The 72,089-nt window shown below is 35.1% G+C and overlaps 3 protein-coding genes across 3 annotated transcripts; 2 read left to right on the forward strand and 1 right to left on the reverse strand.

The window, feature by feature from the left end:
* The first annotated feature begins 251 nt into the window (after nucleotides 1–251).
* On the forward strand, nucleotides 252–2,407 carry LOC132546567 (L-rhamnose-binding lectin CSL3-like). The gene is made up of 4 exons (XM_060210285.1): nucleotides 252–297; nucleotides 664–978; nucleotides 1,398–1,679; nucleotides 2,103–2,407. The coding sequence occupies exons 1-4, from the start codon at nucleotides 252–254 to the stop codon at nucleotides 2,405–2,407; spliced, it is 948 nt and encodes a 315-aa protein (XP_060066268.1).
* Nucleotides 2,408–3,714: 1,307 nt separating this feature from the next.
* On the forward strand, nucleotides 3,715–39,923 carry LOC132546568 (glycine receptor subunit alpha-2-like). The gene is made up of 12 exons (XM_060210286.1): nucleotides 3,715–3,842; nucleotides 5,556–5,626; nucleotides 5,877–6,167; nucleotides 7,371–7,652; nucleotides 27,527–27,614; nucleotides 29,037–29,101; nucleotides 29,681–29,748; nucleotides 32,030–32,256; nucleotides 33,199–33,281; nucleotides 33,719–33,856; nucleotides 37,931–38,316; nucleotides 39,795–39,923. The coding sequence occupies exons 1-12, from the start codon at nucleotides 3,715–3,717 to the stop codon at nucleotides 39,921–39,923; spliced, it is 1,956 nt and encodes a 651-aa protein (XP_060066269.1).
* A 6,289-nt stretch (nucleotides 39,924–46,212) lies between these two features.
* Nucleotides 46,213–51,332, reverse strand: LOC132546569 (uncharacterized). The gene is made up of 3 exons (XM_060210287.1): nucleotides 51,142–51,332; nucleotides 47,496–47,707; nucleotides 46,213–46,475 (listed from the first exon to the last, which is right to left on the reverse strand). Exons 1-3 carry the CDS (start codon nucleotides 51,330–51,332, stop codon nucleotides 46,213–46,215), a joined length of 666 nt encoding a protein of 221 aa, XP_060066270.1.
* Between the last annotated feature and the right edge of the window lie 20,757 nt (nucleotides 51,333–72,089).

The raw sequence follows: 72,089 nt of genomic DNA on the forward strand, positions 1-72,089 counted from the left end.
ATCTAGGAAAACCTCAGTCATTAATATAGTCTATCCCTTGTCTATCAATTATACAAAAACACTATTTAATCGACGCAATATTTTTATTTAAATTTCCCTCGTGACGTCATCACATGGATCAAATATTTAGTCGCGTAAGCGTCCCTCTTTACCTGTCTCCGGTTTCCGTGTTCACGGTTGAGTGACTTTCGTATTATGTATAAAAAGACTAGGTGTTGTCTTTACTGAGATATCAGACATCAGACATCACCATGAGCATCTTCACCACTCTCCTGACTCTCGCTGTTGTGATAGCAGGTAAGTCTTGTATGCCTTCGCTAGAAATGTTTTATACCAGAACAAATCTATAGTAAAAGTACTGCTAATGGGTAATTATATCTGTCGATTCTTGTTGATCGCTAATGGATTTGGCATTCATTATAAATAAATTATGATGATGGATAATTTGAATAAAGAACATAAAATGTTTCCACTTCTTGATTCTAAAATGTTAAATTAATTTTAACTTTTGTAGATATGTATTGGAACAAAACTTGATCTTTTGATGGTTTTTGAAGTATCATAAAAGTCCGACAGATAATTATATATAATATATCTGTTTAACATAGAATTGTCGGGGAAATGACAGCTCATGAATATATTTCTATTCAATCTTTGTTGTAGCTGTTCAATGTGTTCCGTCCACGAGGAAAAAGACTACCTGTGAAAACAAGACAGCTTACTTAAAATGCCGGAAAGGGTACACAATATCTATTATAACAGCCAGGTATGGTCGCACTGACCATGCTACATGTCCCAGTAAGAAAATTCGGACAACCTATTGCTCATCACGAGAATCTTTTGGCATTGTAAAGCGTTCTTGTAACGGTCGGAAATTCTGTAAGGTGCGAGTGACGAACAAAGTGTTCGGGGATCCATGTAGAGGGACATACAAATACCTTAGCGTCAGATACATGTGCAAGAAAATCGCTTCGACAGGTAAGTCTAATATTTACTTATAGATGTAAGATGAAAATAGATATCTAAACATAGCACGTGATTAAAGCGCGTATAAGTTAACAACCATGAAGATGGTTTTATAACATGTGTGATAATAATTCATAACATTAAAAAATAATTGTACCGCGAAAATATAGCACTCTCCTTTTTAACCTTATGAGTCAATACCATAGCAGAAAACATTTCAGTTTTTATCATATAATTGGAATGATATCAAATAAATTAGCAAATTATCAAATTATATATATATATATATTGTATATTTCACTAATTTGATAAACCATGAAACGTTCATTATTGCATTCATATAGTTGAATCGCCACCCTATAGTCCAGCATTTTAAGTTGTTCTTTCACACTCATCGACATTTAAAATTTTTTTTATAACCTGTGTTCTAGGTATAAGCAGAAGCATCACTTGTGAGAAAAAGAAGAGCACCTTGTCCTGTCGACGTGGTCAGGTACTGGATATCGTGTCAGCTAACTATGGCCGAACTGACCCTAACACGTGTTACAGCAGGTTAATTAAGACCACGCACTGTTCATCGTCGAAATCATTCTACAAGACCAAGACGCGTTGCCAAGGTAAACGGAGCTGTCGTTTATACTCGTCCAACAGTGTGTTTGGTGATCCCTGCCGCGGTACATACAAATACCTAGACGTCAAGTACAGATGTGTTGGTAAGTAAGATATACGACTTTAAATCGATCTTTTTACTGTGGTCTCAGTTGGGAAAACTTAAAAAGTTGTACGAATTCAAATGCGAGAATCACGTATTAAGTAATAAGTGAAAATTTGCTTTAAAAAAAGGATAATTTCTCGTCAAATTTCTGCGAATTACGGACAATACTTTTTCTGTGTTTACGCTATATTTGAACGATGTGTAAACCTCGCTTTAGTTGTGCACCATGTCCATATCCAAGGATGTAGAACAGATCATTTATTACAAAAATAATCCATCGTTCTTGTTCGATTACAACTGTAAGAAATTGGTCCGTAAAGCATTCTAAACAGCTAATTAGAGGTCATATCAACACAGGCTTCGTTTTTTTTGTAGTGACGTCACATTCTTATATTTACAATTTATGTTTCATGTATTTCAGCCTATCAGAAGCCCAAGACGTTCACAAAGACAATTTGTGAATCAGAGAAAGTGACAATGATATGTCCGTCCAGCATGCAGCTGAATATACTTTATGCCTCCTACGGACGAACAGACGGACATACTTGTAGCAGGTATGGGATGATGAGGGACACAAGCTGCAGCGCACCCGGATGTGTCGAGCGAGTCAGGAAATACTGCCACGGTCATCATTCCTGTACTATCAAGGCCTCTAACTCGTTGTTCGGTGATCCGTGTCGAGGCACGTATAAATATCTAAAGCTGAAGTACCAGTGTGTGTACTAACTTTCCAACCGTTCCCTCCAAGCTCTCGTGTTCTCATTTCAATGTGATTCCCTACTACTTGTATTATATTTGCCCAGTGATAATGAAATCCCTTAGGTGACATTATAACTTTATGTTGATATTTGATAATAAAAAATGCTTATCAAACATCGTTCTTATTTTATAAAGGAAAACTTAGTTATTAGTGAAAATGAACACAAGCACTTGTTTATATTATAAGACAGTCAAATGTCTTCAAATTATTGTAAGGCATTAGACGTATTAGTACCCACTAAACTGATGTCAAAGTCAGGGTACTACTGTTATCATAGGGCCATATAAGGTTTAATTTCATCACGAAGCCGATCACGGTCACTGACACGTTCTTATCATCATGTATATTGAGTAAGCTCCCCTGATATATATACACAATGAAGAGGAACACGGTAACTGACACGTTCTTATTATCATGTATATTTGAATTAACTCCCCTGATATATATACACAATGAAGAGGAACACGGTCACTGACACGTTCTTATTATCATGTATATTTGAGTTAACTCCCCTGATATATATACACAATGAAGAGGAACAGGGTCACTGACACGTTCTTATTATCATGTATATTTGAGTTAACTCCCTTGATATATATATACACAATGAAGAGGATCGCGGTCGCTGAAACGTTCTTATTATCATTTATATTTGAGTTAACTCCCCTGATATATATACACAATGAAGAGAAACATGGTCACTGACACGTTCTTATTATCATGTATATTTGAGTTAACTCCCCTGATATATATACACAATGAAGAGGATCGCGGTCACTGAAACGTTCTTATTATCATGTATATTTGAGTTAACTCCCCTGATATATATACACAATGAAGAGAAACAGGGTCACTGACACGTTCTTATTATCATGTATATTAGAGTTAACTCCCCTGATATATATACACAATGAAGAGGATCACGGTCATTGAGACGTTCTAATTATCATGTATATTTAAGTTAACTCCCCTGATATATATACACAATGAAGAGGATCACGGTTATTGACACGTTCTAATTATCATGTATCTTTGAGCAAGCTGTTTGATTGGATAGTTTTTCACACAAAGGATAGGACGACATGTATAAAAAAAGACGGAATGACATACCACAAAAATGATGATATGTCACACAAATACACTTACATCATTTATTAATCAGTTTTTCACATAAAGGGTCCTGGCACCATATCAGTTACCTCCCTTGAACCTGATGGGATATAGCCTAGTGTTATGAGCCCAGTAGTGCAAAAGGGCATGGTGTTAAAAAGCAATGGCCAACAACCCGTGGCGAACACGACTTGGAACTATGGCTGACCGGAAGCTGATGGGTACCATAGTTTGGTCATTCACGTGTCCAGGAGTCAGCGAGGGTCGGAAGTTCTACCACTTGGGCCTAAGGTTCGACTTATTGTCTTACCCTGGGTCATTGTTGATGTATGCAGTCCAGCTAACCTACGTTCTGGAGTTGGACTGACCGCTTTGAAGTATATACCATCAGACTGATATCATTAATAATACATGGTTATATGTTATTTCATAATGTAAGTTTAGCCCCATAGGAGTATGATAAACATGAGTTAGAAGTATGTGATGATACGAAGACCCCAACAAGGGAAAAAGGGAAATAAGAAAAAGAAACATCCAAAGCGCAACCTATTATTATACAGCATGGCATAAACAAAAGTACCTATGTGTAAGTATAGAACATGTCTATACGTGATATCCTAAGACATTATTAACATACTTCCCTGGAAATTCACAAATTAGCATCCTTACAGATATGCTCGCCCTGAATTGGGTACACATGAATCCTGGATAACTGTTGGCAGACTAGCACATCACTACACAAATAGAAGTGGATTGATGTTAAGGCCGTATCAATCCACTTTACTTATATTAACACTGCATATCGAAGTGGATTGATGTTAAGGCCGTATCAATCCACCTTATATATCTTAGCACTGCATATGGAAGTGGATTTATGTTAAGGCCGTATCAATCCACCTTATATATCTTAGCACTGCATATCGAAGTGGATTGATGTTAAGGCCGTATCAATCCACCTTATATATCTTAGCACTGCATATGGAAGTGGATTTATGTTAAGGCCGTATCAATCCACCTTATATATCTTAGCACTGCATACCGAAGTGGATTGATGTTAAGGCCGTGTCAATCCACCTTGTTCTCGGCAAACAAAATCAGAAGAAACGAACACTTTTAAATACGGCGGATTGGATTGTCAGTCTATATTTTAAGCCTGAGGTTCCGGGGACGGATGACAAACTACAACACTTCAAATAATTTGACGTTTACTTCATATCTACTTCTTTCTTGTAACCTCCGGCGGCATACCTTCAGAATAGGTAATCTTCCAGCGTTATTTTTTAAGAACAAAACAAACTTATTTCATAAGATTAAAGATAAAAAAACCACATGGAGCAACACTGGTTTCCTATTGTAGATGTGGCGATTGTTAACGATAATGCAAACTTTTGATATTTTCCCGGGGAAAAATGTGTTTATTTTTTGTCGCCATTTCCTTGTAAAAACGTCGATAAATCCGTGTTTTAGATCCAAAAGATTTGTCGGTAATTAGATTGACCACCTACGGGCATTACTTACAAAAGAAGTTCCATTTAATTTTTAAAAGATTGGTGATCAGTGCGAGATATCACTCTATACTAGCTCTTGGCGCATTCACAGATGTTGGTGCGTTTGATGTATTGCCATTTTGCCCAAATAAAAACCTGTTTAGCTTACAGCTCTATATTAGCCAGACCATAAGACCTAACGATACAAAAAAAGCCCTTTGTTATCGTGCCACGTGTCTATAGTTCCACGTCATCTGTCTGAATTTACATTAACGATTGAATGTTCTGTTTATAAGCATTACAAAATGCGTATCTGAAATCACAACGAAAGTCTGTATAACAATGAAAACCTGTGTTGCTTTGTTGACTCTCGCTGTTTTGGTAACAGGTAAGTCTGTTGTTTTATACTCGGATAGTAGTAAGGTACTAAACTAATGAATGCTCGTTAGTTTATCTTTTGGTTACGTTGGTGTTTTCTTTTATTTGAGTATTCGGGAACGTGATATTTCTTACTTAGAACGACTAAGACTTCCATGGCGCAAGTCATCGATGATGAAGCAGAAGACGCTTACTCTTCTGGAACCCCTGGTTTGATTCTCCTTGTATTTTTACATGAGGCTTTATGTACATATTTCTTTGTCTGTTATTCGCCCAAGTCTTATGTACTTCAGTTTGAATTATGATTCTGTTGACATGCTGGTATTTTCTTTGTTGTTGTTTTTTTTAAATACAGAACAGAAGAAATATTTAAGTATAGTAAAGGTATTACTGTGTCTAGTAAGGATATATTTAAGGAATAAATGATAGAGTGTAGTTAGGATATTAATTATAATTGTAGTGGTTCTTTCCGAATTGGAGATATGTATAAGCGAAGACAACCTCGACGCTCTAGATTGCCAGGAAGGGTTCACAATCTCAATCACTAATGCCAGATATGGCTCGTCTAATGGTTCTATGTGTCCATGGATATCCAGCTGCTTTGAAGATACGTCTCAGATTGTGCGACAAAGTTGTGACGGTCTGACATCCTGCAATGTGCTCCCGAACAATATAGCGTTTGGGGATCCTTGTCCAGGAACGCTTAAGTATCTTGGTATCAGATACTTATGCAAGAAAACAAAACAGAATGGTAAAGTACCAGTAATATAAAGTATATCCAACTTATTCATTATGAAATAATGTTTCAGTAGCTTGGTTAATGACTTTAAAATGACAGTAACATTTTGAACTGTTTTACCATAAATGGCTTAATAAAAGGAATAAGAATGGTTAAACTCATCAATTTGCTTAAAACAATTATTGGTTGAAAGTGTCTCAGGTGGTGTACGGTACTTTTATTTTGTTTTTATTTCTTCTTTCAGATGAGATTTGATTACATTTATTGCTGTTTAAATTCTGTAAATCCTACAAAACCTGTCAACATATGTTATCGTTCGTGTTAGAGACAGGCTTAAAACCGATATACAAGACCAAACACATGTTATCATGTGTTATCATTAGTGTTAGAGACAGGATTGAAACCGATATACAAGACCAAAAACATGTTATCATGTGTTATCATTAGTGTTAGAGACAGGATTGAAACCGATATACAAGACCAAAAACATGTTATCATGTGTTATCATTAGTGTTAGAGACAGGATTGAAACCGATATACAAGACCAAAAATATGTTATCATGTGTTATCGTTCGTGTAAGAGACAGGATTGAAACCGATATACAAGACCAAAAATATGTTATCATGTGTTATGGTTAGTGTTAGAATCACGGTGAAAACCGATTCACCACCTCCTTCCATATACAGAATTTATTCATTGTTTTAACTGTGTGAATATCTAGGGGTGGGAATTGCGCTGATTCACTATTCATATTTTATCATCTCATCAACGACGTAAACCATGACGATAACTTGTATGTAATAAGTTCATTTTGAATGAACAATAACAATAATTCTCCTGCTTGTTGAGGCAATACAGGCACTCGAGAAACCTTATGTTTGCCAACTTGATAATCCTCGCTTCGGTTTCAGATCCCACCAAGGAGAATTAGTAAGATAAAGGTAGTTTCTTTCTTAACATTTGATATCAGCAAACCCTGGAATCTGTTTTGTTGTTAGGTATGAATAGCCCAAACAGCATGTGCTATACAGTCTTACGTGGAACACATTTCTTGGTAATTCAATCTGTTTTTTCCGAGGCTTTAGATATATAGATATTCTAATCTTATCATCAAAGACGCTTTTTTACATGAAAATTTAACGTGACATCAACAACGTCAAGATCAATAAATAATTGACATCTGTTTTGTGATTTATGGACACTATTTGTTCCAGGTGTAAGGAGAAGCGTCACGTGTGAAAGTGAAACGAGCACCTTGTCATGCCCAATTGGCGAACGTCTTGTCATCGTTTCCGCTAACTTTGGCCGAACTGATTCTCTCACATGCTTTCCCATTTCTATGCATACAACAGATTGTGTGTCCCTTACAGCTGTCGACAAAATCAAGGATCTTTGTCAGGGTAAACAAACCTGTCTTTTAGATGCGTCAAACAGTGTGTTTGGTGATCCATGCCCAGGCGTAACCAAATACATAGACGTTAACTACATATGTGCTGGTAAGTAAATTAAGTAACCGTAAATTTTTAGGACGTTACTGTAAAATTATATATTTTCATGAGTTTAGATTTTGGGCTTTTTTTCTATTTGTGGACACATTGATTTTGCGAATTTATATAGCCATGTGAAACTATGAATTCTTTGAGTATTCATGGAATTAATTGAAACCAAGCCCTCGCGTATATGAATGATTTTACATTATTGTGTCTTGTTGGTATATATTGAAGATAAAATTTGAGAAAAGAAGATAAGGGAAGGCTGAAATTAGCAAATACATTGATAAGATATGTGATATATGATATCACCGCCTCATTTTCACAATATGCATCATATACTTTTCAGCCCGTCCAACGGTGATAAATTTGTCTCCGCAGTCCTATAGATAAAAAGTGTCGTTCTCCGTGTGATTACCTATGATTTGTTAACGCATCCAGTGTGTTAATGTAGTGCTTCAGGTTCAAGTCAGAGGAAATCAAACAATTATTGTTAAGAGTGCCATCAACTCTGAATAAAGTAATTCCACACCAACTTTGTCTACATTGTTCTATGTGTTATTTGTGGTAGCAATTCATTCAAAAGATTTAATTGTCATGTTTTTCTGAATAAAGGAATTGCCAACAAGCATTGCCTATAAAATTCCCCTCCATTGTACTATTATCGCCAAATAACGAACGACTACAGTAAAATACCAAATACTCCCATTATTAGTAGTAATTATACTCAATGACTGGGACAAGAATCGGTCCGAAAGTCAACTTGCATGGAATGCAAGAAAAGGCAATTGGACATACATATTTATCCTCCTTTGCTGAATCCATACAGATACCAACCTGAAACAACAATGTATGAACGGGATGCGATCGCTCAGGTCAGAAAGAGAAATAAATAGGAGTTGTCTGTTGTTAGCGAAAAGAAGACAATGAAGAAAGAAGTGAGACCATTCTTCAACTGGATGACTGCAGGTACACACAGGGCTATTTATTCAGTGGGAATTAAATAAATCATTTATCCTGTCGACCAATATGATAATGCCCTAACTCACATGCTTCTTAAATAACATATTTGTCTATTGTAAACTATATATATTCCTGGCATATTAATTTGTCAAAAACATGTAATACAATATATAACGAACTTCCCTCATGCCCGACCCCTCCCACACTGTCCAATGTACGTACCTGTATCCTCAGTCTGTGCTTGTCAGTAGTTACCAATTTGGTCATTTCCAATACCAGATATGACCGGCCTGACTGTAAGTGCGTTAAGTACATACCTTGCTTTTCTTGTTTTCTGTTGAGGATTACTTATATTATATGTACATACACTCTACTTATTGAGTTATGCAAATAGTCTGACACACGTCAGTGTAAAACACGTGCTCTGTCCCAATCTTATATCGCATCTATCTGCACATTTCCCAACCAATGGACAATATTTCTAGTGAATTCAACCCCTCTTTAATTAACCGTTTGAACCGCTCGTAGCCTATCTTATGGTAAGCACCCACAACACCCGGTTAGATTCTCAGCCACCTGGATGTTTTGATAGAACATATTCCTCCATTTATACGTTATGATTATTTTATACCATGACCAGATTTCCCAACATGGACCTGGGATGCTACATATCTTGATATTTTTTCATCCTATGTTGTTCTATTTTCATTTGTTCTTGTGTTTACTATGTTTATTATGCCACCCATGTTTTCAGAATATAAACAGATATACATGTCCATCACCTGTTAGATATTTACAAACGCATTACCATCTTTACAATTGGTATCTCCATGTCATTCGATGCTCTACGTTGATAATATATCATTTTAGTGCATTTCTGTTTTTTGACAATGGTTAAGTGTATTGAGCCTTCCTGTACCAGGGGAGCATTGAGTGACTTGGTAAATCATTCCGGTATTATTCATGATTCTCTGATATTATGTTCATGAAACATTGAGTATTTATTGCTGATATATATTCTATTAATATTATGTGGAGATATTCACCCTAACCCTGGTCCTGAAAATGATACTAGCTCTATCTTTCAAAATATTTCTATTTGTCACATAAATGTGTGTTCATTAAGAAACAAGATCCATCTTCTTGATACATGACTATGATATTTTATGTGTTGGTGAAACTCTCTCAATAATTCTATTCCTGACAATGATGTATCACTTTAAAACTATGGTAATCTCTTCAGAAAAGACAGAAACAACTGTGGTGGTGGTGGTGTTCTTATCTGCTCTAAAAATAATCTTATTATCAAGCGAAGAACTGACCTTGAGTCTGAAGAATTAGAATAACTTTGGTTTGAGGCATCCACTCATAATAAGCCTATTTTAATTGATTGTATCTACAGACCTTCAAATTCTCTTGTTAATTACTGGCAAAAACTTGAAAATAATTTAAATGATGTGTTTGATTTACAAAGTAAAGTAATTCTGGTTGGAAATATTAATCAAGATATGCTAAATCTTAGTCCAAACTCTCATTTTTATAGACTCTTATTAAAATACGGACTACAAAATACTGTTACTGAACCAACCAGGATTACTCCTCAATCTTCAACTTCACTTGATATTCTTGTTACTAATAATGTTAACTTTGTTACTAATACATCTGTGCTACCCCCATCTTGTAGTGACCACTCCCCAATTACTGCTAACTTAAACTTCAAGTCTTTTAAGAAACTTGCTTATAAAAAACCCTTTTATATTTCCAAAATACTAATTTTGATGCAGCAAATGAATTTCTTAGTTCTATTGACTGGAATTTTCAATTAGTAGGTGATATTGATGAAATGAATTATATTCTATCTAACAAAATCATCAACAAAATACAAATATTTGTATAACTATCTTTCAAGATACAATATTATCTCTAGAAACCAATCAGGTTTCTTACCAAAAGATTCTACTGTTAATCAACTTTTAATTAAATATGATGAAATTATTAAACATTTGGATAAAGGTAAAGAAGCAATAATGATATTTTGTGATATTAGCAAAGCATTTGATAGAGTTTGGCATGATGGATTAATTTACAAATTTGAAAAATATGGTATTGGTAATAACATGTTATTTATCTGACAGGAAACAGAGAGTGGTCCTAGATAGGTACATGTCCAACTGGAAAACATTACAGGCTGGGGCCCACAAGGTTCAGTTCTTGGTCCTTATCTGTTCTTGCTATATATTAATGATATTGGTGATGATTTACTATCTAATGTGAAATTATTTGCTGATGACACGTCTTTATATGGCCTAATTGAGGGTGACAGGCAAGATGCGGCTGATATACTAAATAATGATCTCCGAAAAAATTTCTAGATGGGCCAATAGGTGGGGTATTATTTTTAATCCGGATACGACTGAATACCTACTTTTTTCTAGGCGAATAGATTCTGAAATGCTGCATCCAAATCTGTATTTTAATAACTCAGTTATTAAAAATGTTACCTGTCATAAGCACCTGGGTCTATTTTTTAACAGTCATGCTAATTGGTCCAACCACATAAGCTTTATGTATGAGAAAGCTTATAAACGAATAAATATTCTTAGAATGTTAAAGTACAAAATTGACAGAAAGTCACTTGAATTAATCAACATTACATTTATTCGTCCTATTTTAGAATATGCTGATATTGTTTGGTCTAACTGCACAGAAAGGGAATGCAACATCTTAGAATCAGTTCAATTAGAGGCAATACCCATTATTACTGGTCTGAAACGGGGCACCAGTCATGCTATCCTTTATAATGAGTCTAGATTAATACCATTAGCTAAACGAAGACACCTACATCAAAATATCCATTTTTAAAAATATTTTAAATAACAGATGCCCTCCTCATGTAACTGATTCTATCCAGCCTTTTATCAACAATAATACTGCTCATTATCCTCTTCGACACAATAGGTTGTTTGATGTGCCCCTTGCAAGAACTCGTCAATATTCTTTCCAAAACTCATGACTGAATGGAACGACCCATTCTGTCTGTTTCCCTCATTGACATCCATTTATGCAATAATAAAAAACATTTTTGTCACAGCCTGTTATCAATCCTCTTTTACAATGCACTGATACTTTTAAATATTACGGTAACAGAAAGGCAAACATAATCTTGTGTCAACTAAGAAACTCTGCAAGTAATCTAAATTTTGACTTATTTAATTCCCACCTTAATGACAACCCTACCTGTACTTGTGGCCACCCAGTTGAAGATCCTACTCACTTCTTTTTCCATTGTCCCTTTTTTACTATCCAAAGACAACTCCTCCTTAATTCTCTTTCTACTCTTAGTGATTCTATACCTCTTACCACTGATACATTTCTTAAAGGATCTCATACACTTGATGCAAATATAAATAAATCTATTCTTGATTTGGTTCAGAGATTCATAACTGATACCGGTCGCCTGTTTTAGCCTTAGTATTCTTATATATACATTTTTTTTCTATTTTAAATTTGAATTTGTTATCTTAAGCTTGGTCCGCCTGTCAATTTTTACGGACTCTGCTCAGGATTGTGGGTATATGGACTGTTTGAACCTGCAGCCTGTGCCGTGATAAATTGACAAACTTTGACTCCATCTTGTTATATATAATTATATTACCTATCTAATCTTACTATTCTTTAACACTATAATTTAAATGATGGTAATGCTTGCCTAACATTTCTGTTAGATAATTATTCAACTGAATCTATATTCTAAATTCTTTTCCTGGAATGCTATTATTATTATTTAATATCTTAAATTTTGATTGATGTGTCTGTGTACTTGTTTAAGTTGTATGGAGAGGGCTTTCATAGGCTCTGCCTGTTGCCCAATTACATGGGTCACCAACATCAAGAAAAATTAAATATTCTGAAATGAAATGAAAATAAATCCGCGTTCAAATTAGTAACAGAATTTCTTCACTGACATTTTCCCTGTCTCCATTAACTAAAAAACGAAATTTACTTCTGTTTGGCATCTGCAGCAGTTAAAAATAAGACATCTTTTTGTTGCGCTAATGGAAAGATTGTGGAAAACAGACAATATATGTAATGTCATTCAGAAATAATTTTTTGGAAAAACTAGTAATGTATATTTGAGGTCTTGCTAACGTTAACTAGTCTATAATGAGGAAGAGGGTTTTGAATAGAATGTTTTGATTGTTGTAAGGTTGAATTGAATCATACATATTGTTAACAATCTTCAAAAACTAGAATTTTTGTTGAAGGTGACAAGTGGAAGTAAACCAGATTCTCTGTATAAGATATGAATTGTTCCCTGTCTCAATGAATGTATTATACATTCTTTCAAGCGAATTTCGGTCATTTTCTTAAAGTGTAGCATTCTAAGTACAGTATATCAATTCTTTGTAAGTTTTTTCATAAATATGACTTACAGAATTTGACTAGTTGGCTGTTGAAAAGAAATAGGATATCCTACGGAGATGAAAAAAATCTGAAATAGCACAGGTCAGAGAAACGGGTCACACGGCACCCTTACATCTAAAAGAACAATTGATTCAGCGTAGCAATGACTCATTGCATTTTTTTACAATGAATTACTTTTATGCATTCGGTCAATCGGGATGGGAATTTACAGCCACAGAATGGAAGACGAGGTGTTGATGAGAAAGTAGGATTGAGTGGGGATGTGGATGGTTGTCTCTCAAAATCTGTTTCGTACGGTTCTGTAATGCTTCCTATGGTCGATGAAGAGGCCTGGAACCTCCTATGTAAACTATGATGTCTGTATATACGTATCTTGTTGACATAAAGTCACACTTGAAGAGTTTTCCATTTGTATGTTAATTTTTTACATTCTAATTTGCAAAAAAGGTATTCATATGTATGACTATTTTTGTAATATTATCTTTCTTTCAAAAACGGATAACCAGACGTCCTGCGGACCTACTGCAGGCTACACATTATTGTATGAGATAACCATGTAGTTATGTATTAAAATAGAAAAATGAAACGCGAGTAAGATCATGAAAAATAGGCACCTGAAGCACTTTTGATACATTTGTATTGATAAAGTGGTGTTGGCTCATCTTAACGAAGTCGATCATTTACCTTCAGGGAAACCGGTCACCGGAGTAATCCTCTGAGTATCCTTTGTTGTTTCTTTACATAAAACAACGTAGTAGGTCCCGAACAAACATACATGCAAACTCCTGTCAGTTTTATACAGGTGTCAGTCTTGCATTCCCCCCTAGTAACTCTGAAACATATTATATGCCGTAACAGTGACATAAGTTTGCGTTTCATGGCGGATGACCCCTTCTTTTAGAGCGAATACTACCATGTGAGATGTTTCATACCAATATCAATGATTGAGTGTTGAAGTAAACATCATAAGATGCTTCACTAATGACTTATGGGGAAGTCATTGCGATCTCAGTTAGAAACAGTCTCTTAATGTGATATGAAGCAGGACGTGTGTGATCCTCGTTAGTTTGCCTGTTGATGCCATTGTTTTATACCTTATTCTCATTTGAGAAGGTGACATCACTTACTCATTTACATGTTGGGTGCATCGATGAAGCAGATGTTTGCTCTTCCGGAACACTTGATCTTTTTATCCTTGTTTTTTAACAATACTATATGTATTAGGGACCGTTTTAGGAATATAGAGCATATTTCACTCTGAAAACTAAGACTAATTATAACTGAAATTATCTTTTTGTCTACATTTTACCATTATATATATTATACTGTGGCAGTGTAAACACAACGATTAGGACTAGTCGCACCTGTACCATCTTTAATGAAGGTACCTTTCTGTAAAAACACTCGCCTCGGTATGTTCGTTAGGCTATCGTGTATTACCAGATCCGTGACCTACATTAAAATCTCAGTTTTTTGTCGGGAGAGTTTCCTTATGGATGGTAATGTTACCATGGTTCATAATGAATACATGTTACATATTCGGAAATTGTAGAACGATATCAATTCTATGTATTTCATCAACGATTTTTGAAGGTCATTAACAGTGTAAGCCCTTTTGACTCCTAAATAAGATTTTAGGGGAAAAGTCAGTTTTAGTTTTAAACGTATTTTATTGCTATGGCAATGGACGGGACGTTAGTTGTACAACGTTTATATCACACTTTGTCAGCGCATGGGTCGTGTCATACATAAAAAATCATAAAAAAGTTAATTAATATTTCATCTTAACAGAAATGTTAAAAAATGCTTAATATCACACAATGTCAGCGCATGGGTCGTCTCTAATAAATACATAAAAAAGTTAATTAATATTCCATCTTAACATAAATGTAAAAAAATGCTTAAAAATGTCTTTTATATATTCTGTTTAACCGCATAATAGCATTACTTAAGATTGTATCCGCGTTATTGACATTCCACTGAAAAAGCAATAGTTTAACAAAGATTTTATTGCACTTTAATATCACATTACCCTATACCCCCAGATATACAGTTCATGACAGTCTTTTATTACATTACCTTTCAAAGTTATCAACAAATACATAATGTCCATTAACTGCATAATTAGCGTAATGTCTAAGTATTCTTTATTTGTGAATTATTCACTTCAGGCAGGATAAAGTTTTTGGCTTAGTTACATCGCTATCGGGAATTTTACATTTCTGATAGCAACATCCCTGCACCCCCAACCTATGGTGTTTATATGAGAGACAAACTCGTACCACAGTAATGCAATCAGGCTTTTCGGCAGCTTAAGGTTGTTGTTACTTAAGGCTCGTTATACGTTTGTTGATATATTCTGTATTCGAAATAGAAAAATCAGAATAAAACAAAAAAGATGAAACATGGGGAAAAAAAAAAATATAAAGACTAAAAAGTACAATGGGACTTAGACCAGGCGTTGCGGAAGGGAATGTGTATTCTGCTTTATCGAGGACACCTGTCAGGTACAATCTAAGTAAGTGGTGTTAGGATCCCAAAGGAAGCTTACAATTTCTGATACTCGTTGACATGCTTACCTGTTCACAAAGTTTTACCATTATTCCTATTTTGAGAACATTAAATTTACCTACATTTACTTTATATTAACATGACTCTTTAATAAAGACGATTACTCCTTTTCATAAGTCTGTTTAAATCTTTCCTTTGGTCACATACGTTTTGATTCTGATATAGTCTGTTACATGTTTATGGAGCAGTAACAGAAAAGGATTATCATTTCCGTATCATCTTTTAAAGGGTAATAATAGTAACGTAAAATATATGACATTTTGATAACAAATTGCAAAAATAAAAAAACATTGATAAATGTAAAAAACATAACTTTCATAAAGAAATTAGATGGATTACATTTATACCTGATGAAAAAATGCACCATATGGTTATTTTTTTCTGGTTAGAGATATGAGAACCCTTGAGGAAAACAATGTTTTTTTTTGTGAATTGAGGTTAGAGATATGGTAACCCAGAAGAGAAGTAATGGTTATTTTTTGTGAATTGTAGTCAGAGATATGTTAACCCAGAAGCACTGAAGTGGAATTAAAAAAAAAAAACCGCAAAAATTAGATTGTTCAGGGAAAATTTTGATATAAATAACTGTTGAAAACAGTAAAGATGTACGTATAATGCGATATTTAAAACACATCAAGTGCATTAGATTTATGGTAAAAATGAAGTAGTTGAGAAAGTATAAAATTTACAATTGATTCTTGAAAGATCTGGTACCCATCCGATAAATATTCAGACGATTCTCTTGAGGTTATAAGGATTAGTCGTCTGATATTAATCTATTGATATAAATTACGTACCAGAAATGACTGGATTACGGTTACACGCCTTGAGTTTCGCGAATACACCACTGTAACTAGGACACTGGTTTATTGAGGGATGCAATTGGACGACTAGGGTTTACTGGGGACATGTAACTGCACAAGGTATAGATTGCAGTTGATCACTTTTGTTGTAAATCGTCTCCAATCGACTTAAAATCTTCTTTCTACATGCTGTAATGTGACGAAATGTTATCGACAACATTGTGAGAATATCTAACATTATTCTCCTTTTGCAATGTCTTTTTCTTGCTCCCGCACCATAAATTTGTTATATCATCCAAATGTCATTCATTTGTTTTACCATGCAACGACTCCTGTATGTCAGATTTCAGTTTAAAATTTAATGTAAACATTTGGACGTTTGTTTCCATATAATTATGACACATGCTGGTTTCAGTTGCTTCTTGTTCATTCTCATCTCTACTCAGCTTCGTTATCAGCTTCGAGTAAAACACTTTCTTGACTGTATTTGTGCAATAAAAAGACCATCAGCGTCTTATATAGTTGATGGCATTGTAAGGTACGATATGATTTCAATTTTATTTTTATTATTAAGCAAGGCTAACGTTTCTTAAATACTGATGACGTTGCTAGCAATTACATATATTTAAATGATCAAACATGAATGTTATAACAAAATAAGATATAACACGAGACACTAAACATTAACAAAGTACGAAGATGAAAACAAACACATTTGTTTTTCCTTATCCCTTTACCAAATATCGACTGTACACAAGCCTCGCATGTGTTTTTTTTTTTGTTTGGACAATTTCGGGTTTGAGGAGCAAAACGATTGAATCGCCCGTACAGTTAGAAATATCCTTATAAAAGGAAAATGATAAATTCCAAATCTAGTGCGGGACGTTATTAACTACCTCACGAGACATTGCTGCAATTGATTGATTGTATCTGTAGTTTCAAGGTCGTATTAAGAACTAATCAACAGTAAGACAAATAACATATTTTATTACTTAAACTACAAGATCATCCTTTGTCTTCACCATTATAATCCGATGCAGAATGACCGAAATCCTTGAACAAAATAGAGCTCATCTTTATCATACTTTCTTTCATTAACTTGATATTTGTATAGAACGGGAGATAACTAGAGTATAGGACAAACTTAGGAAATCAGTTACTGTTTTATCTATTTACGTGACAGAGTTGTCAGCCAGCAAATCATCATGTTCTTATCAAACAACATTTTGGTACTGCCTCTTACCAACTAAAAGTCTATCACCTATGAAATGACGTGTTTGTGTGTAATTCAGGGCGAAAAACATCTAAAATCTGATATCTTGATAAAATCGAAGTCGATATGATGTATATTTGTATATTTCACTGATGAATGTTGCAGAAAGCACCTGTTTTCTGGCGATACTTATAATAAAATCTTGCCCAATAAGTAGAATGTCGATTACTGTAATAACGGAACAACATCGATATAAATTGTTAATGTGATGTTTACTAATTCAACGTTGTAGATGCGAAAACCAGTTGAAAATTGTGATAATTCACACTTGTGTGTTTTCAAAAGCATTGGAAGTTATATCAATGACGTAGTGTAAGAAAAGTTGGTGTTAGTGACTTTTATAGTAAATCATGTAACAGACAGAAACTGTCCTCGTGTCAATACTTAAATATCATTAAAACAAATCATGTATATACTACTACATACATGTTTCCTGAAAAAAAAATCAATGAGACCAATAACATTAATTAATATTTTGTTTTCAACGTACTGATGTTTACATGATACTCTAAGGCGAAGGAGGGGTATCAATTAATAATATAATTGAACCAAACTATGTCTATCAGTTATGGTAGATCATTTCCAAACCCAATCTGGTGTCAGAATCGGCGTTGTCAGTTGATATTAGTCAATTTACATCTACAGGACAGCTCGCTGGTACCATTTCGTGCTTCCTGTAAACTCTTTCCCGTTGTAGTTTCTGCTGGTGATATTGAAACCTTTAATTCACTCCCCTAAGGGAGCATCTTCTGAAGTTCTGAAGTGTCATAATTGTAAATTGTTGGTTCATATTGACCGTTAATAACACGCTGAAATATATCCATCGGTAACACAGGGCACATATTACTGTCGGGCGCAACCCCTAATAATTTAGGATCAATATCTCACGAGAGTCGGACTGACAGAGGTGGTGAGTAATGTTATACAAAGGAGAAACAAACCAAAGTCCCAATGACTGTAAATAGCACACCAGGGTTTACACAATACCTCACATTATTATCATCATTAGGATATACGATACGGAAATATGGTAGTGCCATGATTTAATAACATAATTTGATGAATGAAGATTCAATATTGTTTACACATGGAGAAAGGTTTATTGCAATCAACACACAAAGATGAAATATTTCTTGTGGTCAAACACAAATAAAAATGCAACTGCAAGGATTGACCATATACAAGTTTTTATTTTTTACAACAATTACAGACCAAGCTTTTCCATCTTATATTAGTCACACAAGCCACGTGGTAGGATAAGTAACCTTGTATTTTCACGTTCGTTCCAATTAAAGCCATGTGCATTATCAACGCAGCACCCAAATTAACATATTACTGCGTCCATGTTAAATCACGGAAATTATTATCAAAGTTAAAATATCTAAAGATTATAATTATCAAATGCAATTTCGACTTTTATGATGAACCCAACATTTGAATCACCCACAAAGGGAAATATATAATGACGACAAACGAATTCCTCAGAGCAGATCACCTGACCACATAAGTATTAGTATAAGCATTACCCATCAATTACATGAATATGCCATATGAGATAAAATACATCATTTTATCAAGATGGCATTCATCTTCAGAATAACTTGCCCAAAATCATGCATTATCAATTTTTCTAATTATCTAGTCAATAGTATATAATTCTGTCTCGTCTGGACATGACCAAGGGCACGAAATTTATAAAAGACAAGAGATTACATGTAAACACAATCGTAACTCAGGTTCAATTACATAAGTTCGAAATAAAGGTTTACATTTCCCCTCCTCAGACTGCGAAAGTACAAGGAGAATAAGACCAAGTATTCCGAAAGAGTTAGCGTTTTCTGCTTAGTGACTACACCAACCATGTAAATCGGGGTTAATCCAAGTAAGTAGTGTCAAGTTGCAAAATATGAACAAAGTACACAACAACGAAATATAATATTTCTCAATGATATGACTATGACCACCATAAAACCGTCCCATATTTTTATCAACCTGATACCCTGTGTAGTGAGTTTGTCTGTCAGTTGTGGAAATCTTGCATGGAAATTATATTGGGAACAGGTCCGAGATACTGAACATAAAATCGTAGCCTCGTGAGTGTCATGCGGACAAGTTTATCTTATATCTCACTGTGTCCATTGCTTTATCGCGTGGCATCCGGTATTTCATTCACTGTTTCGACTGCCTAGGTGTGTGTACATTATTTTACGACCAATAACATTAACAACTACTCTCATAAAGTGTTGTTAAAATATAGATTTGACAAAGTTTCCATCTTGTTAGTTTACCACCAAGTAAATGCTACGTGTGAAGTCGTCTGTCACTCTTTCGTTATGTGATCAAATATTGCCCTTATCGAAGTAGATATAGAACACGATTACATGGCAGCCAACACACGGTTTCCGAAATGGCGACGATAACAAATGGAGCTGGATAGAAAAAACAATAATAGATAATCCAAGTTTATTATAAAATACAGTATTTTTGTTTTTATATTTCTACCGAGACTTTATTTAAAATAATTTCTAAATGCAATTTAATTCTTGCGAAATCTTGACAAGGCTTCCATATCAATTAGTGGGTTCAATTTTATAAAAAGAAATATGACACTATAGTGGCGACCAGGTCTGATTTGTTTCTCTCTGTAATGGAACATATACATATTTATATCTATGCGGAAGAATTTGAGTGAGTATAGCATCACAGAAGTGTACCATTAACTCTATCAATCATGTATCATTCAGACGATTATAACCAAAATATACGAAACAACCCATGAGTATATCTATCAATCGACAAGAGGAGGGAAGGATGCTGTCCACCTCGTCGTTGAGAGACATTTTTTATCCGTGACAGAAAGCAAATCACTGTAAGTAGCTGTTAACTTTATAGCCTGTTTAGTTCTACAATGATACCATCTATTCTATATCTGAGAATCATTTAACGATAACAGGATGGCTAAATCTGAAGTAAAAAAATTGTTCTTGGTGAATTGAACGCTTGGCAAACGTAGATAGAATTATTGCAGGAAGATGTAATCTCTAAAAAGTTACTGTAGTTCTAATCATTCTTTTATCCACTTTTCACATATGAAAGTCAATGGTGAAAAGTCAACACAGACGCAGAAAACAGAATTTATAATTGAAAGAGAATAGCTAATACCTGATTAGTTGTAGAAAAGAAACCTCATTTAGTACCAGTCTCAAATTTCGATTCTCGTGCCGGAGACGTATTTACAATGTACAATGGAACTGGTAAATTGCTTTTGGAAACAAACTTCTAGTGATTTAAAAAATCCCTGCAATCACTTTCAACAAACTCTTTCCTTTTTCAAATATAATGATTACAACAAAAGTGAATTCAACAAGGGACACGCAGATTGTATGAAAAAAACACAAATGTGTTGCCAGGAAACAGATTGATTATTTTGTCATCGCTTTATCTATTGTATCTGGCAAGATCGTTGTATTCTTTATTCAAATATGGATCTAAAACTTATTGATCGGTTTCTTCTCAGATCCCTAGACGTCTCAGGAATCCATACAAACAACGTTTTACTTCGTCTAGTTGGTAAAACTAACCTTAATCCGACCTGCAATCAAATAATATCAGTAGTATCAAATTAGTACTTGAGATTTAGAATTAATGGTGTGTAGTTGTAAAATTTTCTTTTAAAAAAGGCGAGATACAAGCATATGGGCGTGAACTAGAACGTAGGTTGTGAAAAGAAATTTTATTTTATAGGCAATAAAAATAATCTAAGGGTGTAATCCGGAAAATCAATGATTTCTTGGTAAAAAAATATCTTCATCGAGCTAGGTCTTAGATCAATACTGATTAAAACCAACTGATTTATATTGTGATACTGCAAGAGTAAGTAGAAAGTCTATAGGTAGTGTTCACATGGTAGACCACTTCATCATCATTTACATACATTACTAGATGTAATGGTAATACTGAACGCCTATAATTACCACACATATATCGACGAATCAGTGGAGCCTTAATTCAAACTGAACCTCAATGAAACTAGGGGCAAATCAAAACATTACAAGAAAACTAAAACCATATAAGGGACAAATACAAAACATGTGGCCATGGCCTGTGTTCTGATTTCTCATATACGATAAAAGTATCAGTTATAGAACACAGGCAGAAATACTACATATTATACTATGTTATCGGGATCTGGCAGCGGTATCTTATAGAATAAATGCGTTTATGTGTTAGAACTGGTCTGAATTAAAAAAATAAACAAGCGCACTAGAAAACGAGCCATTGTTGAAAAAGAGCCGATAAGGTTGAACCAGTAGTTCTAGAAGAATAAGCGTCTACTGCTTGAACAACGATAAACGAAGATCGGAGAAAACGGTCGATTAGTAGAGTCTGCCATCTCTACGAATTCCGATTTCGGCGGCTTCATAACATCGGCATTTTTCAATACGGAAAGACTGTATAATGCATTTGTGCCTTTCGTATGTTAGAATCTGTAAAAATGCGAGTGTGATGAATATATGTATAACAAGATTATATAAATATATTATATATAAATTTAATACGGATTATAAACAAAAGATGATATATGCTAGAGCGTGTGAGACGAGTCAAAGTCATCCTTCGTGGGGACAGCAAATTGTAAAGTAGTGTTAAAATGGAGCGTTGACAAAATTTGAATATTGGGAAAAATGAACGAACGAACGAATGAATGAATGAATGAATTAACTATTTAATTAATGAAATTGACTGTAATGATATATTAAAATAATAAATGATAATAAGAAAAATTAGAATATATATATGTTGATATCTAAGAATGCATGAGAATGAGGACAATGGTGTAAGGAGTTTGACCCCAGGTTTGAAACCATGGCAATGTCGCAATAAGATAATTCTGTGTCAAAAAATGGCATTTTACGAATAATTAAATGATGGCGAATTTTGATAATTGAACTAGACAGGAAAAAGACAATGGCTGTACATGTTTGTTTGGTCAGATACTGTAATAAACTGAACACGAAGGACACACTGGATATTTGATTATATACTCTGAAACACTTCATTATATTGGTATTCGTCACTTGCCTACAAAATTTGCTGTCGATAACACCAGCAATGAATGAACACCCATAGCAATTATAATTTCCGGAAAATATGTAATTGAATCAATTTGACAGCCCCTGAGATATGGGGATGCTGAAGAGAATACAATAGAAACATTCTCGACACAATTTCCGGAACCATCATAACATTTCTGTCGTTGATTAGTTGGTTTTAAACTATGTGGAACATACTCTGATTTCGCTCGGAAAGAGAGATAGACACACCAATCATTTAACAATTCATGACAGATAAATAAAAAGACAACAACTACTTTATAACTTTCGGTTATGTATTATGCATTATTCTGCCATCTAGAAATGTTTGTTTAAATATTTAGAACGGTTTGCATGTTTATATTGTTCGTCATATTGTTATTCACGATATATTTCCTGGTTAGTCAGTGTTTTAGTACAATATATTTAGATATTGAACGGTTGCGTTGTTCTTCGATAAAAACGTGAAAATAGATGAACTTATAATTATCGGCTTTGATGCTGCTTATAGAAAAGAATGCCGTCCCACACCCCTACAAAAATAAATAAAAAACGATTATGAGAACTTGATAAAATGAGGTATATAACAACAAAAGATTAAATCGTGAGCATGGTAAGACTCTATATCCATATCGTACTAAAAAAATAAAACTTTGCAATGAGATCTTGATGGATATTAAAAAACCATGGTCTTTTTTTCAACTCTAAAAACCCTGCATTGTAAATGTATTCGTCAGCTGCAGTCATCCTACCGAAATCATTATTTTACAAAAAAAAAATATCACAATGTCGTGTCAACAGAATTATGCTAATACCATAGATTTGGGAGGTAATAGGAAACATGTCGATTTGTAGAACATGAAGGCGACATCATAGCCTTTATTTTTTAAATTTCTTTTTTCTTCTTTTTTTTTGTTAGAGAAATATTGTATAATTCCCAGTAATTATTGAATAACTGGTATTGCTGGATTACACGTCTGAAAAATACATGTGTGATTTCAATCTTTCTAATACTGAAAATTTACGAGCTTTATTGGACTATTGATTTTTCGTGTCTTTATTAATAAATTGATTGAAATTGTCTTTTTAAAACTCCTTTTATGCGCAATAAACAACCAGGAACCACCATCATGTCAACATAAACATAATCCAAACTCAAATTCCTTAAAACAAGGGCAAGGTATGAACTAAAGAAAATGGAGAATCCTTAAAATGAAAACGGAATATAAGAAACAGAATATTTCTCAATGAGATCACTATAGCGACCATAAAACGTCCCCACAATTGTCATCAATCTCCATCTTTTGAAACCCTGTGTTACGAGCTTGTTCGACAGTTAACGTCTTCTCGCACGAAAGTCATGATAATTTGAACAGGTCGTTGAATATCGAATCAACAGCAAACTGTAATCAGCATAAGTTGGGGGATGTAGAGACAGTGCTTTCCAGAAATGAAAAAAATCACAATAGGCACATCGAAATTATCATGTTCATGTTGCTTGCTGGAAAGCTGTCCATGTTGATTTCGTTGTAGGAAAAGATCGAGATAAGCATCTGATGTAGAAAAGTCTGTCGTGTCTTTGATTTCCAATTTTGTTGGGTATAAACAATGAACGCGGTCAATCAATTTCTTGGCGGTTAAATGACAAAATTTTGTATTATTTTGACAGTGACGTGCGGACATTATGTTAGAAAAGAAAACTTAAGTTTTACAAAACAATATTACGTGTGTGTTACGCCTATAAGGAAAGTAAAATCAATTTGGCGCGTGATCTCGTGCATGATAATGTAATGATTCACGTGTATGTCAATTGAAACTTCTTTGTGAGTCATTTTGGAAATACCTTTTATATCGATACTGTACGTTCAGTACTTGGACCTATTTCAATGTGTGTTTTCTAAGATTGGATGCTTTCTCATTAGCGTTATCACGTAGTATGTGAAATGTCAGACATATACACAAAGTCGAGATAGGAATGAATGGTGAAATAGACTGCAAAACACACATGAATATAAGCTTCTTGGTCTCGCTTGCATGTTGTCGGCAGCTGTTTCAAAAGCTTTATTCTCTTTTTTTTTTTACGCAATTGAGATTTCGCGATTGGAATACAGATTTTGCAGAACTAGGGTCGGAAACAATTAAATGAAGGTAAACAGTGTTCGTCAGGAAATGCTTTATGTTTCATTCACAACCTAAAGCCAATTAAACTTGGATTGGTGTATTGTACCCATATTTCGTGAAAAACATTTAAAATTTCCGTTTTCTGAAATAAAGAATCGTAACAACATAGGTTATATACCGTGTGTAAAGATAGTGCATTATACAAACGCATGCATATCTATACCCTTTCACTTCATATTTAGAATTAGAAACAGGAGAGGTTGGGTCATCCTTCTACGACTCATCAGTAATGATAACGTTCAATAACGTTCACTAATAAACTGGTCAAAAACTAAATGTGATATTCAAATTGGCATCATGTTAGTGTACAATACCGACGATAAACCATAAATTAACCTGTTGGATTCTCACTACTCAAAAATCACGGGAAAACTTATCTTTGAAAATTCCATTGAGCTGCTATGGAATTCAAACAACAAACTATCTTATTACAGTCAGTTTTTTTTCGACTTGGACATCAGCGTTGATTGTGATTGTTGTCCTAGAACATTATACAAGGACGGAATTCGAAGTCGAAGTTTTCATCTTTGTCCGCGTTTGGTTTTGATTTCTCAATAATTGACTCAATTGAGGCTAAGATCAATGAGATAAAAGAACCAACGATAGTTGGTAGAATTGTGGTAAAATAGCTTCTAATTACGATCTATCATTGTCCAAGGTGCTGCATGCCATTCTATGAAAAAATATTGAATCCGTTCGCGGCTACAATCATGTTTCTATATAATTGTAACGAATTCAATTCGATTCAATAGTCAGCATTTCTTTCTACATCGCGAAAGGTACTTGTCATTCTGGACCCAGAAGACTACTACGAAGTACTAATGTACTTACTAACTGCTGTCTCAGCTGTGTCTGACAAATCTACGTCACAGCTCTGACACTAATATGAATTGATTAGTGCATTTCTTTCTTCTCCAATCGTTCCACAGACAAACGAACTAAGTACCGCTTAGACAGTACAGTATTTGGTGATATCTTCCCTTAAAATAGATAAGTACGCAGACTCATATGTACTAAAGGCCAACATGTTTTCTGCCCTAAGAAACAAATTACTACTACACGCACAGTCAATTCTAGAAGAGTACAGCTGCCCTAGAATGTTAGAACTTTTGTTGAAGTTCCTTATTAGTGTAAATGACACTTTAGTTGTATCGCACAACACACCAAAAACTTCGTGCGCATATCATGTCCGCACAAACACATAATAGAGTATCTAATTCTCCACTGTGTGATAGGATCTCACATTTTATACGTTCAGTAGAAATGGTTACTAAAACTATTGCAAACATTGGTTTTCACCACGGTCAACTGCTGACGACTATTCATAAGTCTGTACATAACTACTTTGTCCTTTTATTTCACCAACATATCTCAAATTGCACATTTAATACCTTTAACAACGTTGGTAGTTTTACAATTTAGATGATGAAATATCTGGTTAACAAACGAAGTGTATGCAAATGATCAGACAAAGGACACAGAGGTGATGGTCCTATATTAACAAAAGTGTTAGATAGTAAATTTTACCGGTTTATTCAGTTGTTTCGCGTCTAAGATTGAAGTGTGACGTTTCGATGACTACATGGTCCAAAACTGTGTTTATAGACCAAAAAATGCATAAGGTGATAACAATGTTCCATAATCAATTCGGTTACGCTTGGTCTACATAGGATTATAGTACAGCTGGAAATAAATTGACGATTCTTTCCCATATCGTAAACTATTTTGACATTACCAACCTGACGACAATGTTAAAAAATGTACACATGCACTACAGGTACCCCTAGTAAAGTTAAGATTCACTTAAAAACTTTTAATACGTTGTGCTATGTTATATTAGATTTGTCCCCCGCTGTCCCATCACAACAGTGACGGTCACTGTTATGATGAAAGCCAAACCTTCATTCCATCTTACTTATCAACTTACTCCATCGTGAAAGAGTTGTCCATGCCAGTGGACTTACTCTATCGTGAAAGAGTTGTCCCTGCCAGTGGACGTGCTCTATCGTGAAAGAGTTGTCCCTGCCAGTGGACTTACTCCATCGTGAAAGAGTTGTCCCTGCTAGTGGACTTACTCCATCGTGAAAGATGAAATTTGTAGCTCAATAAGTCCGGATACTAATTAAAATTTCTGAAATGTTGATGGTTATATGAATATATCTGTATGTTGTGTACCTGTATTTACTCGTTCACAGCTTTAGCCGGGGCTGTATTGAAATTTAAACCATCCCAAAGTTGGCCAGTCACGGTAACAATCGTTTGTCATGGTGATTTCTTATAGGTTTTACACGACTGCTGACAACACCTCATATAATAATACGACAATGCTGCTTCTTTAAATGTGTGAATTGGTCTGCACAGGTTATATACAATCGTAAGGGTAGCCTTTGTTTAATAATATCTACACATGCAACTTGTAAGATGCTACCGAGCGATATCTATTGACGTATGATCTTGTCGTCTTGTCTCAACCAATCACACTTCTGGGAGAGTCAAAATGTATTTTTTTTTAAATCCTGTTCATGTCAGACTTCGAAAACTGCTGGTTGTGAACATATTGAGATTTTTCAGTGATACAACAGGGCATGGCGTACCTGCCTTTAATTGTGCTGGTGATTTACTTTCATCTACACCTCAGGATAGCAGAGAAATATACCAGGTAAGGGTCATTGACTGATTGAAGCCGTATCTCTATAGTATTGTTTGTGTATCACTACAGTAAGATAATGTTCAATGCATATAAAACTTAGATACAGCTGTGGTTTATTTTAAAGAATGGGGTGTTTTTATCATACCAGTATTATCATACAGCACTGTAGGTGTACAATTTTGCTCGAAAAAGGGTATGATATCATACCGGTATGTCGGCATTTCCGCAAATTTAAAAAAAAATAAGATTTACAAAAGATAAAAAAGTAGTTTGCTAACGACTATTAACTTTTCTATAAGGTATAACCCAACAAGTGTGATTAGTTACCTGTATTTCTTAATTATCGTACCTGGACCAATTTATCTATTGTGGTTTGTTCCATTAGCCAATAGAGTTAGGTATCCTCCTGAAATCACTTGATGTATCAGTGCACGTATAAAAGACAAGGAAGTCAAACATAATTTATTGGATGGAGATGCAAAGTTTCCATGATAACTAACAAAAGTATTTCAATGGTGCTAGCATCAAAACGTTGTTTGTTTAATAAGAGAAGTTAGGAAAGCCGGTGTCAAAAATATAAAAAGTAAAAAGTCCGTGTACACAGTGAAGGTTATAATCTGGGCAGGATCCTTCCTTCTGGAGTGTCTATTCCTTCGATTCCTAAAGACAAGAATAATAGACATTCCGACATCCCCGAGTATAACTTTTGTTCCAAAACAGCTGTTTTAGAGAATGATTCGGTATCATCATGAGAACTTTCTATGGACATCGCTTAGTTAATTTTTATGTATATATGCCAAGCACAATTTCTCGTAGAACTGTTTTTTCACGGTTTTTTGCCTATTTGATATTGAATAAATTATTTTTCGTCCCTATTAAAACCTAACACTCCGATACAGTCGATAAAGATATATGCAGCTCCTCGGATGTAATACGTAATTCATATTTAAGGGCGAAACTGAGTGTACAGAAACATCAGGAAAATACCAACATATCGACTTAACCATACTCCAAACTCAAGTTAATAAAATAAGCGCAAAAGATGAGAAAAAAATTAAAAAGAAATTCCTGAAAAAGTACACGGAGAATAATTCCTGGAACAGTAAGTATCTTGTGCTTCATCGACCAATCTCACCTATTTGTCCCCGTTTTGTTATAATTTTACTTTGTCTAATATCACTGAATGGAGAGTTATAACAAGTGATGCAAGGCCAATTACCTTACCTAAGAAGGTAACATGTATAGACATTATTTGGACAATATCCGATGAATACCGATTTGGACCACAACATTTTTCAATTAAGTTAATTGATAGATTGGTTGATCGACTGATACGTTTTGATAAAATACAACACAAGGTAAAAATAAATGGGTAAATATGACATTTATTCAAAGTCTGTTATTTTGCTCTCAATTTTTTTTCTGTTGCAGATCTGACTTCATTGGGGCCCTGATCATGGACTATGACAGTCGGATACCACCAAATTTTGAGAAAAGTGAGTACAGATAGCTATCATACGTATACTTCGATTAATATCTAATGCAAAACATGTTTACCATATTGGATAATCAAATATCTGATAAAGGCATTTTCTTCCTGTATGTATTTTTGGATGGCTTGTTTACGAAAATGGGTTGATTTTGTTTGACTTTGAATCTACATACAATGTATGTCGGATTTCTTGTGCGGTATTGCAATGGTGCACTATTCACTTTACATGTTACTAGATATACATAATCAATCAATAAAGAGTGATTTAAAAAAAAACACAACAAATATTATCAAGTCAACAGCATGACACATACTTGAATAGGAAAAAAAGGTGATTTTAAATACATTGATATTACGAAATGAACTACTAAGAGTTTGGAATCCTTTTTACCGAGGAAGGGTGTGGTAAGGGGTTTATTTTACCTCTAAACTATCATATTGTCAGCGATAGAATTACAATCAACACAAAACAGACATGTGTATCGCGGTTTGACGGTATACTTATTCTCAACCTTGAAAGGTTAATAACTAGCGACAACTAAAGGACATCAAAATAAATGTTGTTTTTTTGTTATTTTTACAGACAATTACACTGAAGTAGATGTCAGCCTGTTCATTAACAGCATTGATTCGATCAGTGAAAGTTCAATGGTGAGTACGCTTACCATTATATATGTAGCTTGTTTAATTGAGTGACAGTTCAATGGTGAGTACGGTTACCATTATATATGTAGCCTGTTTAATTTAGTGACAGTTCAATGGTGAGTACGGTTACCATTATATATGTAGCCTGTTTAATTGGGTGACAGTTCAATGGTGAGTACGGTTACCATTATATATGTAGCTTGTTTAATTGAGTGACAGTTCAATGGTGAGTACGGTTACCATTATATATGTAGCTTGTTTAATTGGGTGACAGTTCAATGGTGAGTACGGTTACCATTATATATGTAGCTTGTTTAATTGAGTGACAATGGTGAGTACGGTTACCATTATATAGTTCAGCTTGTTTAATGGTCAATGGTGAGTACGGTTACCATTATATATGTAGCTTGTTTAATTGGGTGACAGTTCAATGGTGAGTACGGTTACCATTATATATGTAGCTTGTTTAATTGTGTGATGTAGCAGTTCAATGGTGAGTACGGTTACCATTATATATGTAGCTTGTTTAATTGGGTGACAGTTCAATGGTGAGTACGGTTACCATTATATATGTAGCTTGTTTAATTGAGTGACAGTTCAATGGTGAGTACGGTTACCATTATATATGTAGCCTGTTTAATTGGGTGACAGTTCAATGATTGTTACGGTTACCATTATATATGTAGCTTGTTTAATTGGGTGACAGTTCAATGGTGAGTACGGTTACCATTATATATGTAGCTTGTTTAATTGAGTGACAGTTCAATGGTGAGTACGGTTACCATTATATATGTAGCTTGTTTAATTGGGTGACAGTTCAATGGTGAGTACGGTTCAATGGTGAGTACGGTTACCATTATATATGTAGCTTGTTTAATTGGGTGACAGTTCAATGGTGAGTACGGTTACCATTATATATGTAGCTTGTTTAATTGGGTGACAGTTCAATGATTGTTACGGTTACCATTATATATGTAGCTTGTTTAATTGGGTGACAGTTTAATGGTGAGTACGGTTACCATTATATATGTAGCTTGTTTAATTGGGTGACAGTTCAATGGTGAGTACGGTTACCATTATATATGTAGCTTGTTTAATTGGGTGACAGTTCAATGGTGAGTACGGTTACCATTATATATGTAGCTTGTTTAATTGGGTGACAGTTCAATGGTGAGTACGGTTACCATTATATTATATAAGCTTACGGTTACCATTATATATGTAGCTTGGGTGACAGTTCAATTGTACGGTTACCATTATATGACAGTGACAGTTCAATGGTGAGTACGGTTACCATTATATATGTAGCTTGTTTAATTGAGTGACAGTTCAATGGTGAGTACGGTTACCATTATATATGTAGCTTGTTTAATTGGGTGACAGTTCAATGGTGAGTACGGTTACCATTATATATGTAGCTTGTGCTTAATTGGGTGACAGTTCAATGGTGAGTACGGTTACCATTATATATGTAGCTTGTTTAAGCTTGGGTGACAGTTCAATGGTGAGTACGGTTACCATTATATATGTAGCTTGTTTAATTGGGTGACAGTTCAATGGTGAGTACGGTTACCATTATATATGTAGCTTGTTTAACTGGGTGACAGTTCAATGATTGTTACGGTTACCATTATATATGTAGCTTGTTTCAATCAGTGATTTAGAAATCAACCCAGCGAATATCGATCCTTTACATTTATCATTCAAATATTCATTCTCTGATTCGCTGATTTGTGATTCAAATTCAAATCCGCTTTCGACAGCATATAATTCGTTATTCAAACCCTCAATTGCTTTCTGGTGTAAATTCTATGACTGAATTGATTAAGATTGTCATAATGAAAATTCGAAACAAGTTTTCCAAAATGGCAAAAATTAAAGTCTGACTATGAATATGTCCCTCTTCTGACGTCAAATCACAAGGGCAACGGTAAAATTATGTGCTATCATTGTTTTCGAAGCGTGTTGCCTGATTTGGCCTTTTAGAGATGCTACTTTTTTGGACTAATAAATACTATGGACACAACATGTCGAAAAACTCAGTGACCTCTAACATACATGCTTTATTGTGTTAGCCCTGACAACTGTATTCCAGTGATCTGACTATCCATATATGGTATATATTGAGGACAGAGAAAGCAATGACTAAATCGTGTTGTGAACTTTCGCAATCCCATTAATCTTCATGTATATTTAAAAGTGTGTATATACCTTGTCCCTCCCTGAGTAGACGCCATTAGGCCGGCTCAGGCGTACTTCCTGTGGTGATATGTTTGCTAACTTGCAGGACTTCACTCTAAACGCTTTCATCCAACAAGAGTGGCTTGATTTCCGTCTTCAATTCTTTGATGAGATCGATTCGCCGTATTTGGAACTAGACGCCAAACTTATAAACGAAGTCTGGGTTCCCGACCTGTACTTCACTAACGAGAAATCAGCATCCTTCCATGACGTCACAGTCCCTAACAAGATGATGCACCTGTTTCCGGACGGTCGTGTGATGTACCGGCTGAGGTATTGACTGATAAATGCTCCTACGGAACCTTTATTTTGTGAAATTAACGATGTTAATTTTGACCGGAAGTTGGCATAATCAATACCAAATAAATTACAACACGGTATCGAATCTTTTGGCGTTCCTGTGTACTTGATCTCCCGATTTTTGAAATTTGAAATACCTGAATATTTTTAATGTTGAGTACTCTTCTTGAATTTTAGGACGAATACATAAATATATATGTCCATTCTTTGAGATAAAAAATTACATTAAAGGTGAAAAAAGAGCGATCCTTCTATTTTAAATATGAAAAAAAATTACCAAACAGTTTTCTATGAAAGCTTATACCTGAAAAATTAGTGAAATTTCGGTGCATTATCAAATAAAAGATTTGTGTGATTTTTCATTATTTACATTTGTCGGTATGCTGTGAAAATTTGAGTCATATCGAATGAAAAATTTGCATTATTATTATATCATACTTTGCTTATTATCCCAGAATCATTTTATTTGATTCACGAATATATGCCAAAATGCTAATTCCTATAGCACATAATCTTACGCCTGTATCAATAAGTTTTTGTTTTTTGTTTTTTTTGTTTTTTGTTTTTTGTTTTTTTTTTGTTTTTTGTTATTTTTTTTTGTTTTGTTTTTGGAGTTTTCTTTTTAAATTGCTTTCTGCGGTGTTTCCTTTCAATTAATCATTTAATTAAATTTAATATCATCGTTTAAGAAAAAACCGAAAGTATTTGATTCCGATTTCTATACATTCTGAGGTAAAGTGCACTATACAGTATCAGTGTACAATATCACACGAATTCAAGGTCATATGACTGAGGATTTTAGCATATTCTGTAATACCCTGTTTGTTGCAATGCACTGCGGGACAACCAACATTTCGTTAAATGTATGAAGCTGATGTTTGTAACTTTTGATATTTTTATTTTTTCCTTGTGTAGAGTGTCAGTGACTGCTTCCTGTCCGATGTACCTCCGGAGGTATCCTTTTGATACCCAAGTCTGTTCACTCTACATTCAAAGCTGTAAGTACTACAGTGTATTAATACCTAATGGTAAAGGTGTATGTACTCCACTGTCTATGTGATATGGTAGCAATCAAACGTATAACTGATAAAATACAATACATGTCTCAATACACCTAATGGTAAGGGTGTACTCCACTGTGATATGGTAGCAATCAAACGTCTCAATACACCTAATGGTAAGGGTGTACTCCACTGTGATATGGTAGCAATCAAACGTCTCAATACACCTAATGGTAAGGGTGTACTCCACTATCTATGTGATGTGGTAAGAATCGACCGTATTTCTCAGCCATATTAAGGATTTCAATCCTAACGGAACGACATACCTTATATAACAGATAAGGTTATACTTCATAAAGCTGCATTTAGTTAATCTTTTCAACAGTCCAGACTGATACTCACTTTCTTGACATGGTTGTGTGCTTTAACACTAGTTGCCTACACTCTCGGACGACTGCGGTTTAAGTGGCGGAGTCAGGATCCAGTGAAGTTCAATGCCGACTTTCAGCTACCCCAGTTAACACTGACGCGACACGTGGTGACGGATTGTACGGAGAACACGACTGAACTACGTAAGATATTTACTCTATACCAAAATGTATCCTCATTGAGAAATATTCTATTTCTTTGTACGATATAAAGCTGGACGTGTTTGATGCTCATTAGTATGCCTTCTGGTTCCGTTGTGGTATGCCTTGCTTCCATTTGAGAACTTGGCATTACTTACTCGTATTGACCAACACTTGCACGGCGAATGTCACAGATGAAGCAGAAGACACTTACTCTTCCGCACCACCTGGTCTTATAATACTTGTGCTTTTTCCGGAGTCTCCGTGTAAATCATTTTGTTCTTTATATTCTGCCCTAATTTTATTGATTTGAGTTTGGATTATGATTACGTTGACATGTTGGTATTTTCTTGTTTTCTGTTACAATCTAGTGTCCGTAACTTCCTTTGATTAATAGAGATTGTTTAATATACTCATCACTGGAAAATTTTTCTGAATTTATGCATCTACTAGTGCATTTGTTCCGTATATTATTCGATAGTAAATCCCATCGAATTGAATAACACACTTAGTGAGTGCACTCTGTCATATTTCTAGTCTTAAGGCCGCTCTAACTGTAAGCTCTAAATTGTAAAGTCTCGTCGAAATGAAACAGTTACCTGGATCGTAGTACATATTCAACTCAATGGGTGTTTTAATGTAATATTCCTATGACAGCAGTGGAGTTGACCTAGGAAAAAGTGTGAGGAAACTTGATGCGGATAAAACAAGAGAACATTTGGTTGAAAGTGTGACCACTTATCTTTTTCACGCCCTGAGTGGAAAACTAGTGCATTACTCGGCGTCACCCACTTAACATGAAGAGATAAATCGTTCAACAGTTCTCATACCATTGTAATTTTAATAAATTCATTACATACAACAGGCCCAAAATTAACTGTCGGAAATGTGATTAATTACTGATATAAAAGTCAACTTACATGTTTTATTGATTAATGTCAGTACTAAAATAAAAGAGATAGTCAACACAAAATATTGTAATTCAGGTAGAGATAGTCAACATAAAATATTGTAATTCAGGTAGAGATAGTCAACACAAAATATTGTAATTCAGGTAGAGATAGTCAACATAAAATATTGTAATTCAGGTAGAGATAGTCAACACAAAATATTGTAATTCAATTCATGAGGTAGAGATAGTCAACACAAAATATTGTAATTCAGGTAGAGATAGTCAACACAAAATACTATAATTCAGGTAGAGATAGTCAACATAAAATATTGTAATTCAGGTAGAGATAGTCAACACAAAATATTGTAATTCAGGTAGAGATAGTCAACATAAAATATTGTAATTCAGGTAGAGATAGTCAACACAAAATATTGTAATTCAGGTAGAGATAGTCAACACAAAATATTGTAATTCAGGTAGAGATAGTCAACACAAAATATTGTAATTCAGGTAGAGATAGTCAACACAAAATATTGTAATTCAGGTAGAGATAGTCAACACAAAATATTGTAATTCAGGTAGAGATAGTCAACACAAAATATTGTAATTCAGGTAGAGATAGTCAACACAAAATACGATAATTAAGGTAGAGATAGTCAACACAAAATATTGTAATTCAGGTAGAGATAGTCAACAGAAAATATTGTAATTCAGGTAGAGATAGTCAACAGAAAATATTGTAATTAAGGTAGAGATAGTCAACACAAAATATTGTAATTCAGGTAGAGATAGTCAACACAAAATATTGTAATTCAGGTAGAGATAGTCAACACAAAATATTGTAATTCAGGTAGAGATAGTCAACACAAAATATTGTAATTCTTGAGGTAGAGATAGTCAACACAAAATATTGTAATTCTTGAGGTAGAGATAGTCAACACAAAATATTGTAATTCTTGAGGTAGAGATAGTCAACACAAAATATTGTAATTCAGGTAGAGATAGTCAACACAAAATACTATAATTCAGGTAGAGATAGTCAACACAAAATACTATAATTAAGGTAGAGATAGTCAACACAAAATACTATAATTAAGGTAGAGATAGTCAACACAAAATACTGTAATTAAGGTAGAGATAGTCAACACAAAATACTATAATTCAGGTAGAGATAGTCAACACAAAATACTATAATTAAGGTAGAGATAGTCAACACAAAATACTATAATTAAGGTAGAGATGGTAGAGATAGTCAACACAAAATGCTATAATTAAGGTAGAGATAGTCAACACAAAATACTATAATTCAGGTAGAGATAGTCAACACAAAATAATATATTAAGAGGAAAAAGAAACACAATTAGGAATTTCAAGGTCAACTACGGGAAATAGAAAAGGGTTTTAGAATGTAATTATGGTGTAACTGGAAGATAGTTGACCACTCTGTCATTTACGAGAACTTTATTCGTGTACGTTTAGTAAACCTTTCAAATTTGACGTTGATTCAAGAGTACCCCACTCAAAATGAAGTGCGTTCTGAACCCATCAATATTGTGTGTGCCCTCCACGAGCTGCAGTAACTGCACGAACTCTTTTGTGCATTGAATTGATCGGGGTATTAACCCTCCTCATTGGTATACGATTCCATTCCTCATCCAGCGCCAACGCAAACTGAGCGACGTTGATTGGAGGATTCGGCCTAAGCCTTATCCTTCTGTCCAACTCGTCCCATAAATGTTCTTTTGGGGAGAGGTCATGGCTGTATTGGGGCCAGTCTAGGTGGGGATATTCTTTGCTGCGAGATAACCACGGCAAACCCTCGCTACATGCAGCCGAGCGTTGTTCTGCTGAAACGTCAGTTGACGCTGTTGTACTAGAGGAACAACATACGGCGTTAGGACTTGATCTCTATAGCGGACGGCCGTGAGATTTCAATGCCAATGCGCAATCCCTCCCCATACCATGACCGATACTCCTCCAAAGCGGTCATTCTCTATCACGCAAGCATCTGCATAGCGCTCGTGGGTACGTCTATAGACACGACGTCGGCCGTCTGCACATTTTCACGGTTTACTGATTTTACTGTTTATGCTTAAAATGTGTGAAATCAAGACGAATCTGAAGATTCGCACACACAGAATTTGAACTAATCCTTTATACTGGGTTCGAGATATCACCGAGACGAATCTGAAGATTCGCACACACAGAATTTGAACTAATCCTTTATACTGGGTTCGAGATATCACCAAGACGAATCTGAAGATTCGCACACACAGAATTTGAACTAATCCTTTATACTGGGTTCGAGATATCATCAAGACGAATCTGAAGATTCGCACACACAGAATTTGAACTAATCCTTTATACTGGGTTCGAGATATCATCAAGACGAATCTGAAGATTCGCACACACAGAATTTGAACTAATCCTTTATACTGGGTTCGAGATATCATCAAGACGAATCTGAAGATTCGCACACACAGAATTTGAACTAATCCTTTATACTGGGTTCGAGATATCGTGCTTTTGTCTCTTATTCTTTTGTTCAAGCGGCGTGCGCAGTTTAGTTATGTATCAGTGATTTTAATACGGTACCATAGGAACCTAACTGAAATGCACATATTTGTTAAGTTTCAAGGATGTATGTCAAGGATTTAATTTACAATATTAACTTTCTGCTAATTGCGTTTCTTTTTCCTCTCAGTATGTAATTCATGTAACATAGAGAGCCGGTAATTAATGTGATTTTTTTCTAGTGATATTCAGGATGTTTATGTTTGACTATGTACCTCCAGAAATGATTGTATCTGTATCCCTGGTGGTAAATTAGCTTCATGCCGAATGAAAGAGACTGGAAGATGTAACGTTCGATTTTTGTACTTAAATCCAATTAACTGTTAATTTGGTGCCATGATTAACCCTTCTGACGTCTGATGAACGAACCATTACATTAACAAAGACGTCTGGTGCACTTGATTTTTCGTGGATATTTGGCTGATATTTATAATGGCAGACTTTCGGTAACTTTCAGCTTGTTTTTTTTTCTATTTTGTCCTGTTGAAGTCATTATCAATTGTGATATGTAGATATATAGTTCAATCTTGCAATGGATGTTATTGTACGTTATTCGTTTTCCAGATTTCTGTCTTCAAACTGCCAATGTTTATGTTTTTTGTTTTTCTCAGAAAACTTCACGTGTATCCAGATGGATCTGCACCTGACCCGTAATCTGGGATTTTTCATGATTCAGATCTACGTGCCTACAATCCTCATAGTATTGTTGTCGTGGGTCTCGTTCTGGTTGAGTATAGACGCCGTGCCAGCTCGGGTATCCCTAGGGATCCTCACCGTCCTAACCATCACCACACAGAAGACAGGCTCCGTGGCCGCCGTGCCTCCCGTGTCCTACGTTAAAGCTCTTGATATCTGGATGGCTATCTGTCTTCTCTTCGTCTTTCTTGCCTTTCTGGAATATCCATTCGTGTATGTCTTAGAGAATCGAGGGGTACAAATGATACACAGAAACCCTGATAGGTTGAGAGAAGAAGGCGGTGCTGTTTTCAATGAACATGTAAGTAAAATCTACTTCAGTTACCATACCTCTTTCTTGATGACGAGGGAGTCAAATAAAGGCTTAGTGCTATAAGCAAAGCTGTCAACAAAATAGTGTGATCTCATTTTTGGTCTTTGATCTGTTTAACATCTCACTGCACCATTTTCGACCTTAGTGGAAATAGGATTATAGTATAGTCGGTTCCGTACCATCTCGTACATTAAGTACGTCAGTGCTAGAACGGTCGTTTGTCTGATGGCGGTGACCGTGTAGTGACTGAAGCGTCACAGACTTCTACAGGTTATATACAAGGATATTTGATCGTTTACCGATATTGAAGGACGATGCTTAAGGCAAGTTTACCCCAAAGCATTAACGATGTCTGCATTTTAACAAATTTCAAAAATTTGCTGTATCCATCACTTTTGGAAATGACATTTTTGGACTTTCATAGGATCTTCTTCTATATAACGTGAACAGATCGCTTGCTTTATCGTCACCAAGGGTAGACACATATTCTCGATGATTTGAAACTGCAGAATGACGATTATAACTACAAATTGTTCTAATTATGTTTATTATCTTGTTTTAATGAAATCACTTATTTTACTTACAGTGTAACGAGATATAAACGAGAGATCTGATGTTTTTATATTTGTGATTATTAACGTCATTCAAAGAAAAGGATTGTCCAGGTGTAAAACTTTACTCAATATATATAATACTGCCGACCGTGTAAAACAACAGTTAAACATTACAGGTATAATTCTGCCGTCCGGATTATCGTGTAAAACAACAGTTAAACATTACAGGTATAATTCTGCCGTCCGGATTATCGTGTAAAATAACAGTTAAACGTTACAGGTATAATTCTGCCGTCCGGATTATCGTGTAAAATAACAGTTAAACGTTACAGGTATAATTATGCCGTCCGGATTGTCGTGTAAAACAACAGTTAATCATTACAGGTATAATACTGCCGTCTGGATTATCGTGTAAATCAACAGTTAAAGGTTTCAGGTATAATTCTGCCGTACGGATTGTCGTGTAAAACAACAGTTAAACGTTACAGGTATAATACTGTCGTCTGGATTATCGTGTAAATCAACAGTTAAAGGTTACAGGTATAATGCCGCCGTCCGGATTATCATGTAAATCAACAGTTGAAGGTTACAGGTATAATACTGCCGCTCGGATTATCGTGTGAAACAACAGTTAACGCTACAGGTATAATACTTCCGTCTGGATTATCGTGTAAATCAACAGAATAAGGTTACAGGTATAATACTGCCGTCCGGATTATTGTGTAAAACAACAGTTAAACATTACATGTAGAATACTGCCTTCCGGATGGTCGCCTTGTTTCACAAACGCCTGATACGTTTATTACGGATTTTCTTTTTCTAAGTTGAAAAAAGGAAGGCGACAATTCATCTATGGCGATTTAAAAACATCTCATACATGTTCTGCTAATTACCTTTTTTCTTTCGTTTTAGGTTTCAAACAGCGACGGAGACAATCCCAGTGTGACGATGAGACGTTCTATTGATGATATTTCAAAAGTAATATTTCCTCTTTTATTTCTGATTTTCATCGTTTTGTACTGGATAGCTTATTCTATCTAATTTATTTCTTGTCGAAACACAATTTTTTACTAGTAGCATTAGGAATGTAGACGTCCCATAAACCCTGGATGTGACACAGTAATGCATCATCCACGTTGTGATATCGAATACAGAGCGAGCGCGTGTAATTAACGTAATCAACTTATAAACATTTATACTAAATAAAATGATAAAACAATTGAAATATTTGCTTATTTTCTTTGATGCGTTTGTAGTACATTTTATAATGTTTACTAAGGAAATCAAGACATAGATTTAGAACGATGTCGAAGGGAAATATTATGTATAGTGCACGACAGTGACGCAAGGCAAAAACAATACAAAACAGGAAGATGAACCATACTTTGAGGACACCACGTACAGTTATCAAAGGATGCATTCAAAACGATAAATAACAAGTAAATAACTGTTGTACTCTATTTAATTTACATCCTACTTTTATACCATAATGATGGATGGATTAATGATTCACTTCAGTGAGGTATACCAGTCACCAGATTAACAGGCAGATATGAAAACAATTTAATTTAACTTACTCAACATTGACAGAGAGCTAAAAAAACGTTTTCTTTCATCCCACCATGATTTTTTTCCTCGCCTGATATAAGGGAGGTAACTCTTACACCCAAAAGCGTATATGTCAGCTATTGATATCTTTTACAAAAATCATGTCATTGATAACATTCCCCAGAATATCAAATCGACACTTTAAGGTGCCTGGTTTCTGTAATTTCTTTGTTTCGTTTTGTTGCCTCGACAGAAGATAATCTTCGTCTTTTCGCGAAGATATGGGTTCACCTGCCCGACCACTTAGGTTTTCACAAAGTACTCTGGTTTCCGCCCAAAGTAAGACCCTTCGCATTCTTCCATTCGGGCCAACAAGATGATCGAGATAAGTTGAACTGGACAATGATATACCTTGTTGTAGAAAATCTACATAGAAAGGAAGCTATTTCTAGCAACATCTCTTTCTCTATGGAAACAAAGTATTTCAGTTCTCTGGGATGCATCAACGCCCAACAAACTATAGATAATGAAATGCAAAGGTCATATCAATGCAGCCAAAAGAGTGGAATTCTTGACAATATAAAGCCTCTTTTTGGCAATGAAAGATTGTGCAACGGCAAACAAGTAAATAGAACATTTTGATACAATTTTAGTATTAAATACAGTAGAGTCAAACATTGAATTAAACTACACTATACAGCTGTTTCGTCCGTCTAGTGATACCAGTGACCTAGAGTTTGAAACGTAGGAGACGACTGCAGAAAATTCAAAGTGATTGACAGAAAAGGTAAAAATCTAGATGGAGAAGTGCACTCGTCCCATAATTAAATAAACTTCGTAATTCCCGTTTTAGATTCTTAGATTTAAACATATTTATTGTCCCAAAGTTGAGCAGAGTATTAGGCACAAGTTATTTCAACTTATGACCGCCTTTTCCTCTAATACAATACATGCTAATATATACATGATAACATTAACAAGGCATACATAATATATTTAACAGTTAGTACATTTTACTTAAAATCTGTTGTTGGATTTGATAAAAATTTACTTCTGTATTGGTAGCTAGAGACAGATTTTCAATTCCAAATAAAAATAGATGTAAATTCACTTGATCTATTTTCAACATGTTTATACTTTGAAAGAGCGTTATTCATACTCTATCATAAAGCTTACATTTTAGGAAAAAATGACCAACATCCTCACGGTAATGTCTACAAGCACACGATGGATTATCAACAATCTTAACACGGAACAAATCACTTTTCAAAGAGCTGCACTGATGTCTGAATTTCATATGTAATATTTTTAAATTTCGTTCGCCAAAATGATAATAAGATGGAGGACAAGAATTAGCGTCATTAGATAAAGACGATTTAAAAGCATTCAAAGATGGTAATGTTCTTATTGAACTGTGTAGCGAATTCCACAGACGTAAACTTGATGGCAGAAAAGAAGAGTTACGTAGGGAGAGTCTGAAAGAAGGAATGATATAATCTTGTTGGTTCCGTAAATTATACTGATTGTTGTAACCCACTGTGTTTGGCAAAAGGGGCGATAAATAAAAAGGGGTTAAATTGTTTATCTGTTTGTATAATACATTTAACTTACGTGTCTTCCTTCTCTCTGATAATGTTTCCAATCCCGTTTCAAAATATAGTGATTCATTACTAGCAATTCCCATTTTTCTCATGATTTTAGAATAACGTCAAGTACATGTGTATATTCTGAACCGTGCAACTATTTGCATGGATTAGAACGTGGCGTGCAGCTTACGGAAAAAATAGGGGACTTAAAACGACGCAAAGGTAGCAAAAAACCTGAAACCTGAAAGTATGGCTACATGACAGCGACAACACATTGTTAATGAATGGAATATTCTTGACCTCATCCAGTCAACTAGTTTAGAATGTCAAGGGCTGGTTGATAAGTCATGAGCCTTGTATTGAAGAAGTTAAGCAGTGATGTCCTTTTTCAGCTTTAATATTTCCTAACTATTTATGGCACCCGAAGATTAGTGTCATTTCGTCTGTTTATGTCGAAAAGGTAGCACAAGATTATGTCTGAATGGAATAACCCATATTGTCTTCTATTAGCGCAATAAAAAGATGTCTTATTTCAACCTGATGCAGATGCCGAACACGAGTGCACTTCGTTTTTTAAAGTTAATGGAGAAAGGAAAATTAATATAACTTAATGTCAGTTAAGAAATGTTGTTGATAATTTTAACGGGGATTTATTTAATTCCCACTGAATAAATAGCCCTGTGTACCTGCAGTCATCCGGTTGAAGAATGGTCTCACTTCTTTCTACATTGGCCTCTTTTCACTAACCAACGACAACTCCTTTGTACTTTTCTTTCTGACCTGAGCGATCGTATTCCTTTAAACATTCAAACATTGCTAAATGGTTGTCATGAGATAGAGGTATTTAGGGATAATTTCATGATTGACCTGATTCAGAGATTCATTACGGACACCAGAAGTCCTTTTTAGTCAATATTCCGTTCATACATTGTTGTGTCAGGTTTTTGTCTGCGTGTTTTCTGTATGGATTCAACAAATGATGTTGCATATGTATGGAAATTTATCCTTGTTTCCTTTCATGCAAGTTGCCTTTCGGAGTGATTCTTGTCCCAGTCATTGAGTGATGTTATAACCCACTAAACCTGCAGGTATTTAATATCTGTCACTGTATCAATTCAATAATTCACTGATATGCATATTTGTTTATAACAACAAGGAGAGGGCTTTCACGGACCATGCCTGTTGCCCAATTCCGTTTGTTAGTGAAATTATGACAATAATTCTGAAATGAAATGAAATAAGCTTTGTGGGACAGTTTCCGGTAAAGTTTAATCAGCATCTGTCAGTCTTTCCCGACAATAATACTGGAGAAAGATTTGTTTGTCGACAAACATAGCAATGTTGATTTAATATTGGTCACACATCGCGTATACCTGTATAATCATATTTTTAGTTTAATGAGTTTGAACTTGAATTTTAATTACACAGCGGTGTTTTCATGATGTCTTTGATGAAATCATATTTTTAGTTTAATGAGTTATAACTTGAAATTTAATTACACAGCGGTGTTTTCATGATGTCTTGTATGTCTGAAAGGTTTCTTAGTCAACGAACGACACGGGTGTTGATCTTATAGAGAACTGTCCTCGCGTAACCTTGCTGGTCGAGATAATTAACAAGTTTTCTTTTATACAAATTACATGCAACAACATAGACGTCAAAATGATTTATTATCCTCATTATTATTAAAAAGATAACATGTATTAAGCATTTAGAGTTTACTTTATTGTAAGATGTCTGACTCCTCGATGTGTAATGAATATTTAGAAAAATATCACACTTTTAACCTGTCAGCTGCATTTCAGTCTTGTATCGGCAAAATATAAAAAAAATATCTCTCCCGCCACACAGGTCCTTGTAAAACAGTCCCAAAGACGACCTTTACAAAAGAAATGATACCAATATCGGTTTTAAATTATTGATAACATATTCCGGTTACATTGATTTTAATCAGGCTCTACTCAACAGCAATAATTCAATAGGTTAACGCTTGTTGAAGGGAGATAACTCCAGACAGCTTGGATTTGAACGTCCCCCCCCCCTGTCAGATCGTCTGATTTAGTCACGATTTACTCAGATTAGTTGGTGTATGTATAGTGGTTGTGTCGTTAACATAAAATTAGTAGAACTATACAAATATTCTTTAGATTAAACAGAGGTATACAAGCCAAAACGTTTGGAAACTTTCATGGAAGATATGGTAAGAAGGTATAATGGTATGACGGTATGAATGTACACGTGTTTTTTTCTCTCGGAAATTGACACACAAGACTTTTAGTGAATAAAACATTTAATACAAAAACAATAAACAAATTACCAACTAGTTAACATAATTTTAATGTGGACAGAACGAAGGTGAAACTAGTGAACTATATCAACGAAAGTAATATTTAAACAGAAGTTCCTGTAAGTACATGTAGAATAAGACCATGTGTTCCAAAAGAGTACGCGTCTTCTGGTTTATCGATGGTACCCGCCATATAACTCTAGGTGAGTACAAGTAAATAATTTTTACGACATGATAAATAACAACGGAACCACCTTGTGATTATAGAATCCGATATGGTAGAACCATATAATTAACAAGTTACAATATACACTTTCCCTGTCCTTCCAAGACTCACCAGTGATGCTTAAAGGTCTAAGATATGAAACTTAGGAAATGACTGAGGAAAATCCTCATTGTTTCTTAGAAAGATTTTGTTTTCAGTATAATATCGGTCTGAACAATCAACCTCAACCTTATTTACAATCACTTCTGGTCATCGCAAATAATCGCCTACGTCATAAAACGCTTGTCACCACTTGTGGTTATCGCTTGAAACCCTTTGCCATCGAACGCTTGTCATCACCAGTAAATAAAGAATAAGACTCAGTGAGTGCTCATGGGAATGTCAAAAGTTGATTATAAGATTTTCTTCCAGAGAGAAAAAATGGCCTAGAATAATTTAATTCGTTCTAACAGTTTTAATCACAGCACATTTCATTTTGACTTTGGAATCGTTTTACGGCTAATGCCCCGGTGTAGTTTACATTCATTTACTTGTACTGGAAAGTTGTCAAAATGAGATACTGATGATTGTATAAAACACACTTAAGTGAACTGCATCTTTGAATATAAATTCAGATAAAACACAGAATAGCTCAACAGTGAGCTAAACTGCATCATACAGCTGTTTCGTAATTATACGACTCGTCATATGATAAAAGCTTAATGCATTCATTTCATACAGAAAAGGGACAAGGTTGTTTAAGGTTTGGAAAATCAGTGGGCGATATAGAAGATGCATTTCGTTAGAACAAACAATTTTGATGTCCTCAAAACAATATCCCATTCACTGCAACTGTGTCCAGAAATGATATTAATTATGTCCTTATTTGAACATACATCAATTAACTAGTTGACCGTCAGATCATCATCTACAACCACAGTAATATTACTTTTGGGTTAAAGGTCAGAGTAGAGTTTTGCATACTATAAACTAGCAAATAGTATGACTATCAATTTTCTTATTTTTGACGAACCTGTTATCATAAAAAAAAAAAAAAAAAAAAAAAAAAAAAGGAAAAAAGAAAAAAAAAAATACCACCACGTCAATTATTTTCAATTAATGGATATTAATAGCAATGTAATATAGGGCAGGGAAATGACAGGGTTGATTCTGAAGACTCTGGCGTGACGTCAGCATCTTTATCTGAATGTCATAAATTCATATTATTAATTTTGAACAAGTCGAAAATATCATAATCAAATTGAAAGACTTTTTCACAAAAGAATGATGGAGGCTGATAAAATTGTGAATCGTACGACATTGGGGCTAAAATTGAATATCGCAAGACATCTGAAACAGTGAGAAAACAGCGTTGCACTGTGGATATATGGTGATTGATTCGGCAGATCTACTTTTTCTAAAACCTAGGTGATGGTGTGTTAATGTACAAAATGTTAGGTCATATGTTAATCCTTCTCTATTATTTTCTAATTCGAAATATCCAGTTGCTATGTGTGTATGAAAAATAGACATCAATAGATCTTAATCGTATGATTGTTAGGACAAGGTCACATGTTATAACAATAAGACAAGGACATATTCACCATTGGTAAAATAAATCCTCAAGTTTTGTTTAATAAATCCACATATCACTAAAGAACCACAACTCTTTATCTTACAACGTTGACTGTTGTTTGAAATTATTTACACCACATCTGTGTTGTAGACGTATTCGTAAGTACTACTCCAGACCTGAGAGGTGGGTGAGGTGATATGGTTGTCACTCAGGACTTCGCAGGTTTGAATGTCTGCTCTATAATTGAAGGCGACGCAGGAGTTGGTGCTTTCACACAAGATTGCGCATTCCGAACGACTTCGCACCACGACAGTTGTCATGGGGGTGACGTCTAGTCTAGAGCTGACGACTACCTGGTACAGACTCTGCTTCTCCGTCGGATCTTTCGGACCTGAATTAGATATGAAATGCAGTGAACTCCATGCAGTAGAACATCAGTGGACTTTTGTAAAAGTGAAAGTGAAACTTGACGACTAATTGCGTTAACTGTAGAGTAGTGTTATGTTATTTACAATTGAAATGTCAGACGATCCATCAATGACTAAGATAAATCCCCAAAGCTTTGTTCCTTGTAAAAAAATATCTAACTTAAATATGACATTTATAAACAGAGATACATAATTCTGTGTCGGTTACAACGTCAGCATCATTACAAAGTGGTCGAACATTTTTCTTGGACAGAAATAAGAAACAGTAAGAACTTCATAAACTCTGTAATTCTGAAACTTTCTGTTAGCGTTAAATACATATAAGTTAATAAAATAATCACAGAATCTGAAAAGGTGTTTTCATTTCTTCTATATTTTATCAGTCCTCTTATCTCGAAAGATAAGAAGTGGTGAGTGTGGTGTTTTTAGAATTACATATGAGACCCCAACACGTGTACCCTTGTAAACTTAGCATTAGATGTAACCTTACCGCACGGGCAAATCACTCGCTGAAGGTTTCACTAAAACATGGTCCTGTTGTTTTATCTTCGTCAAATAACTTATGAGGTTTCAAACCAACGATCAACACAAATATCAGTATTTACGATAAAATGGATAGCCCAGTTGTAGCTAAACATCCAGAAGAAGCGATGCTATCATACATCACATAGATATGATTACTATGTATATATAACGCACGTGTGATATACGTAACATTCTGTTCGCGTTGAGATCCTTTACCATTGTATGATTAAGTAACTGTTAACATGTCACCTACTGATATGAGAACACAGCTGATGTTTAATTACCTGTCGAAAATTTAAATAACTAATTTGTAACAAAGCATATCCTAACCAGTGCGGGAACGTATGTAAAATTATTTATATATGTAAGATCACTTGAAAACAAAGATGACGTCATATGATTTACCGCTGTATGAACGCAAAAGGTATCACGTGACTTGCTCGACAGACGTTACTTACTGGTGTGAGAACAAATACCTCCATAGGTTTGACCACATGAGATGTCAAACCATTTGCCATTGCTCGGTGTGAAAGCAACACACTCCTCTCCAGGTATAGGGTTCCCTCCTGCCCAGTTGGTGTAGGTCAGTGAATCCCCTTCGATCGTCTCGTAAACATATTCACCGCTAATGTAGTAATTTTTAACGTTGATAGAGGGAGATCCAGGGTACCTAATGAAACAGATGTTACATGTAGAACGGTGACACAATAACAAGAAACAGGCATATAACAAAATTATAACTCAATCGAAATATCGAGGCGAAAGTTAAAAAAAATCAAAACACTGAGAACCTGGAACATGTGTAGTTATAGGTGTCTCATATGGATACACGTGTAGGTATAGGTGTCACAGAAGGATACACGTGTAGTTATAGGTATTCAGAAGGATACACGTGTAGATATAGGTGTCTCAGAAGGATACACGTGTAGTTATAGGTATTCAGAAGGATACACGTGTAGGTATAGGTGTCTCAGAAGGATACACGTGTAGTTATAGGTATTCAGAAGGATACACGTGTAGATATAGGTCTTTCAGAAGGATACACGTGTAGTTATAAGTATCTCATAAGGATACACGTGTAGTTTTGGTGTCTCATAAGGATACACGTGCAGGTATAGATGTCTCATAAGGATACACGTGTAGTTATGGATGTATCATAAGGATACACATGTAGTTATGGTGTCTCATAAGGATACACATGTAGTTATAGGTGTCTCATAAGGATACACATGTAGTTATAGGTGTCTCATAAGGATACACGTGTAGTTATAGATGTTTCATAAGGATACACGTGTAGTTATAGATGTCTCATAAGGACACACATGTAGTTATAGATGTCTCATAAGGATACACGTGTAGTTATAGGTGTCTCATAAGGATACACGTGTAGTTATAGGTGTCTCATAAGGATACACGTGTAGTTATAGATGTCTCATAAGGATACACGTGTAATTATGGTGTCTCATAAGGATACACATGTAGTTATAGGTGTTTCAGAAGGATACATATGTATGAATATATTGTACAGAAGGATACACCTGTATGTGTATGCTGTACAGAAGGATAAACTTGTAGGTATATATGTTCCACAGAAATACACATGTAGGCATAGTTGTTCCAGAATGATACCCGTATTAAAGGTGTTTCAGAAGGAGACGTGTGTAACTATAGGTGTTCCAGAATGAAACACGTGTAGGTACAAGTGTTCCAGAGGGTTAATTGAGTAGTGTATGTGTTTCAGAAGGATACATGTGTATGTGTAGGTACTCTAGAAAAATACCCGTGTATGTGTAGGTATTCTAAAGGGATACACGTGTAGGCACACGTATAGGTGTTCCAGAAGGCTACACGTGTTGGTGTAGGTGTTCCAGAATGATGAACGTTTTCTGTTACATCAATAAAAGCCTATCAGTACCAAAGTCAGCGATGCTGTTAGTAATAAAACATTTTAGCATCTCAGAAATCCATATTTCATTGATTCTCTACTTCGAATTGATCAATGTTGATAGGTCCGGATGACAAACTTCTAGTCATAAAACGTTGAAAGTATAAACGACATAGACATATGTCGTTATACGTCATAATGAAGTTAAGACTATATCTAATTTCATTAAAAAAAATGTGGATGTGGTAGATATCGCCGGACGTCGTCGCCTTATTCCTCTCATTGAGGCGTAACAATTTTACATCGATCGTTTGACATTCGCCATTCGGTATGTGCTCTGTAGCCTTAGTGTATTTAGCTTGAAGTTACTTGTGCCAATTACAAGTCAAGGCATGAATTCGTGTGAACCTGAAGGTAACCAAGCTCATAACTTTTGTTATTCCAAATAATAGTAGAACATCTATTCTTAATGCGCTCAAATATGGAAATGTCATAAACTGCCCACGCCGTCTTATTGAAAAATAATCCAATCGATGGAAAAAGTCTTTATTGGCAAATGAAAAAAAAGTGGATGAATACGAGTTGTTTTTATCTCGATCCGCGATCCTCGATTCGTCATTGATTTTTACTTCTTCATTATCGAATTGGTTGGTCGAATTTCAAATTCCATTTCTGCATCAGAATTTATTGATTTAATTAAGTTAAAAATGTATGGCGATGGAAATGAAACATATTTACGAATCAAAAACAATAATATGTCAACATAATCCAAACTCGAACTCCAAAAAACGGGGCAAAGAGAAAGATTAACACGGTACATGGATAATAAGACCAACTGTTCCGGAACAGTAAGCGTCTTCTACTCCTGGGTCAATCCAAGTTAAAAAATGCCACTTTTTGAAAAGTGGACAATGGTTCTTCATTGACAAAGTAACAGGAACACGCGGTCATGCCGTTTTATAATCGGCTCGGATCATTGTTAAGAAATGTTTTATCAGCCAGGTTGGTTTCTGTTACTGTGTTTCAGACTAAATTTATCAATGTTTTAGACTGAATAGGTAAATAATCAATTTGAACTGTGATTTATCAATACACTATCCGTATATCAGTCGCCCTTATATAATTAGAATTCTTGTACATCAGCCAATTAGAGTAGTAATATAGGTAGCTAAGATACAGACATTAAGTCAGAGGTAATTACAGGTAGATATTGTAGCCGGCGATACTGGTAGGATTTCTCAATTGCCTTTGACGGATTACCGACCTGTGTTCTAATTCCTGCAGAATTATTTTCAACTGTCACCCACAAACGACCACAGTCGCCCATGCTACGGATTACTTCATACTACACAATAACTTTCAACAATCGCTCCTCCAGAAAAGATTGTATTAAGTATTCATATTGTAATGAATACTTGAATGGAAATCCAGATATGGCGATGTTAACTTTATCGATTTTTTTGTAATATGGCACCTAAAGATACTATATAACAGGACGAATTCGCCCAGGTTATTTTCGCCCTTGTACTTTTTATACACGAGTTCGCCTTATATTCATTTCGCCCTCTAATGTTTGTAAAAAAAGTTTTATAATTGTGACAAATTTTCGTCCTTTTCCTCAATTCGCTCTCCTTATTCATGGGGCGAAAAGGATGAAATTTCAACGATGGCGAACATTTCGCGGAATGTGATATACCGTAAAGTAGTTATATGTATTCTAATGTAGTCAAGTACACTACATACATGCATTTGCTATCTAGGTTAATTTACAAGTGTGTATAAAACCGCTTGGTTATTTATTACAACTAGGCATGGTGGCCGTTACCCGCCTTTTTATTTCATTTTGGTAGCACCATACGTCATGATAAGTGTCAATTTCTCGAGTATGCACGCTCCAATACATACGTAAAAAGGATGCGTTTGAAACATATAATATTAACATATCATCAAAAATTTGTTTCACTTTAAAGTCTCTTGAGTTTGAAAAATATAAAATATTTCAAATCTGAGTTATCAGATTAGGAACAAATAAAAATAAACAAAGAAGGAATCGAACGAAATAAAATTAAAACCAAATACGAAAACTAGAAATATTTCGTGTTTTTTCTATCACACCAAATCACATGACTATATTAAATTTTGAATTTTCTGTTACATAGATACAACATTATGTCACATGGATATTAATTCCATTGATCTCAACAGAAAACGATACGTACGACACTGACATAAGATAGGAAGCGACAAAGTCATTGGTTGCACTGTCGGGTATATAGGCCAGCCGTCCTCCAGCGTTAACACATGTGTCATGAGCGGCAGAAGTGCTTGGGTACCCAGGTAAGTACCAGAAACACGTACTCTCGGTACTGGTCTCGTACACTGATCCTATCGATGGACACGTGAACGCCATGACGTCACACACTGAAATGATGAGTGGGTTCGATGAAAAGTTTGTTTCCTCAATAGGAATATTGCAGATGATACACATAACACGATGATGGTGATGATGATGCTGACGATGATGATGATGATGATGACGAGGATAATGGTTATGATGGTGGTGGTGGTGATGATGATGATGATGATGATGATGATGATGAGGATGATGAGGATGATGATGATGACGATGATGACGAGGATAATGGTTATGATGGTGGTGGTGATGATGATGATGATGATGATGATGATGATGATGATGATGATGATGATGACGAGGATAATGGTTATGATGGTGGTGGTGGTGGTGGTGATGATGATGATGATGATGATGATGATGATGATGATGATGATGATGATGATGAGGATGATGATGAGGATAATGGTTATGATGGTGGCAACGGAAAGCTGAAATCTTCCGGTTTCTAATTTCAAAGGCCAATAGCTGTTAAACAATAACAATAAGGCAATGCCAATAAAATCAACTTATAAAATATTATATCAAACCCATATACCAGTTGAATTTCTTTAGATATTAAAGAAAAGAATTATGATAAATCGGCAAAGAGCAGATGGCTCTGACAGACAAAAGGGACGAGACAATAACGATGAAGAGAAATAACCAAAGAATGCTAGAGAAATGATATTAAATAAATGTTTTCTACAAACCTTTTAACATGATCACAACAGTCAACGCCAACGCTCCAGTAATGTCTAACCTAAATTTTGCCATTGGATAAAGATTCACGATCCAGTTCCAGTTGTCTCACAAGGTAAATGTTGTCACAGTATACTTCCTACTGTCTCACGACCTAATGTTTATCACAGTATACTTTCTACTGTCTCACGACCTAATGTTTGTCACAGTATACTTTCTACTGTCTCAAGACCTAATGTTTGTCACAGTATACTTCCTACTGTCTCACGACCTAATGTTTATCACAGTATACTTCCTACTGTCTCACGACCTAATGTTCGCCACAGTATACTTCTATCTGCCTCACGAGGTAATGTTCGTCACAGTATACTTCCTACTGTCTCACGACCTAATGTTTGTCACAGTATACTTCGTACCGTCTCACGACCTAATGTTTGTCACAGTATACTTTCTACTGTCTCACGACCTAATGTTTATCACAGTATACTTCCTACTGTCTCACGACCTAATGTTTGTCACAGTATACTTCCTACTGTCTCACGACCTAATGTTTGTCACAGTATACTTTCTACTGTCTCACGACCTAATGTTTGTCACAGTATACTTCCTACTGTCTCACGACCTAATGTTTGTCACAGTATACTTTCTACTGTCTCACGACCTAATGTTTGTCACAGTATACTTCCTACTGTCTCACGACCTAATGTTTGTCACAGTATACTTCCTACTGTCTCACGAGGTAATGTTCGCCACAGTATACTTCTATCTGCCTCACGAGGTAATGTTCGTCACAGTATACTTCCTACTGTCTCACGACCTAATGTTCGTCACAGTATACTTCTATCTGCCTCACGAGGTAATGTTCGCCACAGTATACTTCTATCTGCCTCACGAGGTAATGTTCGTCACAGTATACTTCCTACTGTCTCACGACCTAATGTTCGTCACAGTATACTTCTATCTGCCTCACGACCTAATGTTCGTCACAGTATACTTCTATCTGCCTCACGAGGTAATGTTCGTCACAGTATACTTCCTACTGTCTCACGACCTAATGTTCGTCACAGTATACTTCTATCTGCCTCACGACCTAATGTTTCACAGTAACTTCTATCTGCCTCACGAGGTAATCTACTTCCTCTGTCTAGAAGGATTTGCCTTGTATAATCACGAGGTAATGTTCTCACAGTATATTTCTGCCTCACGACCTAATGTTCGTCAAGATAGTCTATCTGCCTCACGAGGTAATGTTCGCCACAGTATAATTCAACCTTATCACAATACTATTTTAACATCGTTTACTTATAATTTATCTAAAACCGTCGCACCGGATGACTTTGTTGCATAGCTTATCTCTAATTGTCTTGTACATACAGTTGAATTTAAACTATCTCATGCTTTGTCACAGTATCTTTTTTTCCAAGTCTTAGCCGATTAACTTCTAAACACCTGCTTCAATAGCTTCAAGAGGTATTCCCATAACACATTTTACTTCCACACCTCATTTCAAGGACTGACCACCAATATATGTTATTTAAACACCTTACATCGTATTTAAGATGTTTTTTTATAATCGATCCCAACTTGCATCAATACTGACACGGTGGGACATGATCAGCTGTCTTGTGAAGGGATTGACCCGGCCTGATAGGGTAGGCTTGTTAACTCGTGTTCTGGTAAATATGTAAATATAAACACAGCGATCAATATACTAAACATAACTGTATAATGACGGTGATGGCATTTCGGCAACTTTTTATCCACGCCTTTAAACTGGCACATAATTGTTAATTTACATAGACTGGATAGGTGGAAATCGGTCTGTTTGTTTCTAATTAATGTATCTGTAACATACCGATACAAATTAAGTGGTAAACATTTCATATGCGAAGCAACAAAAGTAAACAGCTACTTAAGGACAAAACAACAGTGAGACTGGTAATTAGGATTCAGTTTATGGCGGGTCGAACCACTCGTGTGTTTGAATCTCGTTAAATCATATTTATTCTTGAATTTCCAGTATCAATTTGTTTTTACTGGTACACATGTTTCGATTCAAAGGGTCGATAATCGTCGTTAAATTATATACTAAATCTTCTTGTGAAATAGAGACAAAAAAACGAAAACTGTTTCCATACTAGGTGTTCCGTAAGAGTAAACGTCTTCTGCTTCGTCGACGACTAGACTCCATTACCTGCCTTAGTTACAACTTTCCTCCGCTAGACCGCGCTCGTTGAAACAAAAGCAGGCTTAAACGACGCTGATTGGTCAGTCAAGGTGACAAATTATGAAGATTTCAGACTTGGCATTCTCTCTTGTTTACATTAACAACGTGTATCACGTGTATCGAATAGGTGAGTTATCACCATGGTAAAAGGACAGTCATTTAAAAAACGGATTATTTCAAATTTAACAGCTACTTGTACTTTTTTCCTCGGTGATGTGATGCTGAAAATATCGAACTGATTCCATTTCTTACTGCACTTGGAAAGAGAAATGATCTTGAAGAAATTGTTCTCAACTTTCACAGAAATCGATATATATAAATGATTTTTGACAAAAGAAGAAAGACATTTTGCAGCTACTATGCACCTGAAGATCTAATACAGTGAAAGCGCTAGTGCAAAATGCAACGTCTTTCTTCTTTTGTCAAAAATCATTTTTATTTATAATTTACTCGCATCTCGTCAAATCAAGTTTTTTCTATATATATATGAGCCAACACATTGAATTTCAACATTACAACATAGGATGGTGAAGGGACGGCAATTGAGATGGAAAACAAATCAGTAACCATGTATAAATTGGGTGGGAAACTATGCCTGATGGTTACGTTGTAGTAAAAGATAGACGAGCTAAAATGGTAGAATTTATAGTTACCATGGTATCTAGATGTTGTGCGTTATATCCGATGACCAATGAAATGACTTTCTGTTTACAGACAATAACTTCAGGCCATAGCATCCGTAAAAAAACACCCACACTCAGTGACAAGTGACTTCACGCCCCTAGAATTAGTGACAAGTGACTTCAGGCTCCTAGTATAAGTGACAAGTGACTTCAGGTCCCTAGCATTAGTGACAAGTGACTTCAGGCCCCTAGCATAAGTGACAAGTGACTTCAGGCCAACAACATGAATAACAAGTGGCTTCAGACCCCTAGCATCACTGACAAGATATCAAGTATTTGTGATAAGTAACCACACACCCTAGCATACGTGAGAATTGACTTAAAGCCCCTGACATCATTGACAAGAGACTTAAGACCAATAACATTACTAACAAGTGACTTCAACCCCCTAGCATCAGTGACAAGTGACTATAGGCCCGAACAATTTCTGACAAGTGACCTCAAGCCACTTGTATGACTGAAAAGTGTTTTCCAGCCCCAGGCATCAGTAATATGTGACTTCAATCTCCTAGCATCAGAGATAAGTGACTTTAGGTGTGTAGTATTACTTGACAGTGACTATCGGCCTGAACAATTTCTGACAAGTGACCTCAAGCCACTTGTATGACTGAAAAGTGACTTCCAGCCCCAGGCATCAGTAATATGTGACTTCAATCCCCTAGCATCAGAGATAAGTGACTTTAGGTGTGTAGTATTACTTGTCAGTGACTATCGCCGTGAACAATTTCTGACAAGTGACCTCAAGCCACTTGTATGACTGAAAAGTGACTTCCAGCCCCAGGCATCAGTAATATGTGACTTCAATCCCCTAGCATCAGAGATAAGTGACTTTAGGTGTGTAGTATTACTTGTCAGTGACTATCGCCGTGAACAATTTCTGACAAGTGACCTCAAGCCACTTGTATGACTGAAAAGTGACTTCCAGCCCCAGGCATCAGTAATATGTGACTTCAATCCCCTAGCATCAGAGATAAGTGACTTTAGGTGTGTAGTATTACTTGTCAGTGACTATCGCCGTGAACAATTTCTGACAAGTGACCTCAAGCCACTTGTTTGACTGAAAAGTGACTTCCAGCCCCTAGCATCAAACACAAATACATAGACCAGTACCATGGTACTGACTCCGTACTATTCAGCGGTATCTCAACTTGTATGAAATATATTCGGATGTATTTTAATGTATTTCTGAATATTTTTAACTGTTCTACTTTGTAGATTTATATAAAGATTAAATGTTACTCATTAATGTTAGTGAAATAGTATGTGGCATTCCGACTACCGCGATAGTGTTATCCAGTGAATCGCCGCTGGAAGGGAAATAACTCTTACAACGCATATAATTTACCAAACCGCAGCAACTTTTGCCTTGTAGTCCAAAGGGAATTTAGAAACTGTCCACAGGGATTATCTTATAACTATGGGAAACTGTCCAGGGATTATCTGATAACTATGGAAAACTGTCCAGGGATTATCTGATAACTATGGAAAACTGTCCAGGGATTATCTGATAACTATGGGAAACTGTCCAGGGATTATCTGATAACTACGGGGAACTGTCCAGGGATTATCTGATAACTACAGGAAACTGTCCAGGGATTATCTGATAACTATGGAAAACTGTCCAGGGATTATCTGATAACTACAGGAAACTGTCCAGGGATTATCTGATAACTACGGGGAACTGTCCAGGGATTATCTGATAACTATGGGAAACTGTCCAGGGATTATCTGGTAACTATGGGAAACTGTCTAGGATTATCTGATAACTATAGGAAACTGTCCAGGGATTATCTGATAACTACAGGAAACTGTCCAGGGATTATCTAATAACTAAGGGAAACTGTCCAGGGATTATCTGATAACTATGGGAAACTGTCCAGGGATTATCTGATAACTATGGGAAACTGTCCAGGGATTATCTGATAACTATAGGAAACTGTCCAGGGATTATCTTATAACTATGGGAAACTGTCCACAGGGATTATCTTGTAACTATGGGAAACTGTCCAGGGATTATCTGATAACTATGGGAAAATGTCTAGGGATTATCTGATAACTATGGAAAACTGTCCAGGGATTATCTGATAACTAAGGGAAACTGTCCAGGGATTATCTTGTAACTATGGGAAAATGTCTAGGGATTATCTGATAACTATGGAAAACTGTCTAGGGATTATCTGATAACTAAGGGAAACTGTCCAGGGATTATCTTGTAACTATGGGAAAATGTCTAGGGATTATCTGATAACTATGGAAAACTGTCTAGGGATTATCTGATAACTAAGGGAAACTGTCCAGGGATTATCTGATAACTATGGGAAAATGTCTAGGGATTATCTGATAACTATGGAAAACTGTCTAGGGATTATCTGATAACTAAGGGAAAATGTCCAGGGATTATCTGATAACTACGGGAAACTGTCCAGGGATTATCTGATAACTATGGAAAACTGTCTAGGGATTATCTGATAACTAAGGGAAACTGTCTAGGGATTATCTTGTAACTATGGGAAAATGTCTAGGGATTATCTGATAACTATAGGAAACTGTCCAGGGATTATCTTATAACTATGGGAAACTGTCTAGGGATTATCTTGTAACTATGGGAAACTGTCCAGGGATTATCTGATGGGAAAACTATGGGAAAATGTCTAGGGATTATCTGATAACTATGGAAAACTGTCTAGGGATTATCTGATAACTAAGGGAAACTGTCCAGGGATTATCTTGTAACTATGGGAAAATGTCTAGGGATTATCTGATAACTATGGAAAACTGTCCAGGGATTATCTGATAACTATGGAAAACTGTCCAGGGATTATCTGATAACTATGGGAAACTGTCTAGGGATTATCTGATAACTACGGGAAACTGTCCAGGGATTATCTGATAACTACAGGAAACTGTCCAGGGATTATCTGATAACTACGGGAAACTGTCTAGGGATTATCTGATAACTACGGGAAACTGTCCAGGGATTATCTGATAACTAAGGGAAACTGTCCAGGGATTATCTGATAACTAAGGGAAACTGTCCAGGGATTATCTTGTAACTATGGAAAACTGTCCAGGGATTATCTGATAACTACAGGAAACTGTCCAGGGATTATCTGATAACTACGGGAAACTGTCCAGGGATTATCTGATAACTATGGGAAACTGTCCAGGGATTATCTGATAACTATGGGAAACTGTCCAGGGATTATCTGATAACTATAGGAAACTGTCCAGGGATTATCTTATAACTATGGGAAACTGTCTAGGGATTATCTTGTAACTATGGGAAACTGTCCAGGGATTATCTGATAACTATGGGAAAATGTCTAGGGATTATCTGATAACTATGGAAAACTGTCTAGGGATTATCTGATAACTAAGGGAAACTGTCCAGGGATTATCTGATAACTAAGGGAAACTGTCCAGGGATTATCTTGTAACTATGGAAAAATGTCTAGGGATTATCTGATAACTAAGGGAAACTGTCCAGGGATTATCTTGTAACTATGGGAAAATGTCTAGGGATTATCTGATAACTATGGAAAACTGTCTAGGGAAACTAAGGGAAAATGTCCAGGGATTATCTGATAACTACGGGAAACTGTCTAGGGATTATCTGATAACTAAGGGAAAATGTCCAGGGATTATCTGATAACTATGGAAAACTGTCCAGGGATTATCTGATAACTACAGGAAACTGTCCAGGGATTATCTGATAACTACGGGAAACTGTCCAGGGATTATCTGATAACTACAGGAAACTGTCCAGGGATTATCTGATAACTACGGGAAACTGTCTAGGGATTATCTGATAACTATGGGAAACTGTTCAGGGATTATCTGATAACTAAGGGAAACTGTCCAGGGATTATCTGATAACTACGGGAAACTGTCCAGGGATTATCTGATAACTACGGGAAACTGTCCAGGGATTATCTTGTAACTATGGGAAACTGTCTAGGGATTATCTGATAACTACGGGAAACTGTCCAGGGATTATCTGATAACTACGGGAAACTGTCCAGGGATTATCTATTAACTATGGGAAACTGTCTAGGAATTATCTGATAACTATGGGAAACTGTCCAGGGATTATCTGATAACTATGGGAAACTGTCCACGGATTATCTAATAACTACAGGAAACTGTCCAGGGATTATCTGATAACTACGGGAAACTGTCCAGGGATTATCTGGTAACTATGGGAAACTGTCTAGGGATTATCTGATAACTATGAGAAACTGTCCGGGGATTATCTTGTAACTATGGAAAACTGACCAGGGATTATCTTGTTACTATGGGAAACTGTCCAGGGATTATATGGTAACTATGGGAAACTGTCCAGGGATTATATGGTAACTATGGATGCAGCAGTATTATACATTAAACGTACTTTATTACTTTGTGCAGACGCTATATTTTCGACACCACGTGTTGACGCTGTATCATATTGTTGGGATTCGTTTGATGTACATTGGGGTATCAAACCTGCACATTGAACCTTCAATTTTGCCCTATGTTCCAGGGGTATAGAGAGAAAAAGTAACCCCTGGAGTGTGGAAGGTTTCGGTAAGGAGACTTAAAACCTCTTTGGTATACAATTCGTTGATCTCATTATATAAGGGTTTTTTCATTGTCTATTGGTATCATGAACTGAACGTGTTTTAAATGACCTCTATATAATCTGGTAAAAATACATCAGTCCAGGAGCTCGAAGCAGACGACAGTCACGTCTCAGTTGTTACTGATGTTTGATCGAGAAAGGACGGAAAAGAAACGTGGATTAATAATATGACAGACTGTAATTGCGCACACGTGTATAGTTAACAGAAATAGGATGTAGGGATAATACAACATCGTTTGTAAAATATGGATTATCGACAGAAAGCCGCAGAAAGTTAGAAAGACCGTCAATAACAGTAAGGTAAGCTAAACCTTGGTACATGTGTTTGTATATGTGAGATTTTATTCTATACCTCAGTATGTGCCTTCGGTATGCGTACCGATTGTAATGCCTGTACTAGTAACAGTCTGTTAACTTCAATAAATATGGTAGCTTTTAGCTTAAATGTACGATGAGACTATCGATATTTATATGTACAGCAGACGACAGAACATTTGCCTCGGCCCCGAAAGACTCTCCGAAATATTAACAGCACATTACATAGCCGAGACATATCTTTATAAACGCAGAAACTCAACAACCACACCTCGACAAAATCCAATGAAAGGGAAATTTCGTTCTCATACTAACAGTAGATTTTATCATTTTTTGTCTTTTGGAATTGAAGATGGTCAATGTCGAATGTGGATAAATTTCAAATGAACTCTGCTGGCAAGACCGTGATAACTTCAATATGTTAACTATTCAAACATTGTCACCAACCCTTATATGTACCCAACTCGGGTAATTGTGTATACATGGCCTATATACAGAAGTAAGGTTCTATAAATAACTTGAATCGTCATGTCGGGACTTTCAATAAAAAAGCTTGTTCTACAGGTGTACGTATCTCATTTCCAAAATGATTATACCCTTGTGATGTCAACAGAGCACAGCATTTATACAGCCTTTGTGATCGAACAATGACGTCAAAATAGCACAGCATACAGTTGTGGGATGACACAACGTTACACGAGATGTGCGCACGATGTCGACAGCATTTGTGCGATTTAGAGATGACTTATAAATAAGTGTGGAATTTTCTATTATATAAGAACACAACTAAGGATATTTCCTAATTAAGCCATTAATGTATAGGTTATAGATGTAGATAAAAATACGACCACATTTCTAGCCAGTATGGGTATCGGTTCCTGAAGGTATGTGAGTGATCCATATCTCCATAGTCTACATCTCAATAAACCTGCAACACCCGAACAGCGTTTGGACTTATTCATCTCCACTCATCACCACACGAAACAAACTTCATTTTATAAATATTAAAAGTTGTGTTTGCAATACGTGCAACACAGCCGGTACGCATCCGACCCTGTCACATACATGTATGCACCCGTATACAGGCAAATATTTGTTGCCAGAGACACCACTATTCCTCAATTTTTGAAGTGTGAAACTATATACGATCAGACTAATTAATACCGGTACAGTGTCATTTCGAAAAGAGCAGAATTAATAATGAATTTTGTAAACATGTGATCGCTATCAAATTATAATTTTCAGTTCGTAATATTAGTCAATACAATTTACCAAACCACTATACCTACACAACAGGACAATATATATACCACTATACCTACACAATATATATACCACTATACCTACACAACAGGACAATATATATACCACTATACTTACACAATATATATACCACTATACCTACACAACAGGACAATATATATATATACCACAATATATATACCTACACAACAGGACAATATATATACCACTATACCTACACAACAGGACAATATATATACCACTATACCTACACAACAGGACAATATATATACCACTATACCTACACAACAGGACAATATATATACCACTATACCTACACAACAGGACAATATATATACCACTATACCTACACAATATATATACCACTATACCTACACAACAGGACAATATATGTACCACTATACCTACACAACAGGACAATATATATACCACTATACCTACACAACAGGACAATATATATACCACTATACCTACACAACAGGACAATATATATACCACTATACCTACACAACAGGACAATATATATACCACTATACCTACACAACAGGACAATATATATACCACTATACCTACACAACAGGACAATATATATACCACTATACCTACACAACAGGACAATATATATACCACTATACCTACACAACAGGACAATATATATACCACTATACCTACACAACAGGACAATATATATACCACTATACCTACACAACAGGACAATATATATACCACTATACCTACACATCAGGACAATATATATACCACTATACCTACACAACAGGACAATATATATACCACTATACCTACACAACAGGACAATATATATACCACTTTACCTACACAACCGGACAATATATACACCACTATACCCACACAACAGGACAATTTATATACCACTATACCTACACAACAGGACAATATATATACCATTATACCTACACAACAGGACAATATATATACCACTATACCTACACAACAGTACAATATATATACCACTATACCTACACAATATATATACCACTATACCTACACAACAGTACAATATATATACCACTATACCTACACAATATATATACCACTATACCTACACAACAGGACAATATATATACCACTATACCTACACAATATATATACCACTATACCTACACAATATATATACCACTATACCTACACAACAGGACAATATATATACCACTATACCTACACAACAGGACAATATATATACCACTATACCTACACAACAGGACAATATATATACCACTATACCTACACAACAGGACAATATATATACCACTATACCTACACAACAGGACAATATATATACCACTATACCTACACAACAGGACAATATATATACCACTATACCTACACAACAGGACAATATATATACCACTATACCTACACAACAGGACAATATATATACCACTATACCTACACAACAGGACAATATATATACCACTATACCTACACAACAGGACAATATATATACCACTATACCTACACAACAGGACAATATATATACCACTATACCTACACACCAGGACAATATATATACCACTATACCTACACAACAGGACAATATATATACCACTATACCTACACAACAGGACAATATATATACCACTATACCTACACAACAGGACAATATATATACCACTATACCTACACAACAGGACAATATATATACCACTATACCTACACAACAGGACAATATATATACCACTATACCTACACAACAGGACAATATATATACCACTATACCTACACAACAGGACAATATATATACCACTATACCTACACAACAGGACAATATATATACCACTATACCTACACAACAGGACAATATATATACCACTATACCTACACAACAGGACAATATATATACCACTATACCTACACAACAGGACAATATATATACCACTATACCTACACAACAGGACAATATATATACCACTATACCTACACAACAGGACAATATATATACCACTATACCTACACAACAGGACAATATATATACCACTATACCTACACAACAGGACAATATATGTACCACTATACCTACACAACAGGACAATATATATACCACTATACCTACACAACAGGACAATATATATACCACTATACCTACACAACAGGACAATATATATACCACTATACCTACACAACAGGACAATATATATACCACTATACCTACACAACAGGACAATATATATACCACTATACCTACACAACAGGACAATATATATACCACTATACCTACACAACAGGACAATATATATACCACTATACCTACACAACAGGACAATATATATACCACTATACCTACACAACAGGACAATATATATACCACTATACCTACACAACAGGACAATATATATACCACTATACCTACACAACAGGACAATATATATACCACTATACCTACACAACAGGACAATATATATACCACTATACCTACACAACAGGACAATATATATACCACTATACCTACACAACAGGACAATATATATACCACTATACCTACACAACAGGACAATATATATACCACTATACCTACACAACAGGACAATATATATATATACCTACACAACAGGACAATATATATACCACTATACCTACACAACAGGACAATATATATACCACTATACCTACACAACAGGACAATATATATACCACTATACCTACACAACAGGACAATATATATACCACTATACCTACACAACAGGACAATATATATATATACCTACACAACAGGACAATATATATACCACTATACCTACACAACAGGACAATATATATACCACTATACCTACACAACAGGACAATATATATACCACTATACCTACACAACAGGACAATATATATACCACGATACCTACACAACAGGACAATATATATACCACTATACCTACACAACAGGACAATATATATACCACTATACCTACACAACAGGACAATATATATACCACTATACCTACACAACAGGACAATATATATACCACTATACCTACACAACAGGACAATATATATACCACTATACCTACACAACAGGACAATATATATACCACTATACCTACACAACAGGACAATATATATACCACTATACCTACACAACAGGACAATATATATACCACTATACCTACACAACAGGACAATAGATATACCACTATACCTACACAACAGGACAATATATATACCACTATACCTACACAACAGGACAATATATATACCACTATACCTACACAACAGGACAATATATATACCACTATACCTACACAACAGGACAATATATATACCACTATACCTACACAACAGGACAATATATATACCACTATACCTACACAACAGGACAATATATATACCACTATACCTACACAACAGGACAATATATATACCACTATACCTACACAACAGGACAATATATATACCACTATACCTACACAACAGGACAATATATATACCACTATACCTACACAACAGGACAATATATATACCACTATACCTACACAACAGGACAATATATATACCACTATACCTACACAACAGGACAATATATATACCACTATACCTACACAACAGGACAATATATATACCACTATACCTACACAACAGGACAATATATATACCACTATACCTACACAACAGGACAATATATATACCACTATACCTACACAACAGGACAATATATATACCACTATACCTACACAACAGGACAATATATATACCACTATACCTACACAACAGGACAATATATATACCACTATACCTACACAACAGGACAGTATATATACCACTATACCTACACAACAGGACAATATATATACCACTATACCTACACAACAGGACAATATATATACCACTATACCTACACAACAGGACAATATATATACCACTATACCTACACAACAGGACAATATATATACCACTATACCTACACAACAGGACAATATATATACCACTATACCTACACAACAGGACAATATATATACCACTATACCTACACAACAGGACAATATATATACCATTATACCTACACAACAGGACAATATATATACCACTATACCTATACATCAGGACAATATATATACCACTATACCTACACAACAGGACAATATATATACCACTATACCTACACAACAGGACAATATATATACCACTCTACCTACACAACAGGACAATATATATACCACTATACCTACACAACAGGACAATATATATACCACTATACCTACACAACAGGACAATATATATACCACTATACCTACACAACAGGACAATATATATACCACTATACCTACACAACAGGACAATATATATACCACTATACCTACACAACAGGACAATATATATACCACTATACCTACACAACAGGACAATATAATATATACCTACCAATATACTATACCTACACAACAGGACAATATATATACCACTATACCTACACAACAGGACAATATATATACCACTATACCTACACAACAGGACAATATATATACCACTATACCTACACAACAGGACAATATATGTACCACTATACCTACACAACAGGACAATATATATACCACTATACCTACACAACAGGACAATATATATACCACTATACCTACACACCAGGACAATATATATACCACTATACCTACACAACAGGACAATGTATATACCACTATACCTACACAACAGGACAATATATATACCACTATACCTACACACCAGAACAATATATATACCACTATACCTACACAACAGGACAATATATGTACCACTATACCTACACAACAGGACAATATATATACCACTATACCTACACAACAGGACAATATATATACCACTATACCTACACAACAGGACAATATATATACCACTATACCTACACAACAGGACAATGTATATACCACTATACCTACACAACAGGACAATATATATACCACTATACCTACACACCAGAACAATATATATACCACTATACCTACACAATATATATACCACTATACCTACACAACAGGACAATATATATACCACTATACCTACACAACAGGACAATATATATACCACTATACCTACACAACAGGACAATATATATACCACTATACCTACACAACAGGACAATATATATATATACACAACACTATACCTACACAACAGGACAATATATATACCACTATACCTACACAACAGGACAATATATATACCACTATACCTACACAACAGGACAATATATATACCACTATACCTACACAACAGGACAATATATATACCACTATACCTACACAACAGGACAATATATATACCACTATACCTACACAACAGGACAATATATATACCACTATACCTACACAACAGGACAATATATATATATATATACCACTATACCTACACAACAGGACAATATATATACCACAATATATATACCTACACAACAGGACAATATATATACCACTATACCTACACAACAGGACAATATATATACCACTATACCTACACAACAGGACAATATATATACCACTATACCTACACAACAGGACAATATATATACCACATACCTACACAACAGGACAATATATATACCACTATACCTACACAACAGGACAATATATATACCACTATACCTACACAACAGGACAATATATATACCACTATACCTACACAACAGGACAATATATATACCACTATACCTACACAACAGGACAATATATATACCACTATACCTACACAACAGGACAATATATATACCACTATACCTACACAACAGGACAATATATATACCACTATACCTACACAACAGGACAATATATATACCACTATACCTACACAACAGGACAATATATATACCACTATACCTACACAACAGGACAATATATATACCACTATACCTACACAACAGGACAATATATATACCACTATACCTACACAACAGGACAATATATATACCACTATACCTACACAACAGGACAATATATATATATACCTACACAACAGGACAATATATATACCTACACAACAGGACAATATATATACCACTCTACCTACACAACAGGACAATATATATACCACTCTACCTACACAACAGGACAATATATATACCACTATACCTACACAACAGGACAATATATATACCACTATACCTACACAACAGGACAATATATATACCACTATACCTACACAACAGGACAATATATATACCACTATACCTACACAACAGGACAATATATATACCACTATACCTACACAACAGGACAATATATGTACCACTATACCTACACAACAGGACAATATATGTACCACTATACCTACACAACAGGACAATATATATACCACTATACCTACACAACAGGACAATATATATACCACTATACCTACACAACAGGACAATATATATACCACTATACCTACACAACAGGACAATATATATATATACCACAATATATATACCTACACAACAGGACAATATATATACCACTATACCTACACAACAGGACAATATCTGTACCACTATACCTACACAACAGGACAATATATATACCACTATACCTAACACAACAGGACAATATATATACCACTATACCTACACAACAGGACAATATATATCATTATACCTACACAACAGGACAATATATATACACTATACCTACACAACAGGACAATATATATACCACTATACCTACACAACAGGACAATATATTTACCACTATACCTACACAACAGGACAATATATATACTATATACAATATATATACCACTATACCTACACAACAGGACAATATATATACCACTATACCTACACAACAGGACAATATATATACCACTATACCTACACAACAGGACAATATATATACCACTATACCTACACAACAGGACAATATATATACCACTATACCTACACAACAGGACAATATATATACCACTATACCTACACAACAGGACAGATACCACTATTACACTGACCATATAACCACTATACCTACACTACAGGACAATATATATACCACTATACCTACACAACAGGACAATATATATACCACTATACCTACACAACAGGACATATATATATACCACAATATATATACCTACACACCAGGACAATATATATACCACTATACCTACACAACAGGACAATATATATACCACTATACCTACACAACAGGACAATATATATACCACTATATACACAACAGGACAATATATATACCACTATACCTACACAACAGGACAATATATATACCACTATACCTACACAACAGGACAATATATATACCACTATACCTACACAACAGGACAATATATATACCACTATACCTACACAACAGGACAATATATATACCACTATACCTACACAACAGGACAATATATATACCACTATACCTACACAACAGGACAATATATATACCACTATACCTACACAACAGGACAATATATATACCACTATACCTACACAACAGGACAATATATATACCACTATACCTACACAACAGGACAATATATATACCACTATACCTACACAACAGGACAATATATCTACCACTATACCTACACAACAGGACAATATATATACCACTATACCTACACAACAGGACAATATATATACCACTATACCTACACAACAGGACAATATATATACCACTATACCTACACAACAGGACAATATATATACCACTATACCTACACAACAGGACAATATATATACCACTATACCTACACAACAGGACAATATATATACCACTATACCTACACAACAGGACAATATATATATATATACCACAATATATATACCTACACAACAGGACAATATATATACCACTATACCTACACAACAGGACAATAGATATACCACTATACCTACACAACAGGACAATATATATACCACTATACCTACACAACAGGACAATATATATACCACTAGACCTACAGGACAATATATATACCACTATACCTACACAATATATATACCACTATACCTACACAACAGGACAATATATATACCACTATACCTACACAACAGGACAATATATATACCACTATACCTACACAACAGGACAATATATATACCACTATACCTACACAACAGGACAATATATATACCACTATACCTACACAACAGGACAATACATATACCACTATACCTACACAACAGGACAATATATATACCACTATACCTACACAACAGGACAATATATATACCACTATACCTACACAACAGGACAATATATATACCACTATACCTACACAACAGGACAATATATATACCACTATACCTACACAACAGGACAATATATATACCACTATACCTACACAACAGGACAATATATATACCACTATACCTACACAACAGGACAATATATATACCACTATACCTACACAACAGGACAATATAATATATATACCACTATACCTACACAACAGGACAATATATATACCACTATACCTACACAACAGGACAATATATATACCACTATACCTACACAACAGGACAATATATATACCACTATACCTACACAACAGGACAATATATATACCACTATACCTACACAACAGGACAATATATATACCACTATACCTACACAACAGGACAATATATATACAGGACAATATATATACCATTATACCTACACAACAGGACAATATATATACCACTATACCTACACAACAGGACAATATATATACCACTATACCTACACAACAGGACAATATATATACCACTATACCTACACAACAGGACAATATATATACCAATATATATATATACCACTATACCTACACAACAGGACAATATATATACCACTATACCTACACAACAGGACAATATATATACCACTATACCTACACAACAGGACAATATAATATATGTACCACTATACCTACACAACAGGACAATATATGTTCCACTATACCTACACAACAGGACAATATATGTACCACTATACCTACACAACAGGACAATATATATACCACTATACTTACACAACAGGACAATATATATACCACTATACCTACACATCAGGACAATATATATACCACTATACCTACACAACAGGACAATATATATACCACTATACCTACACAACAGGACAATATATATACCACTATACCTACACAACAGGACAATATATATACCACTATACCTACACAATATATATACCACTATACCTACACAACAGGACAATATATATACCACTATACCTACACAACAGGACAATATATGTACCATATATACACAACAGGACAATATATATACCACTATACCTACACAACAGGACAATAAATATATATACCACTATACCTACACAACAGGACAATATATATACCACTATACCTACACAACAGGACAATATATATACCACTATACCTACACAACAGGACAATATATATACCACTCTACCTACACAACAGGACAATATATATACCACTCTACCTACACAACAGGACAATATATATACCACTATACCTACACAACAGGACAATATATATACCACTATACCTACACAACAGGACAATATATATACCACTATACCTACACAACAGGACAATATATATACCACTATACCTACACAACAGGACAATATATATACCACTATACCTACACAACAGGACAATATATATACCACTATACCTACACAACAGGACAATATATATACCACTATACCTACACAACAGGACAATATATATACCACTATACCTACACAACAGGACAATATATATACCACTATACCTACACAACAGGACAATATATATATATACCACAATATATATACCATACCTACACAACAGGACAATATATATACCACTATACCTACACAACAGGACAATATATATACCACTCTACCTACACAACAGGACAATATATATACCACTATACCTACACAACAGGACAATATATATACCACTCTACCTACACAACAGGACAATATATATACCACTATACCTACACAACAGGACAATATATATACCACTATACCTACACAACAGGACAATATATATACCACTATACCTACACAACAGGACAATATATATACCACTATACCTACACAACAGGACAATATATATACCACTATACCTACACAACAGGACAATATATATACCACTATACCTACACAACAGGACAATATATATACCACTATACCTACACAACAGGACAATATATATACCACTATACCTACACAACAGGACAATATATATACCACTATACCTACACAACAGGACAATATATATACCACTATACCTACACAACAAATATATATACCACTATACCTACACAACAGGACAATATATATACACAACAGGACTATACCTACACAATATATATATACCACTATACCTACACAACAGGACAATATATATACTATACCTACACAACAGGACAATATATATACCACTATACAGGACAATATATATACACTATACCTAACAGGACAATATATATACCACTATACCTACACAACAGGACAATATATATACCACTATACCTACACAACAGGAAATACATATACCACTATACCTACACAACATGACAATATATATACCACTATACCTACACAACAGGACAATATATATACCACTATACCTACACAACAGGACAATATATATACCACTATACCTACACAACAGGACAATATATATACCACTATACCTACACAACAGGACAATATATATACCACTATACCTACAGGACAATATATATACCACTATACCTACACAACAGGACAATATATATATACCACTTATTACCTACACAACAAAATATATATACCACTATACCTACACAATACAATATAAAATTTGGACAATATATATTGTTTGTGAATATAGTACCACTTTACCTACAAACAGGACAATATATATGTTTTGGATTTTGTTTAGGAATGTTAGCCTTTTCCTCTAAAACAAAAGATGATGTTTGGTATTTTGTTTGGGAATGTTAGCCTTTTCCTAAAAACACAATAGATGATGTTTGAGATTTTGTTTGGGAATGTTAG

Source organism: Ylistrum balloti, unplaced genomic scaffold, assembly GCF_031769215.1.
Source record: "Ylistrum balloti isolate Yb309-2 unplaced genomic scaffold, AGI_CSIRO_Ybal_v1 Utg369896, whole genome shotgun sequence".
Lineage (NCBI taxonomy): Eukaryota > Metazoa > Mollusca > Bivalvia > Pectinida > Pectinidae > Ylistrum > Ylistrum balloti.

Bases quoted from the DNA above. Each gene is read 5' to 3' on its own strand.
- LOC132546567 (XM_060210285.1), top strand. From the start codon at position 252: ATGAGCATCTTCACCACTCTCCTGACTCTCGCTGTTGTGATAGCAG. The intron at 979-1,397 runs GTAAGTCTAATA...CCTGTGTTCTAG, and splicing joins CAAGAAAATCGCTTCGACAG to GTATAAGCAGAAGCATCACT. The intron at 1,680-2,102 runs GTAAGTAAGATA...CATGTATTTCAG, and splicing joins CGTCAAGTACAGATGTGTTG to CCTATCAGAAGCCCAAGACG.
- LOC132546569 (XM_060210287.1), bottom strand. From the start codon at position 51,332: ATGGCGTTCACGTGTCCATCGATAGGATCAGTGTACGAGACCAGTACC. The intron at 47,708-51,141 runs GTACGTATCGTT...CTGTTTCATTAG, and splicing joins TCCTATCTTATGTCAGTGTC to GTACCCTGGATCTCCCTCTA. The intron at 46,476-47,495 runs GTAAGTAACGTC...TATCTAATTCAG, and splicing joins AGGTATTTGTTCTCACACCA to GTCCGAAAGATCCGACGGAG.
- LOC132546568 (XM_060210286.1), top strand. From the start codon at position 3,715: ATGGCCAACAACCCGTGGCGAACACGACTTGGAACTATGGCTGACCGG. The intron at 3,843-5,555 runs GTTCGACTTATT...TTTCTTACTTAG, and splicing joins TTCTACCACTTGGGCCTAAG to AACGACTAAGACTTCCATGG. The intron at 32,257-33,198 runs GTATTGACTGAT...TTCCTTGTGTAG, and splicing joins CGTGTGATGTACCGGCTGAG to AGTGTCAGTGACTGCTTCCT.